Genomic DNA, 69684 nt, shown 5'->3' with positions numbered 1-69684 from the left:
AAGTCCAAGACAATGTATTTTCTCTTAAGTGATTTATGTATACCTGGCTCTCTAATAATGAACATCCCACTTTTCTGACCTATTTAACCTAGAAATATCTGAAGTCTCATCTGCTCTCAATTTTCTGTCTCCCTCCTATCCATTTTTCAGGCTGTAAGAAGTATGTGGGTGCATAGTTAAGAAGGTGGCTAGGGGGCATACCATAAAGGGCCTTGCTGGCCTTAAGGAGGTTGGTCTTAAGAGCAGTGGGAAGTTGAAAATTTCAACAAGTGGGGGCACGTAATTCTTTTTTCTAAAGATTTTATTTATCTGACAGACACAGCGAGAGAGGGAACACAAGCAGGGGGAGAGGGAGAGGGAGAAGCAGGCTTCCTGCTGAGCAGGGAGCCCGATGCAGGGCTCGATCCCAGGACCCTGGGATCATGACCTGAGCCGAAGGCAGATGCTTAATGACAGCCACCCAGGCGCCCCCTGCCCCACGTAATTCTATTTTGAAATGTCTCTAGCTACATAGTAAACAAATTGAAGGAGTTCTGTGATGAGTAAATCAGGTAAATGGATACTGCCAGTATCTCAGTCAAGAGCTGTGATACTTGAGTGGTGGTACTAGGTTGTACTGAAGTGTGCTGCTAGAGTATTGGTGTTAGAAATGTAAAGAATTTGAAAGACTTGGGTAAAATGGCCAGGGCTTGGTGAGGGAAAGGGTGGTCTCAGAAGAATTCTAAGTTTCTCCCTTGCATAATTGGAGAAATAAAATGCTTTGTGGAACACAAGGGAAAATGCTTTCTGGGTGAGGAGGCAGGAGTGCTAGTGAAACCCTCTTGGATTTTGATGTTAAACTGGACCTGAAAAGATCAGTCTGTAGGATTGTGCAAAATTTTGGCTTGTGCTTTATTTTAGTATATGAAATAGTCAATTTTATGTATACTTACTGCAATTAAAAACATGCTGTGCACATGATAGAAAATACAGATAATCGAAAAGAATGAACTCCCATAGTCTAATCTGTAGATGTCCCTGTAAATACCTTAGCATGGGTGTATGTGTTTTCCTATATACTGTTATACTCTTCTTAATAACAAACTGTTTAACACTTGATAAAGTGTAGATTGAGCCACCTCTGCGTGCCAGACACTGTTCTTGATTTTGAAGTTATGTGAGTGAATAAGAAGTCCATTGGTCTCCCTGAGCTTATTAATAATGGTGAAGTGTAGTTGTAAATGCTATGCAAAGCATTAAGATAATACATAGCCACTGTGTGGCAACTTTAGGATGGTGTTCCCTGATCATCCATTCTGGCACTCCAGCCAGAGGGACCAGCTAATTTAAAGCCTGTAAAATTGGAAAAGCAGGGAAGGTAAGAAGATGCTGGGATTGGTGAAGTGGGGTCAAGAGTTGTCAGAATAGTTAAGAGGTAGTGTAGGAGACATAAGCGGATTAGATCACCTCAACCAGGGTAAGGAATTTGATTATTTTTCTAATTGCTTCAGGAAGCCGTTAAAAAATTAAGCACGGGAATGATAGAGTAATGCCATGTCAAGAATACATGGTATGAGGGGTTCCCGGGTGGCTCAGTCGGTTGAGTGTCTCTGCCTTTGGCTCGGGTCATGAGCTCAGGGTCCTGGGATTGAGTCCTGCGTGGGGCTCCCTGCTCAGCAGGGAGCCTTCTTCTCCCTCTCTTCCCCACCTGTCACTCTGTCTCTCAAATAATTAAAATCTTAAAAAAAAAAATACATGGTAGGAGGACAGAATGGAAGCAGGAAAACTAAAAAGCTATTGTAATTCAAGACTTAACATCAGAGGGAAGGAAATAGATTTAGCTTATTTTTTGGCACCTGAATTTAGGAGGTGTTTTGATAAAAGGAATTGACAAGTTCTGGATAGCATAGAGCTATCAATGAAAAGCAGACGTTTCCACTTTAAAATAGTGCAACCAGTAAAATATCTTTACACCCATTTTTATCTCTAAAATGAGTTTTCTATATTGGGCACCTGGGTGGCTCAGATGGTTAAGCGTCTGCCTTCGGCTCAGGTCATGATCCCAGGGTCCTGGGATCGAGTTCTGCGTCAGGCTCCCTGCTCCTTGGGAGCCTGCTTCTCCCTCTGCCTCTCTCTCTCTGTCTCTCTCTCTCTCTCTCTGTCTTTCATGACTAAATAAAATCTTTTAAAAAAATAAAATGAGTATTATATTTAAAGGTAAATTGAGTCACACTTCTGGTAGCTTTACATCTGGTTTCATATTTAGACAAGATAAGTCATTATTTTACAGCCAAGGAGACTGAAGCTCAGAAAGGATATTGCAGTCATACTAGTATGACATGATTTGAAATAACTGCATTAGCCAAAAGGGTCAATCTACTTTAAAGGATGATTTATTTTAGAAAATGAGTTTGAGGGGCGCCTGGGTGGCTCAGTTGGTGAAGCGTCTGCCTTCACCTCAGGTCATGATCCTAGGGTCCTGGGATCGAGCCTCACATCAGGCTCCCCACTCCATGGGGGACCCGTTTCTCCCTCTCCCTCTGACTGCTGCTCCGCTGCTTGTATTCTCTCTCTCTGTCAAATAAAATCTTTAAAAAAAAAAAATGAGTTTGGGGTGCCTGGGTGGCTCAGTCGTTAAGCGTCTGCCTTCGGCTCAGGTCATGATCCCAGGGTCCTGGGATCGAGCCCCGCATTGGGCTCCCTGCTTTGCAGGAAGCCTGCTTCTCCCTCTCCCATTCCCCCTGCTTGTGTTCCCTCTCTCGCTGTCTCTCTCTGTCAAATAAATAAATAAAATCTTTAAAAAAAAAATGAGTTTGAAATACCAGAAATTTAAACTTTGAATGCAGTGCTTTTTTATCCTGGGGTTATTTTAGCAAATTGTAAAATCACAGCCTCCAGCTTTAGTTGGATCCTAAAATTAAGGCTCCCTTAATCAGGAACTACATTCAGGAACCACAGCATTAAGTAATGAGGCAGAGTAGAGAATTGGACAGAAGTCAAATCGCTGCAGGGGTGCCTGACTGGCTTGGTAGAGCACGTGACTCTTGAACTCTGGATCTTGAGTGCAAGTCCCACGTTAGGGGTAGACTTTGAAAAAAGTCATTGAGAAATCAAATAGCTGTCAAGTACTCCACATCTCTGAACTGATGAATAATTTCTGAGGGCCCATCATTTTACATACATTTTTTAAAACCGAATACCCTATTAAGTTTAATTTTTTTTTTTTTTTTTTTTAAAGAGGTGAACTGGGCTCCTGGGTGGCTCAGTCGGTTAAGCATCGGTCTGCCTTCGGCTCAGGTCATGATCCCAGAATCCTGGGATCCAGTCCCACATTGGGCTCCCTGCTCAGCGGGGAGTCTGCTTCTCTGCCCCTCCACTGGCTGGTGCTTTCTCTCTTGCTCACTCTCTCTCTCAAATAAATCTTTTAAAGGAAAGAAGGTGAACTAAGGGTTTTAGAGGTAAAAAAAATTATTGCATATTGGTGATAAGGATAGCGACTTAGAAAACAGACGTGAGAGCCATAGCATGATGACTTACCAGAAATAACTTAGAGTGATGTTTTAAAGCAGGCACTCAAGTAAAAATGTGTGACAGAGTGAGAAGGATTTACACAGCAGTCCGTGAATATTTATTAGAATCTTAGTATGTGCCAGAAATCATCCTAGGTGCTGGTTAGTAATATAGCAGGTATATAGCCTACCCTCTGGAAACTTGTATCTTTTGAGGGAGGGTGGCAACAAACATGGAAAGAAGTAGTTCAGTCCTGATAAGTTCTGGGCACAATACAACTCATTTAGTCCGAACAGTAATCCTATGAGGAAGAGTTCTGTTTATTTTATGGAAGAGTTAATTCAGACACAGGGGTTAGCTACTTTTCCAAGATCACATGGCTAACAGAGGGTGGAAGTAGTGAAGAATGTAATAGTGACAGGAAATGGGCTGTTCCGTAATCGTTACCGAGGGTGGTGTTGAAAGCCTCTCTGAAGAGGTACATTTGAGGTCCAAAATTAAGAGAAGGCAGTCTTGATAAGATCTGGTAGTCGACGTTCCAAATAGAATGAAGAGCAAATGCACAGGCTCTGTGTTTGGAAGCTTGGTGTGTATGTGAGCAATAAGGCCAGTGGGGCCATAACAGCAGATATCAAGAGATAAGAGCTAAATTGTGGGTGGCCTTGTAGTTTGGATTTTACCCTTGTACTGGGATTGTAAGGATCCGAACAGGGAGGTGATGTGATCTGAATTAGTGTGGAGACGGTCAGGAAGGGATATCAGGTGATGGAGATGGTGGCTTAGATTAGGGTTGCAGTTGTGAAGATGGTGATAAATGGTCAGATAAATGGTAAAATATATTGTGGAGATAGAACCTAGAAGACTTAATTATGGATTAGATTCTGAATGTGAGGGAAAGAATGTTTAAGGATGATCCCTGGGATTTTTATGGAACTTGGGTGGAAAGCTGTACTCTATTGAGATATTGAAGGAGCAGAGTAGATTGTGGAGGGAAAAATCAACAGTTCTCTTTTAGCAATGTTAAGTTTCATATGCTAGTTGGATAGCCAGGAAGAAATGTCAGGTGGTTTGATTTTGGAATTCTCTGAGGAGAGCTCAGTGCTATGAGTGGCCAGTATAGGTCTTTGCAGCTGGTGGATGAGATGAGATCACCTAGGAAGTAAGTGTACAGAAGAGAAGAGGCTGAGTGAGGACTGAGCCCTCAGATACTCTTTAAAATTCAGGGTTTTAGGGGCACCTGGGTGGCTCAGTCAGTTGGGCATCTGCCTTCAGCTCAGGTCATGATCCCGAGGTCCTGGGATCGAGCCCCACATCAGGCTTCCTTTTCCCCGGGGAGCCTGCTTCTCCCTCTCCCTCTGCCACTCCCCCTGCTTGTGCTCTCTGTCAAGTAAAATCTTAAAAACAAAAAATTCGGGGTTCTAGTACAGGAGAAGCCTGCAAAGGAAACTGAGGGAGACAAAATATAGCAAGTACTGGTGTCATGGAAAGCTAAGTTTCAAGAGTTTATCTCAAAAGGAAAGAATAGACAGTTGTGTCAAATGCTGCTGAGGTCAAAGAAGGTAGTGAATTAATTAAGCTGGGCTATCTGCTATAGTAAATAGACCCCAAAGTGTCTAATGGCACCAACAATTGATTTTTACCCCTCATATAAAAAATAGAGTGGTAGTGAAGAGGCCAGTGGTCTGGCCCTCCCCCACTTGGTCATTTAGGAACACAGATGAATGAAAGCTCTACCAACTTTAATGTGTGGCTTCAAGATCATGCTGTAGTCATCTTTGTTATAGCCAGGTGAAAGAGAAAAGGAATATAGAGGATCTTGTGTGGAGATGTTTATGGGCCAGGACTGGGAGTGGTAGATATCTCATGTTCTGTTGGCTTGACTTAAGTCACATGACCCCAACCTCAATGGAGATTGCAGAAAATAAAAAAGCCATACATACAGGAAAAAGGAACCAGCTTATTGTGAGTAGTTAGTAATCTCTGCTACAGATGGCCTTGGCAAGATATAGGCCATAGTGACTTTTGGGAAAAACTATTTCAGTGATGTGATAAGGATGAAAGCCTGAGAGAACCAGAAGTAAGAAACAAATAGACTTTTTCTGTAGTTTTGTTATAAAGATTAGAGGAATGGGGTAGAGGTTAGAGGGAGATGGAACGTCAAGGGAGAGTTTTTGTAAGAGGCATGTTACCAGTGCAAACAATGTGTGTTTTTAACATTTGAGGAATGGATTTCCATTCTATACTATACTACTATACTAACTATTCCATTCCATACTATACTACGATATAGTATAGATGTATGTTGAATTTGGCAAAGTAAGTGGTATATTGTGCTTTAGATTTTCAATCCTAATTGTCATCTTAATCACTTTTATATGTAGTAATGAGGTCATTGAATCAACTACTAGGTTGAGAACAGAATTCTCTCTTCTATGGCAAGTGTCCTTCCATCAAAGAACCAGAATTTCAAAGTAAGTCAGTCCATTTTCTTCATAGAATGAGGAGATGTATTCATACATAGCTGCATGTTCTATAATATATGAATGACTACTTTTTGTAGTCTGAAGTTTTATGACCCTTCTGTTCACTTGGTGATTCATTTGAAGTGATGCCAAAAACCTATGATAATTCAGTATCTGGGACCTAAGTGAGAGGTATTTTTTGTTTGTTTGTTTGGCAAGAAACTGACCCAAGCACATAGTTTTGGGATGTCAAGATGTGTAGAGAATGATCATTGCTAAGAGTCATTTAATATAGGGATGATCACTAATGTGAGGAAGACAATTGGGCTACTCTAAGCTAGAATATGTAAATTTATTGAAAAAGATTTCTGGGGAGGGCATATATTTCTTGTCCTGTAGTCTATTTTTGTATTGAGATATAATTTACATACATAAAATCCACTTTTAATACAGATCAGTGGTTTTTAGTATATTCACAAGATTGTATAACCATGACCGCTATCTAATTTCAGAACATTTTCACCACCCTAGAAGGAAATCCATACCCATCCAAATCCAAATCCATTCCCATCTCTCCCTCAGTCCCTGGTAATTACTAATCTTTCTGTTTCTATGGATTTGCCTATGCTGGACACTACATAAATGGAATCAACACATGGCTTTTTGTGTCATACTTCTTTCACTTAGCATAATGTTTTCAAGATTCATCCATGTTATAGCATGTATCAATACTTCATTCGTTTTATATTCCATGTATGGATATACCATAGTTTATCCATTCATCAGTTGATGGACATTTGAGTTTCACTTTTTGGCTATTATGAATATCATTGCTGCTATAAGCATTTGTTTAAAGTTTTATGTGAACATATGTTTTCATTTTTCTTGGGTATATACCTAGGAATGGAATTGCTGGGTCATACGGTCCTTAGTCTCTTTTATCTTTTGTTTCTTTGCCATATCTCCACTTCTTCTCTCTTGTTGCCAATCTCATGCACACCCACATTGTTTTCTTTAGATTTTTAGAATATTTTCACTTTTTTTAGTGATTAAAATGTCCCTCTCAACCTCTCCCTGTATTTTCCCACTTGAGTAGTTCATGTTATGATTTTTCATACAAAGTTCGTCACTTTTCGTACTGTGACCTCATGGAGTTGAACTCAATTCCAGTGACGTTCTTCAGTAATCTTCAGCTACCCAAAGGAACAACCAAACATTCCACCCTTTAGAACCCACCATCATCATCATCTTGTGCCAATTCCAAGGTCTTAAATTCACAAATTGCTTTAACAGTCACTCTTTCTCCTATTTCATTCCCGTTAAACTTCATGCCTATGTGAACTCCACTCCTTCAGTGCCTCTGCATTTTCAGTTTATTAATAGCTAAATTCTGTCAAAATTTGTCTTCCTGTCTAGCTGGAACCCATGGCAAGCCATTTCAATGGTGCTTTCTCCATCCTACTTGATTTCTTTTTTTTTCTTTTTTTAAGTAAGCTATACACCCAGCGTGGGACTTGAACTCATGATCAAGAGTCACACGCTCTTCTGACTGAGCCAGCTAGGTGCCCCTCCATCATACTTGATTTCTTAACTCCTTTGTTTATTCTTCTTGCTGTACGAATTCTCTAAGAGTTAGCTTGTGTGCCATCTGTTTTCTCCATTCTTGCCCCTGGGGATGCCAAGTCCTATAAAATAGAGTCAGTTGGTTTCACTGCAAATTCATGGTGTCCAGGCTTAAGTGGGCACATTTTACTATTTTATATTCTTTTCATATCAAAATGACTTCTTTGTAACTATTTCAAGGTATTTCTGCTCTCAAATCCTTGAGCCTCAATCTCACCATTATCTTTTTCAGCAAAAATGAAGTTCTTTTACTGAGAAGATCTAGACCAGCCACTGTGTCCGTCCTACACTTTTCTCAGTTTTTCCTTTTTTCTTTAAGCCTCTTCAAGGCTAAGACCTTCTCATACTTTACCACCTTCACTACCTGTCCTAGGCTTTTCATTATTCCTTTTCTTGCCTCTTTAAAGCTTCTCTCCATTCTTTTTCTCTACAAAGATTTCCCAGTTGAAAACGAAAAATAAGCAATAACCCAATCCTGCTTCTACCTAATGCTACCTCCTCTTCAGCAAACCTGTAGATAGCTTTACCCAGGATGTATAATTGTTGAATAACCTATGTCTCCTCCACAGTTGGCTTTCAGACTCCGTTCTTTTTGAAACTGTCTTCTCAAGCATTGTCTATTCACCGAATCTAGTTTTTTAGTCTTTATCCTTTTGGTTAAAGGATAAACCTTTAACCGAAGTCCCAGAGGGGCCTTTAAATGTTCATGTTGTTGGGGGCGCTGGGTGGCTCAGTCGTTGATCGTCTGCCTTCGGCTCCGGTCATGGTCCCAGGGTCCTGGGATCGAGCCCCGCATCGGGCTCCCTGCTCCGCGGGAAGCCTGCTTCTCCCTCTCCCACTCCCCCTGCTTGTGTTCCCTCTCTCGCTGGGTCTCTCTGTCAAATAAATAAATAAAATCTTAAAAAAAAATAAATGTTGAATATATTTGTAAGGTTGGGAAAGTAAAATATTTTTGTATTTTTTTTAAAGATTTTATTTATTTATTTATTTATTTATTTGACAGAGACAGCGAGAAAGGGAACACAAGGGGAGTGTGAGAGGGGAAGCAGACTACCTGCTGAGCAGGGAGCCCAATGCGGGGCTCGATCCCAGGACCCTGGGATCATGACCTGAGCCGAAGGCAGATGCTTTTTTTTTTTTTTTAAAGATTTTTATTTATTTATTGAGAGAGAGAGAGAATGATAGAGAGAGAGCATGAGAGGGAAGAAGGTCAGAGGGAGAGGCAGGCTCCCCGCTAAGCAGGGAGCCCGATGCGGGACTCGATCCCCGGACTCCAGGATCATGACCTGAGCCGAAGGCAGTCGCTTAACCAACTGAGCCACCCAGGCGCCCCGAAGGCAGATGCTTAATGACTGAGCCACCCAGGCGCCCCAATATTTTTGTATTCTTGTTCTCAAACTTCAGTCCTAACAAACATGGATTTGCCACTTTATAAAAGGGGGTCTCCTGAATTCATATAAAAAATTCATCAGATTCTGTTATAGCCTATAGAGGTAACAAAACGGGGCATGGCTCCCTCCTACTTGGTCACAGCCAGGGATAGAGCTGATTTCTACATGAGGACATCTTGGATTGACCAAAGAATTGTATTCTTTCCATGCCCAGGTCCTAGGTCTGCTCCTCATGATTACAGGTTCAGGAACTAGATTTTAAGCAACTTAACCAAGGTGATCAAGCACTGGAAGATTAATTCTTGTAACCAAGCTTACAAAAGATAATTTATAAATCAGAATATTTATTTCTTAGTATACAAGAAAATTAATACCTTAATATTGACTATAGTTATAAATATCTGCTGTTCCAGGACATTCTCTTAATTGGATCAAGGTGTTCTAGAGACCAAATACAATTATAAAACGTTTAGTCTTCATGATTTCTTTTTATAAAGATTTATATAATCTCTACACCCAATGAGGGGCTCAAACTCAGGACCCCGAGAACAGGAGTCGCATGTTCCACGGACTGAGGCAGCCAGGCTCCCATAGTCTTCCTGATACAATGTGAAAATAACTTGAGTGCTTAAGGCCTTTCACTGGAGCGGTATGGCTTAAACCCCAAACTACTTGAAGATGAGGAAAACCCTGTTTCTTATGTGACTCAAGCCTGCGTGTCATTCTGATCTACCAGTGCTGCCTGGTCATGGATCTAGCCTTAAGCCATGGTCTGTACCTTTAACATCTCACCCCCAACTGCACCCTATTTGGCTGCCACAGACCCGTATCGCACATCTCTTCTAGTTCCTCTGATGGCCTAGCCCTTCTCTTATTTCATTCATCTTCTTTCTCCCTCTTCCATTATCTCCACTTAAAGTGTGTCTCTCGCTTCCAGGCTCAGGCTGTCCTCCTTGAGGTTCCTCCTAATGTTACTTGTGTTGTCACCTACTTGCTTTCACCTTGCCTCACCTACTAATCATCACCCACTAGGCTGTCACCCTCATCACCTACCTGGCCCAGCCTGGCCCCACTGCCCCGACCGGAAAGGAAGCGTCGAATCGCGGTCAGGGGGGGACCTTCCCGGGTGGGGGCGCCAGGGGCGGGTCCTGCTCACCGCCCCCGCAGGGAAGCTGAGAGGAATGTTTCATCGCCCTCTGTGCCTGTCTCCCCCTTCTGTTTTCTCCCAATCCACCCTTTTATTCTCTCCATGAGCACCGGAATCGCCTCTTGCTCTCAGTTGCGAGGAGAGGTCTCCCAGCAAAGGCAGAAAGGTGCCGCTCTACTTGAGAATTGAAGTATAAAGTGGGTGCTGGTGTCTGCGCATCAGTGAACAGAACCTGGGCCAAGCCCCAGGTGGAGGGGCAGGGTTTTTGGCGCTAAGCCAATCGTAGCTCGTGACGACAGGGCCCAGCCAATCAGAACACGGGAGGCTTGGCGCACTCAGGGCGGGGCCGGGCGGGTGGGAACCCGCCCCCTTGCAGCTCGGTGGCCAACGCCTTCGCCCAGGGCTTGCTGGAGCCAAGCAGGTTCACAGACTCCAGGGACTGGGCACCTTGAGAGCTGGGAGACGGTCCGCTCCCACCCAACTAATTTCTTTACAGGCCTTGGCCTTAACAGGCGTGTTGGTGCCTGCCGTGGACGCATTCTGACCTGCGCTGTGTCCCTCTCGGGAGACTGCCTATGGTTGGGGCAGAGTGAGGTCGTTGCCTTGACGACGGCAGCATGCGGCCCGCGGTCCTTCTGAGTGTGAGCCTGCGGCAGGCCGAGGCCAATCTGCCTCCTTGCCTGATTCGCCCCGGCCCGGTGACTGTGTCTACAGAAGAAATCAGACCAGCTCCGGAACTGCTAGTTTGCTAGTCAGCATCTTTTAGACCTGCGAGCGAGATGCATTTCATCTCAAATTTGTTTCCAAGTTGAAAACCTTTGGGTCTTTCCATGTGAAAGGATTTTAAAGAAACAGTAAGTAGAATACTTTTAAAAGCTTCTATTATCTCGTTCTCTGATCTGTGATAGATTTCAATCTGTCTTTAACAAAATAAAAAGTTAGCATTATTTTTATTATCCGATTGTTGGTATTAGAACCATATGCTTACATGGCACATGTCCAGAAATACCGCATTGCCGATTGGCCAGGCATCCTTTTAGTTTGTATTACCCTTACACACAGGAGTAGAAGGCATGAAAAATTGTAGTTTATGAGTAACTGTTTCAGGAAACGAGAGGCTTTTTAAGCTGTGAGACTTCTAAGGTATTTGTGGGCAGTGCCACTTGAAAAAGCAGGTGTGTTCAATGTGCTGTGACTACATGTGTGGTTGGTTTCCAGAATAAACTTGGAGTGGCCAACTTGCTTAATCTTAGCTTGTGATATGCTTCAGAACATCTTAGACATGCTTAAGGTAATCTTAATTTTGTTCACTTTGCATTTTCAAATACTGAGGACACCAATTGCAAAATGTTTGAAAATGATCCAGGTTATAAAGTCCAGCTATATGTGTTCTTGGTATGAGAAACCTAAAGTCTAGTCCTTCATAAAGCATGCTGTCTTAGTGGAAGGAAAAAAATTCAGGAAAGGAGAGAGAATTACACCAAAAATTTTTTCAGACATTTTATTTAAAAATAGTAGATATTAAATGGAGGTTAATATGTCAAATATGTGGAATGTTAGTGTTATGGACACTGCTCTGTAAACAGTTTATAGAACCTACTATCAAAGCTAGTGGTAAAATATGAAATAATTGGAGTTGGTGTTGACTGGAATTTACTTTCATCTTTTCCCCCTTCAGGTCAGTCTTCTGGTTTTCCATGTATATCTATGCTTTATTATGTATATAAATTAAACCCTAAATTATTAGGGTAAACTGATGAAAATGTATACACACTGGGTTATCACAGTTTGCTAGAACAAAGAGGGTATTTGTTTTGTCTTTGTTATCAGTGTACTAATATGGAAGCAAATAAACCATCATAATTCACAACCTGGGTAAATTAGTTTTAGATTGCCATAAGGACACAATTCATGAAATAGGTGAGAGTTTTTTTTTTCTTTCCACGTTTTATGAATGAGTATTTTTGTATTGTTAGGTTAAAAAAATCAGCTATAAATCATCATTTGAATATATAGTTACTCAAAGATTATTTTTTTCTCCCAAAACTTTTAGAACCATATTGGGATTAGGAGAAATATTTTTTATTCTTTGTTTCTGGAATTTAATTGCAAAATCAGATTTAAAAAATAAATTTAACTTTGGAGTTATTAGCTTTTATATTTCATGACAATCAAGACTTGTGAATTAAAATCCATCTGTATTTGAACTGAAAGTTTTTTTCTATACCAAAATATGTAGTGGAATGATCACTGATCCTTCATCAGTCATTATTAGAATTGCCATTACCAAAAAATGTCATATAATGAGATGTAAAAGAATTCTAAACACAAAATTCAAATGATCATACTTACAGTGAGTAATCATAAAAAGGACTTTTGAAATATTGTATTTGTTACTACTAGAATTTAATTTTTAAACAATTTGCTTATATACTGTGATGTCAGTGTTGTTATTTTGTAAGTTCGATATGGGAATTTAATTACTACAGTAAGAAAAGTAAAGAAAAATAGTTTATCAAAGTTTCTTAGGGTTAACTTGGTGATGATTTTGTGAACAAATATTTTTTCAAACTGAATAGAAAGTGCATAAAGATTTTCAACTTTGCTTTTTTTAAAGATTTATTTATTTGAGAGAGAGAAAGAGAGCATGAGTGGGGGGAGGGGCAGAGGGAGAGCATCCTTAAAACAGACCTCCCTCCCCACCCCCCCATCCTAAGACCGAGCCTGACTTGGGGCTCCATCCCACCACCCATGAGATCTTGACCTGAGCTGAAACCAAGAGTCAGTCACTTAACTGACTGAGCGGACCTACGTGCCCCTCAACTTTGCTTTTTTAAACCTGATGTAAAAAAAATAAATTTGATCTTCACTAAAACCAAACTCACTGAGGCGCCTGGCTGGCTCAGTTGGTAGTGTGAGTGACTCTTGATCTCAGGGCTGTGAGTCTGAGTCTCACTTAGGTGAGGAGATTACTGAACATAAAATCTTAAAAAACAAAACAAAACAAAACTCACTTGTGCTTTTTCACCTCTGAGTGAAAAGAAGTTGCATTTTTCTAAAGTAAGCTATAATTGTTTTGCATGATAGTTCAAGTATTGCTTCATCTGAATTAAAAATATATTGAATTTCATTAACATGACATTTAATAATTTAAATCTAATGGCTTTAATTATTGTCTATTATGAAATGTCTTATCTAAATGAAATAATCTGAAAACATAGCTTAGATGCAGAAACAGTAAGAAATTGTGAGTCAGAACAGAACAGCCATTAACACAGCGACTGCTCTAATATGGAAAACAAGTACGGAAGAATTAATTTACTGGGAAGGTGGAAGAAATTAATATACTCAACATTATTAACTCTATGTTTTGGTTTCCACAGCAAGAATTCCTACCGGTTTTGAATTAAAATGGAAAAATATGAGAACCTAGGATTGGTTGGAGAAGGGAGCTATGGAATGGTGATGAAGTGTAGGAATAAAGATAGTGGAAGAATTGTGGCCATCAAGAAGTTCTTAGAAAGTGATGATGACAAAATGGTTAAAAAAATTGCTATGCGAGAAATCAAGTTACTAAAGGTGAGTAAATACCAATATTGAGTTAGAAAAATAAGTTGTTTCTTGACAAAGATTACATTTTTAGAAAAAAATTACTGTTTTTATATTAATTTCCATGCCAAGATTTAAGACATAAATTTCTTTTTTGACAATAAACAAATAAAATAATTATATATGCATATTCATTTATCCTATGAATACAAACATGATTTTGAAAGTATTTGTTGCTTCTTTCTGTATCTATCTATCTATCTATCTATCATCTATTTATCTGTCATCTGTGTTGGGGGTCCTAAAGACACTCCATGGTCCATGATTCAATAAGAGGACTCAGAGCACTCAGCATATAGTTGTACTCATGGCTATGATTTATTACAGTGAAAGGATATAAAGCAAAATCAGCAAAGGAAAAGGTACATGGGGTGAATTTCAGAGGAAATCTGTCACAAGGTTCCAAGAATCCTCTTCTAGTGGAGTTACACAGGATGCACTTGTTTTTTCCAAAGCAAGCTGTGACAACACATGTGAAACACTGTCTACCAAGGAGATTCAGGAGATTCAGTGTCCAGAGTTTTTATTGGGTGATGTTCATATAGACACCCGCTACCTGGCTCTACCAAAATTCCAGAATCCCAGAAGGAATGCAGATATTCAGCATAAACAACATTTTTTTTTACATTGAGCCACTTTATCAGTTCTGGAAATGAAGGGAAACCTCATGAAATCCAAGTTCCCAGGGGCCAAGCAAGGGCTCACTTTGCAAGCAGACCTTTCTAAGTCTCAGGCCTGCTATGTGAATTTTTTTAAATTTAAATTCAATTTAATTAACATATAGTATATTATTAGTTTCAGAGGTAGAATTTAGTGATTCATCAGTTGCATACTACACCCAGTGCTCATTCCATCTAGTGCCCTCCTGAATGCCCATCACCCAGTTAGCTCTTCCCCCCACCCATCTCCCCTCCAGCAGCCCTCAGTTTGTTCCCTATACTTAAGAGTCTCTTATGGTTTCTCTCTCTCTCTATTTTTGTCTTATTTTTCCTTCCCTTCCCCTATGTTCATCTATTCTGTTTCTTAAATTCCACATGTGAGTGAAATCATATGATATATTTCTTTCTCTGACTTATTTTGCTTCACATAATACCCTCTAGTTCCATCCATGTCATTGCAAATGGCAAAATTTCATTCTTTTTGATGGTTGAGTAATAGTCCATTATATATGCATATATATATATAACACCACATCTTCTTTATCCATTCATCTGTCGATGGACATCTAGGCTCTTTGCATAGTTTGACTATTGTGGACATTGCTGCTATAAACACTGGGGTGCACGTGCCCCTTCGGATCATTATGTGTCATTTGGATAAACAATAGTGCAATTGCTGGGTCGTAGGGTAGCTCTATTTTTTACTTTTTAAAAAAATATTTTATTTATTTATTTGAGAGAGAGAGGGAGAGCACACAGGAGTAGGGGGAGGCTCAGAGGGAGAAGCAGGGAGCCTGACACGGGGCTCGATCCCAGGACCCTGAGATCATGACTTGAGCTGAAGGCTGCCCCTAACTGACTGAGGCACCTGGGTGCCCCTATTTTTAACTTTTTGTACATTGATCCCCTTTATCAGGTCTGGAGATGAAGGGAACCCTCATGAAATCTAAGTTCCCAGGGGCCAAGCAGGGCCCTTATAATCTGAATATATACTATGTAACATTTTATCCCTTTCAAAAAAATTTTTTTAAGATTTTATTTATTTATTTGACAGAAAAAGAGAGAGTGAGCATGTGCACAAGCAGGGGGAGCAGCAGGCAGAGGGAGAGGGAGAAGCAGGCTCCCTGCTGAGCAGTGAGCCAGATATGGGGCTCGATCCCAGGACCCCGGGATCATGACCTGAGTTGGAGGCAGATGCTAAACCGTTGAAGGCAGACCCATAACTGATTGAGCCACCCAGGTGCTCCCCCCCGCCCTTCAAATTTTTTGATACTTTCTTTTTTGGTTCAGAGTATAAGTCAATAAAAAAAAATTGCTTGTGTACTTGAAAAGTATTCCATTAAGTCTATATTTGTGTTATTTAAATCTTCTAAATCTTCTAAATTATTACTGATTTTTTGTACACTTTTTCTATCTAGTACTGAGAAGAAATATGCTAAAATCTTCCTCTGAGGGGCGCCTGGGTGGCTCAGTTGTTAAGCGTCTGCTTTCGGCTCAGGTCATGATCTCAGGGTCCTGGGATTGAGCCCAGCATCGGGCTCCCTGCTCCGCGGGCAGCCTGCTTCTCCCTCTCCTGCTCCCTCTCTTAAAAAAAGAGTGCTTTTTTTAAGTGCTTTCTCTCTTAAAAAAAAAATCTTCCTCTGAGTTTATTGATTTGTCTGTTTTTCATTGTAGTTCATTTCATGTTTAACCTTACAAACAGAAAAGCTATGTTATTAGTGCATTAAAGTTAGAATTATTATACATGTTGAATCAAATGTTTTAGCATCATGAAATAAATTATTAATGTTTTGTCTTACAATCTGTTTTGTGTGAAACTAACAAAGCTACACTATTTAATTTTGGTTAGTGTTTGCATAGCATGTCTTTTTATACATTTTTACTTGGAAGTTTCTCAATTCTTGTTTAAATGTGTCTCCTGTAAACATCATATGGTCACATTTTGCTTTTCATCTTGTTTGACAGCCTTTGCCTTTTAATTGGAATATTTAGTCTATTTACACATAATGCAATTTCTGGTATATTTCAGTATAAATCTACCATCTTTTTTTTTTAAGACTTTATTTATTTATTTGACAGAGAGATAACGAGAGAGGGAACACAAGCAGAGGGGAGCTGGAGAGGGAGAAGCAGATTTTCCACTGAGCAGGGAGCCCGTTGTGGGGCTTGATCCCAGGACTTCTGGGATCATGACGTGAGCCAAAGGCAGATGCTTAATGACTGAGCCACCCAGGCGCCCTAAATCTACCATCTTAATATGTGCCATTTGTCTTACTGCTTTTGTCTTTCTTTTTCTTTTCTTTCTTTGGATTAATTATGTTTATCCTTTCTTTATTTCCCTCTAATAATTTAAAAATTATACATCGTATTTCTCACTTTTTAGTGGTATCATAGATATTTGTTGAAGTCTAACATTATCTGATACTGTATTCTTCTTCCCGGTAGTACACATTCTTATAATACTTATCTCTGGTTATTCCCTTCTATCTTATATGCTAACATTGTTGTATATTAACTTACATATTTTTATTTATTTATTCATTTATTTATTTTTATATATTTTTTAAACATCACAAGACAAAATTATTGTTCAGTGTTCATTTAGGTTTATATTTACCTATAACTTTCTTTGTTCTTCCTTTTCTTCTGCAAACCTGGCCATTTATCTGGGATCTCTTCTCTTCTTGGAGTGTATTATTTAGGATTTCCTTTTGTGAGGATCTACTGTAGACAAAACATTTCATTTTTAGTTTGCATGAAAGTATCTTTTTTACTGTCATCCCTGAAAGATATTTTTGCTGTATATGGAATTTTAGGTTGGCAGTTGTTTTCTTCCAACAAAATGAAGGTAACATTGCTTTGCCGTCTGGCTTCCATTGTGCTCCTGGGAAGTCAGGTATCAGTCTAGTTGCTGCTCTTTTATGCATTTATTTTTTTATTTCTGCATCTTTTTTTTCCATTTAGCTTTTTATCGACATAAAATGGATATATAGAAAAGTGTATATCTCATAAGAATACATCTCTGTGGGGGCGCCTGGGTGGCTCAGTTGGTTAAGTGACTGCCTTCGGCTCAGGTCATGATCCTGGAGTCCTGGGATCGAGTCCCACATCAGGCTCCCAGCTCAGTGGGGAGCCTGCTTCTCCCTCTGACTCTCTCCCCTCTCATGCTGTTTCTCTCTCGCTCGCTCTCTAATAAATAAATAAAATCTTTAAAAAAATTATTTAAAGAAAAAAGAATACATCTCTGTGTATTTTAAAAAATTAAACAAGTCCATGTTACCACCATGTAAGTCAAGAGAGAGAACATTAAAATCACTCCATAAGCTCCCCTTATGTCTTCTCCAGGCACTACTTCCTTCCTCCTCTATCCAGGTCACAAGTATTTGATTCTTTTTTTTTTTTTAAGATTTTATTTATTTATTTGAGAGAGAGTGAAAGCAAGAGACATCACAGAGGCAGAGGAGAAGCAGGCTTCCCGCTGAGCAGGGAGTCTGATGTGGGGCTCGATCCCAGGACCCTGGGACCATGACCTGAGCTGAAGGCAGACACCTAACCAACTGAGGCACCCAGGTGCCCCACTTTTTTTTTTTTAAGATTTTATTTATTTGAGGGGGGAGGGACAGAGAGAGAATCTCAAGCAGACTCCATGCTGAGTGTGGAGCCTGATGCAGGGCTCAATCCTACAACCCAGAAATCATGACCTGAGCCAAAACCAAGAGTCAGATACTCAACTGCCTGAGCCACCCAGGTGCTGTACAACTATCCTAATTCTAATCAGCATAAGTTAGTTTTGTTTTCTGGCTACTTAAAATTTTCTCTTTGATCTTGTTTTTCCGAAATTTCACTATAGTGTGTCTAGTTTGGATATCTTTTAATTTATCTTGCTTCATTGAGGTCTTTATGAATCTATGGTATGATTTCTTCCATCAATTCCAGAAAATTCTCACTTATTATTTCTTCAAATATTATTTCTTTTTTTTTAATTTTAATTTAATTTTATTTATTTGACAGAGAGAGACACAGCAAGAGAGGGAACACAAGCAGGGGGAGTGGGAGAGGGAGAAGCAGGCTCCCCATGGAGCGGGGAGCCCGACGTGGGGCTCGATCCCAGGACCCTGGGATCATGACCTGAGCCGAAGGCAGACGCTTAACGACTGAGCCAGCCAGGCACCCCTCTTCAAATATTATTTCAACTCATTCCCTTTCTCCTCTGTTTTTGGGCTTCAGTTAACATAAATCTCGTTGAATTATCTTTTACCTGTTTTTCTTTTCATCTATTTGTCTCTCTATGCACTGTTCTGTATAATTTATTCTGGTTCATCATTTAGTTCACTAATTTTCTCCTCATTATGATTAATCTCCATCACTGAATTGTTAATTTTGAGTATTGTATTTTTAAATGACTTTTTATTATGAAATATAACCAATATATAGATAGTGCACAAAAATATAATATAGCTTAATGAATTATTGGAAAGCAAACATTCATAGAAACCACCACCAGGTCAAGAAATCAAACAGTGTCAACAACCCTTTTCTTGTACTATCCCAGTCACTAGCCCCTTCCCTCTCCTTTAAGGTAAACACTATCCTGACTTGTATGTTAATCACTGCCATGATTTCCCCCCCACATTTACCAAATAAACAAGCATTCTTAACCACTATAGTTTAATTTTACTTATCATCCTCATAAAAAGCTTTTTTTCACTCTCTTAATGTCATCTTTTACTCAACAGTAGTCAATTTCAATGTAGTCAAATTTTTAATATTTTCTTTTATGGTTGGTGCCATTTATATCTGCTTAAGAAGTTTTTTACTACTTAGAGATTAGGGTATCCTTCTATATTATCATTTAGACGCTTAATAGCTTTGGTTTTCGTATTTATATTTCAGTACACCTAGAATTGATCTTAATTATGGTGTATGGCACAGTCAAGTCTTATTTTTCCTTTATTGATGTCCAGTTGTCCCAGAAACATTTACTGAAAATACCGTCTTTTCTCCACTGCTCTGAATTCCTCATTTGCATTTTGGCAGTAAAAAAATGGAAACTATAAAAAAAATCCAATGGAAATACCAGAATTGAAAAATATATCTTTAATTAAGAAATCAATGCTTAATTATAAAAGTTGATCAGAAATAGTTGAAACAGAGCTACTGAATGGGAGGGTAGGTCAGAAGAAAATATCTAGAATGAAGCAGGGAAAAATGAAAGGTTGAAAAACACAGTATAAAAGACGTATGGGGAAGTCACCCCTTAGATGTAGGGGTGACTTTTCTACTCCTTATTCTGTTCCATTGATCTGTTTCTCTAAGTTTGTGCCAGTATCTCACAGTCATATTCATTCTAGTGAATCACTACAGATATATGTGATATCCCTGCTATGTATTTTAATTCTGCATATAGTTAAATCCTTTCCCAAATTGTTTAGTCAGTATTTATTAGGACATATCTAATATTTACCCTTCCCATTACTCATCAATCATTCTTATACTTCTGAGCTTCCATCTAGGGTCATTTCCCTTGTATTTAAAACATATCCTTTATTTTCTTTAAACAGATCCACTGGTAAGAAATGCTGTCCTCTTTTGTTTGTCTGAAAAAAAGTCTTTATTTTACTTTCTGCTTAAAAGACTATTTCCAAAGGATATAGAATTCTAAGTTGGCAGTTCATTACATTTAGTGTGTTCAAGGTATCATTCCACTGTTCCTCTGCTTTTCATTGCTTCTATTGAAATGTCAGATATTTCTTAGTATGTCTGTTTTTCTTTTGGATGTATTAAGGTTTTCTCTTTGACTTTGATTTTCAGCAATTTTACAATAATGTGCCTCGATGTGGGTTTCTTTATATTTATTTACTTTGAATTTGTCTCTTGCATCTGTAAAATAATATCATTTGTCACTTTTAGAAAATTCCTAGCTATTATTCTTTCATGTATTGCTACTGTCTTATTCTCTCTTCTCCATTTAAGAATTCAGTTTCATATATTAGACCTTCCCCATATGTCTTTTATACTGTGTTTTTCAACCTTTCATTTTTCCCTGCTTCATTCTAGATATTTTCTTCTGACCTACCCTCCCATTCAGTAGCTCTGTTTCAACTATTTCTGATCAACTTTTATAATTAAGCATTGATTTCTTAATTAAAGATATATTTTTCAATTCTGGTATTTCCATTGGATTTTTTTTTATAGTTTCCATTTTTTTGCTGCCAAAACTATTGTTCTTTCTTGACTACTTAAATTAGTCTTTTCTAAAGTCTTTATCTAGTACCTATTATCTGGATCTCCCATATGTTTATTTCTATTGTTTGTTTTTTTTCTCCTGGTTTTTTATTAAGTTAACTTTTTGATATGCTTGTATTAATTTTTAAAAATTTTATATATAGCTTGAGTCTCTGGATGATATCTTTCCCCTGAGAGGAGTTATATTTGCTTCTATGAGGCTCTTGAGGGCACTCTTTTTTTTTTAATATTTTATTTATTTATTTGGTAGAGACACAGCGAGAGAGGGAACACAAGCAGGGGGAGTGGGAAATGGAGAAGCAGGCTTCCCGTGGAGCAGGGAGCCCGATGTGGGGCTCAATCCCAGGACCCTGGGATCATGACCTGAGCCGAAGGCAGACGCTTAACAACTGAGCCACCCAGGCGCCCCTCTTGAGGGCACTCTTGAGGGTACACAAGGAAACCTAACATTGTGCCATCATCTTAATCCAATTTGAGGAATTAAGGTTATTTGAATTTGAATTGTAGTCCGTGAGAATGCCTATTTATTATTCACCCTTACCATAGTTTGTGGACTTTTAGGGCCAACCCAAAGTGAAAGGGTCTCATTAGGCTGTACCCCTTCTTTCTACCTTGATGGTCCCCAGACACCAATCACTATTACCTTAGGCCACAAGACTGTCAAAAGTGCCACTCAGACTCTTAATCTTCTCTCTGAATTGGTATGTTTCCAGGGTTTAAAAAAAATAACTCTAATTGCTTGGCTCACTTCCCTGGGTCTCCTTCTTCAAGATCTTATCTAGATATTCTTTATTATCTTATCTCTCTTACCCCTTAGAATAGTGGTTTTATAATTTTGTCCAGCTTTCCACTTGTACTCAGTATGAGAGTTGTTATAAATCACCTAGTCTACTGTTATTGTAAACAGGATTATTGTACTTTTCTGTTCTAAATTTTTTATTTGGTTCTAAATCTGCTATATCACTTTTTCTTTCTTTTTTTTTTTTAGTAACATGGAAATTCTTTTTTTAAATTTTTTATTGTTATGTTAATCACCATATATTACATCATTTGTTTTTGATGTAGTGAACCATGATTCATTGTTTGTTCATAACACCCAGTGCTCCATGCAGAATGTGCCCTCTTTAATACCCATCACCAGGCTAACCCATCCCCCTACCTTCCTCCCCTCTAGAACCCTCAGTTTGTTTTTCAGAGTCCATTATCTCTCATGGTTCGTCTCCCCCTCTGACTTACTCCCCTTCATTCTTCATATATCACTTTTTCTGATTTCAGGTTCCCTCAAAACATTTTTTTTTTAAGTAAGCTCTATACTCAATTCAGAGATCAAGAGTCATATGCTCTGTCAACTGAGCCAGTCAGGAGCCCCATTTTTTTTTCTCTAAGCTTTGCTTTTTTGTTTTAGTATTTATTTATTTATTTATTTACTTAAACTCCACCCCCAACATAGGGCTCCCACTCACAACCCAGAGATCACGAGCCCCATGTTCTACCAACTGAGCCAGCCAGGTGCCTCAAGTTCCCTCAATTTTTTTGAGGTTGACTTTTTTCTTTTTAAGCATAATTCCAATATCTGAACTCATTCTGTATCTGCTTTGGTTTTCTTATGTTCCAATAGTTTTTATTTGTGGCATCGTATTTCTTTGTATGTCTTTGATTTTTCACTGGACATTGTATTGAAATATTATTTTTTGGGACTAATTTGAGGCTAAAGTGAAGTCGAGGACTGGTTCAGAATTTCTGTCCATTTTTACTGGAGAAGGTGTAGTTTTTAGGGTCCCAGCTTAAACTGGGCTTCAGAGACCCCACCTTTGGAAGGCATTTGGACTTTTACCTTTCCTTCCTTCTTAGCCCCAACAGGCCACAAAAATCCAAACTCAGTTGCACACCTGTTAGTTGATGGCAAAATCAGCTTAAGTACTGAAATTAACTCTCTGAATTCTCCTGTTCTTGATTTTGGCCCAGTAATTCCTCACTGTCTTCTTGGGTCTTTTATATGTTTAAGAAGATTTTAAAATATTTTGTCCAACTTCTAAGAATTCTCAATAGGAGAGTTGGTCTGAGTTATCTATCCCTACCAAATGTGGTAGTCACCAGCTTTTAAAAATAAAAGCACAGAGAAAGTGAGAGAGAGAGAAAGAGAAAGGTGGAACTGATAGTCTATGTTTTCATTTTAGAAGTGTGTTGTTTAATCTCCACACCAAAATTTTGGAATTTTCTAGTTATCCTCTTGTTACTGATTTCTAGTTTAATTCCATTATGGTACAAGAGCAGATATTGTGTGATTTCTTTTTTTTTTTTTTTTAAAGATTTTATGTATTTACTTGACAGAGAGAGAGAGAGAGACACAGTGGGAGAGGGAACACAAGCAGGGGGAGTGGGAGAGGGAGAAGCAGGCTTCCCGCAGAGCGGGGAGCCCGATGCAGGTCTCCATCCCAGGACCCTGGGATCATCACCTGAGCCGAAGGCAGATGCTTAACGACTGAGCCACCCAGGCGCCCCATGATTTCTATTATTTTAAATTTGTTAAGGTGTGTTTTGTGGCCTATAATGTGGTCTATCTTGGTGAATGTTCCATTTGAACTTGAGAAAAATGTGAATTCTGCTGTTGGATAGTCTGTAGATGTCAGTTATATCAAGTTGGTTGATGGTATTGTTGAATTTAACTGTGTGTCCTTACTGATTTTCTACCTGTTGGATCTATCTATTTCTGAGAGGAATGGTTGACATTTCCAACTATGATAGTGGATTTGTTTATTTCTCCCTGCAGTTCTATCCTCATATAGTTTTTACCTCATATAGTTTGATGCTCTGTTGTTAGGCACATACATGTTAAGAATTATTATGTCTCCTTGGAGAATTGACACCTTTTAATTATGTAATGTCCTCTTTATCTTTGATAACTTTTCTTACTTTGCAGTTTGGTTTAGTCTGGAATAACTGCTCCCACTTTCTTTTGATTAGTGTGGTATATTTTCTTCATCCATTTAATTTACCTTATTTATTTATCTTAAAGATTTTATTTTTAAGTTATCTCTACACCCAACATGGGGCTCGAATTCATAACCCTGAGATCAAGAGTTGCACGCTCTACTGACTGAACCAGCCAGGTGCCCCTCTATCCATTTACTTTTAATTTATACGTATTTTTATACTTAATGTGTGTTTCTTGTAGATAACATATAGTAAGTTTGTTTGTTTTGATCCATTCTGACAATCTGCTTCTTTTAATTGGTACATTTGGATCATTGATATTCAAAGTGACCATTTTGTGATATAGTTGGGTTAATATCTACCATATTTGTTACTATTTTCAATTTGTTGCCTTTGTTCTTTGTTTCTGTTTTTGTCTTCCACTCTTTTTCTGCCTTTTGTGGTTGTAACTGAGCATTTAATATGATTCCATTTTTTTCCTCCTTTCTTAGCTTATCAGTTAGAGTTCTTTTTAAACTTCTTTTTTTAGTGGTTGTGCTACAATTTGCAACATACATTTGCAATTAATCCAAATCCACCTTCAGCTAACACTATACCACTTCCTGTATGTATGAGTAATGTTTAATAATAAAGTAATCCTAATTCCTTCATCCTGTCTCTTGTATCATTGCTGCCATTCATCTCACTTATATTTAAGCATACCTAAGCATATATATACATAAGATATATTCATAAGCATATATGATCAAATACAGTATTGCTCTTATTATTTTGAACGAACTTATCTGTTTTATCAATTAAGAATAAGAAAAATAAAATTTTTATATTACCTTCACTACTCCTTTGATTCTCTTCCTTCCTTTATGTAGACCAGATTTTCTGACCTATATTATTTTCCTTCTCTCTAAAGAATTTCTTTTAACATTTCTTGCAAGGCAGGTCCACTGGCAACACATTTCCCCAATTTCTGTTTGTCTCAAAACTCTGTTTTTCCTTTACTTTTGAAGTATTATTTTGCAGGATACAGAAATCTAGGTTGGTGGTTTTTTTCTCTCAATACTTTAAATATTTCTCTCCACTCTTCTTGCTTGTATGGTTTCTGAGGAGAAGGTGGATGTAATTCTTATTTTGTTTCTGGGTAGGTAGGATGTTTCTGTCCTCTGGCTTCTTTCAGGATTTTTTCATCATCTTTTATTTTCTATATTTTGAAAATGGTATGCCTATGTGTAGGTTTTTTGTTTGTTTTTTCCCTGGAATTTATCCTGCTTGGTGTTCTCTAAGCTTCCTGGATCTGTGATATAGTGTCTGACATTAATTTTGAGGAATTGCCAATCATTATTGTTTCAAATATTTCCTTCCTTTCTCTCTTTCTTCTTCTTCTGGTATTCCCATTACATGTATGTTATACCTTTTATAGTTGTCCTACAGTCTTTGGATATTTTTCTTTTCTTTTCTTGTCCCTGTTCTCTTTTATTTTTGTTTTTTGAAAATTCTATTGACATATCCTCTAGCTTAGTGATTATTTCCTCAGGTGTGTCTAGTCTACAAATAAACCCATCAAAGACATTTTTCATTTTGTTAGTGTTTTTTATCTCCAGCGTTTCTTTTTGGCTCTTTCTTAGGATTTTCATCTCTCTGCTTCCATTGCCCATCCGTTATTGCATGCTGTCGACTTTACCCATTACAGCCCTTAGCATATTAATCATAGTTGCTTTAAATTCCTGCATCTCTGCCATGTCTGGTTTTGATACTTGTTCTGTCTCTTGTTTTTTGCCTTTTGGCATATCTTGTAATATTTTCTTTTTTTTTATTCTTTTTAAAAAATTTATTTATTTTTCAGAGAGAGAGTGAACACAAGTAGGGGGTGTGGCAGGCAGAGGGAGAAGCAGACTCCCCGCTGAGCAGGGAGACCGATGCGGGGCTCCGTCCCAGGACCCTGGGACCATGACCTGAGCCGAAGGCAGATGCTTAACTTGACTGAGCCACCCAGGCGCCCCTCTTGTAATATTTTCTTGATGTCCTGGGTAGAAGGGACTGCTGTAAACAGGCTTTAGTAATGTGGAGTTGAGGTAAGGGGGAGGCAAAGAGCTTTATAGTCTTATGGTAGGTCTCAGTCTTTTAGTCTACCTATACTTCTGGACAGTGAACTTTGCAAGCGTTTCTCAATTTTTTCTCCCTTCCTTAGGTGGGACAGGAGGGCTAGAGTAGGATGAAGTTGAGTATTTCCCTTCCTCAGGCCACTTAGGCTCTGATAATACCACAGCTGCTTAGACTCTGCCTAACTGGTTTTTGCTGAGGGCAGGCCTTGTTAAGAACACAGCGCTGGCATATTTCAGAATGGTTCCTTTCTCCTCCTGTGGAAGGAGGAGAGTTTTCTCCAAAATCGACTGTGGGAATCTGGCTGAGCTCCTGGGGATAAGTCTCACAATGTTGTGGGGGCCCCTCTGTGATTCGGTTCTTCTGGAGTTTTTAACTTTTAGATTTGTCCACGCTGAGCCTCTAGTAATTTGTCAATTGCAGTTCAGGTTTTCCTGCCTTGGCACTGGTTCCTGCAAAGGTTTCCACTTGTGAGTCTGCTCCAGTTCAGATACTGGAACTTAAAAACAACCACTCACAAACAGCAAACTAGGCTTTCCCCAGTAATGCAGTCACATACAGGACAACCAACCAAATAATTTCCTCCCTTTGCTTCCACGTCTGCTCTATAAAATCCTTTCCCTTAGCTTCTACCACTAGAGTACTCCTAACCTCTTTCAGTTTGATGATGCCTTGTGCAAATTGATGTTTGATCAAATAAGCTCACATAAATTTTAATGTGCTTCCGTTTCTCTTTTCACACACTGATACCTATTTTATTTATCTACTTACCTTGATTTTTGAAAAGGTAACACATGAATATGCTATAAAATTTGATTGAGTTTCCCTGCCACCTTTGTATGCTGACTATTTAGTTATATCTTGTATAAACAACCATATCCATCAGAGGGATTTTATTCATATACACAAATATGGGTGTATATGAAGCAGTGTGTGTGTGTGTGTGTGTGTGTGTATCAAATGACAACATACTCTACACACTGACCTGCATCTTGCTTTTTTCTCTTAATATATCTTAGAGATTATTGCATATCAGTAGACATAAAACTGCCTTTTTCTTTTTCTTTTAAGATTGTATTTATTTATTTGAGAGAGAGAGAGTGTGAGAGAGAGCACAAGAGGGGGAGAGGCAGACTCCTTACTGAGCAGAGAGCCCTATGTGGGGCTTGATCCCAGGACCCTGGGATCATGACCTGAGCCGAAGGCAGATGCTTAATGGACTGATCCACCCAGCTGCCTCTATCTTTTTCTTTTTAATTGCTGTGGTTTATTTCATTGTACGGATACCCCTTAATTCACTTAACCAGTGATATATTTGGAAAGTGCTTTGTGATTCAATCTGGAATCTTTTATTTTAATAGGTGAGTTTAGCCCATTTATAGTTACAGTGTAACAGATAAGTGCAGTCTTAGTTTTCACTATAAGAGTAAGTAGTATGGGAGCACCTGGGTGGCTCAGTTGGTTAAGCATCTGCCTTCAGCTCAGGTCATGATCCCGGAGTCCCAGGATCAAGCCCCAGATCAGGCTCCCTGCTCAGCAAGGAGTCTGTTTCTCCCTCTCCCTCCTCCTGCTCTCTCTCTTTCTCTCAAATAAATAAATAAATACAATCTTAAAAAAATGTCAGTAGGGCTTAGTGGTTAAGAATAAGAAATCTAAATATTTTGCATTCAAGTCAGCTGCAGGTCTGGGTGTGCTTATATCACAGACATTCTAGACATGGAGGAGGAACTAAACAAAAATGAAATGTTTTCAGGAAAAGACAGAGGTCACAGTCGCTAGGTTCTAATCCTGCCTCTAGCAGTTATTGCTTCGTGACCTTGGACAGGTTACTTAACTTCTATGTGCTTTAGTTTCCTCATCTATAAAAAAGAATAATGATGGTATTATTTCATAGGGTTTTTGTGCTTGAATAGTGTCTGGAACATAGTAAGGAGTATGTAAATATTGGTTATCATTGTTAATAATGTGCTGTTTTAGTACACCTTTAAAAATATTTTTCTATATAATCTCTGAATTATGTTTAAAATATTGGATATGTTTCCTTTGATAATTTGGAAATTACCTTTTGTAATTATTTGGGTGTATTTTTTTACTTTTTCCTATTTTTTCCTATTTTTTTTTACTATTTGTTACTTTTATAACTATAGAATTATATATATACTTAATCCTTTGTAAAGTAATTATTATGTTTCTATTTCCTTTTCTCTCCCACTCATCTGATTTTCAAAAACATCTTATTTATCTTAGTGTTTACCATGAAACCTATAATTAGGCCTTGTAATTTAAAATTTCAGTTTGAAAATATAATTTTGACCCATTGACAAGGAAATCAGCATACATATACTCTTGTTTGCATCTTTTCTTCTTTCTTCAAAATTTGTTAGTAATATCATTTGTGCCTTGTTAGGTTTTAAATATTCACTTTCTGTTTTGTGACCATGATGCCCACATTTGTCTAAGACTTAGTCCCTCACTCATGGATTCACTGTTCATATTCAGAATTTTCACTGTCATCTTTTATATGAATGACAATTTTGTTGGGTATAAATTTCCTGGATCATTATTTCGTTGAAGGTTTTCAGGGCTGTGTTCTAGTAGTTTCTTTCCCTTTAATGGTGGTGACATTATCTGATGAGTATTCATCCACCATTTCTGTTTCCTTCCCCTTTCTTCCTCTTTTCTTATAGTATCTTTGAATAGATCCTGGATTGATTTCTTTTTGATTGTTTCTTATCTTGTAACAAAGTAAGCCCTTCTTGGACTAGCTATCTGTAGAAGGTTCATTTGGGGGAGAAGCTGTGATCTTGTTCCAGGCTAGCAGGAATCCACCATGGTTCACAATGTTCCTTACAATGCAAGCCTGATTTGTGGGATTGACTTCTGTTATCCTTGCATTTGCTGGTTTGTTCATAATGAGTTATTTTGCCTTCCATTTGGCCTCACCAAGAGATTGCTTCCAGCAGAGGAGTTTCTGTGTGATTATTCAGGCCTCCCTTCCCTGCTGTTCCTTGGTACCATTCAGTTCTAGGGTTGCTTTCACTGACAACCCATGAATCTTGTTCCTATTTTATCGAAGAAGGAGTTTTTTGTTTTTTTGTTTTTTTTTTCCTTTTCAGGGTATGTCACCAATTTTGAATTACTCTGCTCTCCCAGCTTTTTAGCCACAGGCCATCTCTTGGTAGCTTCCTAAACTTCTGTTTTGACCTTGACTACATTTGGCAGTCCCATCTCATTTGTTGTGGGTAGGGGTCATAGATCCTGCTTAGTTTCATCAAAGATGGAGCTACATTTTTTTTTTCTCATTGGTTTTATTGTATTCTTTGAGAGGAGAATAGGGCAGTATGGTCTTTTGATTATAATTGAGAAACAAGAATATTCTTTTAACAATTTATACTGTTCATGAATTTTATTTATATGTTTTTCTTATGCTAAGATTTTAGATTGTGACTGTGAAATAATTCGATGTTGTAAAAATGATTTTGCATTTTTTTTACAACAGCAACTGAGGCATGAAAATCTGGTAAATCTGTTGGAAGTGTGTAAGAAAAAAAAACGATGGTACCTAGTCTTTGAATTTGTTGACCATACAATTCTTGATGACTTGGAGCTCTTTCCCAATGGATTAGACTACCAACTGGTTCAAAAGTATTTGTTTCAGATTATTAATGGAATTGGATTTTGTCACAGTCACAATGTAAGTATTTAGTTTAAACAATCATTTTGCCAATGATTAACTTACCAGATACCATACTTAATGAGACACTTGCCTAGCCTGAAGTTTGGACCAGTCTTCGCTCTTTTACTCTCCTTCACTCGGATTGTCCTTCCATTTCTATATTTATCCAGGCCACACGTAGTATTGGAGACCTATATTAGAAGGCACCCCTTTCATAAAAATTTTCCATGACCACTCTAGTGTTCAGTGATAGCCTTACTCCATTAGTCTTGAAAGTAGTCATTAACGAACAATTGATTTGGTATTTAGTAATATATATTTCATCCAATATCTTTGATTGTTTAAATGAAATTTCAAGCATAAGTGTCCTTTCTTGCCTAGCCAGGTTCCAGTTACTTTAAAGCCAGGAACAATTTTATATGCTTTTATTTGTATTCATCATAGGGACAAAAACAGTACCCTGCACATGGCAGGTGCTCAAAAAATAATTTGCCTAACTTGATGTGCCCATATGTGTCATATTCTGTTTTTTTTTTCTTAGATCATACACAGAGATATAAAGCCAGAGAATATATTAGTCTCCCAGTCTGGCGTTGTCAAGTTATGTGACTTTGGATTTGCACGAACATTGGCAGCCCCTGGGGAAGTTTATACTGATTATGTGGCAACCCGATGGTACAGAGCTCCAGAACTATTGGTTGGTGATGTCAAGTATGGCAAGTAAGATATCAACAAGGGGTGGAGGGCAGGGAGGGCAGATTTAACACTTTTTTCTTGATAAAATGGAATGTTTCTAATATAATAAAAGATCCCTCTAACACTGAAAGGAAGTTTTGCATTTAGGGAGCTTTATAAGGTAACTTGTTCTTTTGGTGCTTCTCCTTTAAATGTTTTTTTTGTGCAATGAGTTGGGGAAAGCATACTTATTTTAAAGGTAGGGAAATCAAGGTGAGTGAGTGGTCTGTGTTTTACAGTGGGTTGGAAATAGATATGTTTATCACTTGTAAAGAGAGGGAACATTGATTGGATAAGTCTGACACTGTTGGAATGAGGCAAGGTGGAGTTGGCAAAATGGGGGTGGAAACATAATTGAGTGAAATGTTTTTAAAACATGAATTATCTGCATAAATGAATTCTTCAGAGAAGAAGGGATGGTAACTTCTACTGCTTTGGGTAGAAATCTTTCTAAAATGTTTTCTGTATTTTCTGTGTTTTCAGTGCACACATCATTTAGTATTTTCTTGATTACTCTCAGTTCTCATTTTATTGTTATACTGTAAGTTTTGTACCATTTTATTTTAGTTTTTTGAAAAATTATTTCCTTTAGAGAGGGGGCAGGGGCAGAGGGAGAGTCTTAAGCAGACTTTGTGCAGAGCATGGAGTCTAATGCATGGCTGGATCTGACGACCCTGAGATCATGACCTGAGCCGAAACCAAGAGTTGGACGCCCAACCTACTGCGCCACTTAGGTGCCCATGTACCATTTTATAATTCAGCTGTGACCTTAAGAAATTTCAAGGTAGGGGCGATTGGGTGGCTCAGTTGGTTAAGCATCTGCTTTCAGCTCAGCTCATGATCCCAGGGTCCTGGGATAGAGCCCCTTGTCGTTGGGCTCTCTGTTCAGCGGAGAGTCTCCTCCCTCTCCCTCTGCCTGATGCTCCCCCTGCTTGTGCGCTCTCTCTCTCTCTCTGTTAAATAAATAAATAAAATCTTAAAAAAAAAGAGAGAGAAATTTCAAGGTAGTTGTCCCTATGCTAATGACACCAGCACATTAAATTCTTGTGACTGATTTTTAAGACGGTTCTTCTATTTTTTTCCCCTGTTACTCTCAGTTCTCCTTGTTGTTAGTGAATGTGTCTCCCACAACCTCTAGTATGCTGTTTTCAGTGTATGGTGGGATAGACTGATCAAACTTGTTAGAGTTATGTGTAAACAAAGAACAAATAGGCTCTGAATGGAAACCCAAAAGGCTTATTTCCAGAATAAAGTACACATAATAAAGATTTTTGACTTTTCAGAAGCCTTTTCCCTCTTATGTCACATAATTCAAGTTCCTGGAAATCTGACTTGGGTAAAATTGGGAATTAGTACTTGAAGTTTATAGGGAAATGTATTTTTATGGGCAATTTAAAGCTTGCTACTACTACTGTTCTCAATACCCAAAATACCAAGTAGTAATATGCAGAGCAGACTCAGTGACAATAAACATAGTAGGATGCCAGATTTTATACCACATTGCTTTTATTCCAGGGCTGTTGATGTGTGGGCCATTGGTTGTCTGGTGACTGAAATGCTCATGGGGGAACCCCTTTTTCCTGGAGATTCTGATATTGATCAGCTATATCATATTATGATGTGTTTAGGTAAGATTATACATCTGCATTTTAAATTTTAGAGGTTTTTCCCTTATGTTTTTGCTCGTATTGGTTTTACAAGTTGTCGGTATGTTAAAGATGGTATGTGTTTTTTTTTTATTATAAAGATTTTATTTTTTTATTTGAGAGAGAGAATGAGATAGAGAGAGAGCATGAGAGGGCAGAGGGTCAGAGGGAGAAGCAGACTCCCTACTGAGCAGGGAGCCTGATGTGGGACTCGATCCCGGGACTCCAGGATCATGACCTGAGCCGAAGGCAGTCGCTTAACCAACTGAGCCACCCAGGCGCCCAAGATGGTATGTGTTTTAAGTGGCAGTAGGGAGCAAATAGGAAAATCTCCTCTATCTATCTATATTAATTTATTCTCAGTCTGGCTTTGGTTTGTCTGATGTATGGTCTTATTCATGCTCTCATCCACCCTCCTGTCACACTCCCCACAAAGAAAAGAGCAAAGACTGTAAATTTTTTCTGTATTTTTGCACTCAGTAAATCACATGTAGAGGATGCAAACGATGATTTATTTTCTTTGGGTTAGCAAGCGTTTGGTGTAATATGACTATTACCCTCATCCTTCAAACTGAGAGACACAGCGACTTCCTAGGTAGTTTAATCTTAGTGCTTTGGACAGAATTTTAAAGCTAGACTATCAAAGCCTTCTTACATTTGTTGAAATGTCAATGTCATGTTCAAAGATGGGACTTGGAAAATGGAAATAATGGGAAAATACTTGAGTTATTTAACTATTGGATTTTAAGTTTCCAGGGTAAAAATTCAATAAACAATTCAATAGGTTCTTACAGTAGAATTTTCATATTTTATACTAGATTAGGTACTAAAATTGAAGAAAAAGATAAAAGTGCTCAAATCAGACCTTAGACACAGGTACAAAATCAGTAGATTTAAAAATTTTTTAAACAATTTTAATTTAAAAACATTAAAACAATTTAATCTTAATTTTAGAATTAAATTCTTAAAGGGTGGAACTGATTTATCTAGATTAGATTCTGATCATATGACTAATGATATTTTCATTGTCTTGGACAGCACTTTATGCTTTGTTGTTAGACATGAAGTGTTGGTACTCATATCTAAAAAATTATAAAATGTTCTTTACTTGTCCTTTTTCTCTGCTCCCTCATGACTTCAGTTCTATATATAGTGGCTTGTGAATTTTCTAAATGAGTAGGTTGAGATAAGAATGTTAATTTTCTTGAGTTAAATTTCATTAACACCACTATGAAGATTGCCGGGCGCCACCACCATAAGAGCACTGTTTTGGTTGATTTTGCATGCTGAGAGAGCCCCGAGTCCATAAGTAGTATTCCACTCTTTTGTCCACTCCACTTTACCCGTTTCTTTGCTCTTTCTATCATGATGTATAATGACAGAGATATGTGCTATTCTCACTTCCAGGTAATCTAATTCCAAGACATCAGGAGCTGTTTTATAAAAATCCTATGTTTGCCGGAGTAAGGTTGCCAGAAATCAAGGAAACAGAACCTCTTGAAAGACGCTATCCCAAGCTCTCTGAAGTTGTGATAGATTTAGCAAAGGTAATCATACTGTTTACTTTTTTATGGTGAATTTATATTATAGAGACTTGGTTTTCTCTTTTTCTTGTCTAGTTGATCTTTTAGGTCAACAATTTCAATATTGATTTAATTAAATTAAATTAATTAATTTTAAATAAACTCTACCCCTGACATGGGGCTCAAACTCACGACCCTGAGATCCAGTCGGTGCTCTACCGACTGAACCAGCCAGGAAGTCCCCCCCGCCCCGCCTTTTTTTGGCCGGTGGGCTCTAAGCCCAACTTGGAGCTTAAACTCACAACCTGCAGATCAAGAGTTGCATGCTCCACTGACTGAGCCAGCCAGGCACCCTTCTGTTTATTTAAAAATTTTTTTAAAGGTTTCATTTATTTATTTGAGAGAGAGCACAAGCAGGGGTAGTGGCAGAGGGAGAGGGAAAAGCAGGCTCCCTGAGAGCCTGATGTAAGACTCTGATCCCAGGACCCTGCCATCATGACCTGAGCTGAAGGCTTAATTGACTGAGCCACCCAGGCGCCCCTGATTTTAATTTTTGTACATAAAGAGTTTAAATAATTTGGCAGAGGGATCTTCAGAGAGAAAGGCCTGAAAAATTTACTTGTTTTAAGAGACCATTTACTGTTGTTATCTAGCATGTTTTAAGTGTGAAAACATCCTCACAACAATATGTTTAACACTTAAGATGTAAGCCTATGCAAGTGGAAAAGAGAAGAAAAGTAGGATAAGGAAATAAAAAGAAAGGTAAAGAAGTAGCAAAATATTAAAATATAGGGCATAAGATCATGACCTGTACTATCTTGTTAAAGAGGCTTTTGCTTAGCCACTGGATTCACTAAGTGAACTTACAAATAAAAGATCATCACCTTTGCCTTGTCTTCAAGGAAGATATTAAGGAAATTCTTACTGGACCTTTGGAATTGTAATCATGGAATACTACATCAAAAACTAATGGTGTAGAGCGCCTGGGTGGCTCAGTTGGTTAAGCGACTGCCTTCGGCTCAGGTCATGATCCTGGAGTCCTGGGATCGAGTGCCGCATCGGGCTTCCTGTTCAGCGGGGAGTCTGCTTCTCCCTCTGACCCTCTTCCCTCTAGTGCTTTCTATCTCTCATTCTCTCTCTCTCTTAAATAAATAAATAAAATCTTAAAAAAAAAACTAATGGTGTAATGTATGGTGAATAACATAACATAATAAAATAAAAAAATTCTTATTAATTTGGACTCTCTTGAAGCATTGATAAAATAAGTACAGTATATCTGAAACACCAGGATCATATATGACATTTTTGCAAGATGTTTTTTGCTTTTTAAAATTTTTAAACGAATTGTTAAAGTTTAGTAAGCTTATGAAAAATTATAACAAGTTCTTAGAAGAATATATGTCTACTTTTCTACATAATCTTCTAACAGATTCAAATATTTTTTATTGAGACCAGCTTTATGATGTCTATAGAGATTTAATAGGAATTAAGGTAAAACTATTATCCAATTTATGTCCCTTATAACAGAATTATGTAACTTTTAAACATCTTATAATGGAAAATTTCAAATATAGAAAAGAAAGAATATAGTAGTATAATGAACCCTGTGTACTTAGCAGCTAGCTACAGCAATTAACAACCTTTTGACAATCATTTACCTATCTTCACCCTCCTCAACTTTGTTTTCTGTAGCATTTTGAACCAAATCCCAGATACTATATTATTTCACTTATAAATACCTTAATTATTTGTAGAACTTTTCTTGTTCACTTAAAGCTATTTATTGAGTTCCTTCTATTTTTATTGGCATTGAGTGGTTCCAATAAATCAGAACAAGACCTGCATTAAAATAAAATAATCAATGTAAAGTATCCAGCACAGTAATATACACAGAATAGGCCCTTTCCCTTCCATTCTGCAAGGGCTTTAAATTTCAAAAATTTATCATAATTCCCTAATATTATAAAACTTCTAGCCAATGCTCAAAGTTTCATTGATTTTCTCATAATTTCTTTTTATACTTTGAATTAGGATCTACATGACATCTGTAGATCATAATTGGTTGATATATCTTAATTTACAAGCTCATACTCATCTCTTTCTTTTTTGTTTAAACCTTGCCATTTATTTGATAAAAAAAATAGATGGTTTGACTCTTAGAATTTCCACATAGTATAGCTTTTTATGTTCCTCCCTGTCCTGTATTTCTTATAAACGCATAATAGAACTAGAGCTTGATCTGAATCAGGTTGATTTTTGGCAAGACTGCATCTGGTGGTCTTTCTTTTTGTGATATTAGCAACCATTGGTAGTTATGGTCTAGATTTGTTCTTTATTCTTTATCATTTATTATGTGCTTTTAAAATTCATTGACTATAAAGAGCAATTTTCTATTTTTCTTTTTTCTTTCAAAGATTTTATTTATTTATTTGAGAGAGAGAGAGAAAGAGAGAGCATGAGCAGGGGGGAAGGGCAGAGGAAGAAGCCGACTCCATGCTAAGCAGGGAGCCCGATGCAGGACTCGATCCCAGGACCCTGGGATCATGACCTGAGCCGAAGGCAGATGCTTAACCGACTGAGCCACCCAGGCACCCCAATTTTCTATATTTAGAAATCTAAATATAGGCAGTTTTTCATTGATATGAACTGTGTATATTTCTTGGTTTTCCAGAAATGCTTACATATTGACCCAGACAAAAGACCCTTCTGTGCTGAGCTCCTCCATCATGATTTCTTTCATATGGATGGATTTGCTGAGAGGTATAGTACTGACTCATGTTTTCTGGGGCACCCCAACCTAGAGTTAAAGTAAAGATATTTTCTTATTTCTCTACCCACCTGCTTTTATAGGATCTCAACTATTTACAACCCTACCTCTATTCACCCTTAGCAATTATGCAGTTCCTAGAAGTGGCCCCCTGAATTCACTAAATTAGCGATCTTGGTTTTCACGAAGCAGTCACTTTGTGCTTTTCTTTCTGTTTCCATTGGTGACATCTACCCCTCAGGTCACTGATTTGTATGTTGCTGCCAGCTGTGAGATGCCATCATCTTGGGTACTGATGCATTTGCAAAGGTGCCGTCTCCCGTTGCCCCTGACCTCACACCACAGCCAGTCCTATGACGCTGTTGCCACTGCTGTGCTGAGACCTTGCTGGGCCCAACCTGGGTGCACCAGAGCTGCTGGTGTGGGCTCTTGTGCTGCCCCAGCTGCTGGCGTCCATGTAGCTGACAAAACCAAAAATAGTGAGATTAGAGGCAATGACAGTGCTTTATATTTTGGCAACTTGATTTAATCTTTAGCTTAATAAAAGATACCCCGGCTCTCATATTTGCATTTGCATTCAATTAGTTGTGATATGTTGTTTCGATGGAGATGTATGAAGAAACTTTGGCCTCACACAAATATATAGTTGCAAAATGGAAGAGTATTTTAATAGCCCTTTTAGATAATTGTGAGTATTCTTTATCAATTCCATACCCAAAACTGTGATACTATACCAAAACTTGACAGTGGTAGTTTCTTAAAGGCTGGTTGCATTGTGGAATCTGAAACATATCAGTGAACTTTTCTTACCCTGTTACATTAAAATCCATTTGTCTAACTTGCACTTTTTTTTTTAAGATTTTATTTATTTGACAGATTAGAGACACAGCGAGAGAGGGAACACAAGCAGGGGGAGCGGGAGAGGGAGAAGCAGGCTTCCCGGTGAGCAGGGAGCCTGATGCGGGGCTCGATCCCAGGACCCTGGGATCATGACCTGAGTCGAAGGCAGACGCTTAATGACTGAGCCACCCAGGCGCCCCTCTAAGCCCTCTAACTTGCACTCTGAATAGATCTTTTACCCATGCATGCTTTTGTAACATCATTATGAGTCATCTGGAAAATATTGTTTTGTTAAATAATGTAGATCTTTAAAATGATAACATATTTCATTATATGGTATCAAAAAGCCACATTCTCTGCCATCAGAAAAGTCTTTTTAAGTATTGGGAATCTGTTAAGGTCACAGTAGTGGATGCAAGTTTAACAGAATTCTAATTTTGCATAAAAATTGGAATTTTATCATTAACACAAATATTATCTGTTGATTTCTCTTCTTCATTAAAAAAAAATGTCTGCAGAATACCCCAAGTCTGAATAACTGTAGTAGTTTTCTGTCAGTCTTTCTTTTAAGTAAAAATATTCCATGAAAAAAGTGGCTAGTATAGTTTGTATTTCAAATACACAGTTCCTTTTTCTTTTTTTTATTTTTAAAGATTCAATTTATTTGAGGGAGAGAGCGCAGGAGCAGGGGGGAGGGGCAGAGGGCGAGGGAGAAGTAGACTCCCTGATGAGCAGGGAGTCCAATGCTGGGCTCGAACACAGGACCTTGAGGTCATGACCTGAGCCAAAGATCAGCCGCTTAACCAACTGAGCCACCTAGGTGCCCCCATAGTCTAGTTTAATATTCAATTTTTTAAAAGATTTTATTTATTTATTTGAGAGAGAGGGTGAGTGAGAGAGAGAGAGAGAGAAGGAGCAGGGGGAGGGGCAGAGGGACAGGGAGAAGCAGACTCCCCGCTGAGCAGGGAGCCAGACATGGGGCTGGGACTCCAGGATCATGACCTGAGCCGAAGGCAGATGCTTAACCGACTGAGCCACCCAGGCGCCCCTTAATACTCAATTTTTAAAAATAAATACGTTGAAAATGAATTTTTTCTAGATTTATCTGTTTTATACAATTTTATTGAATTGACAAATGTATTTTTATGTAGATTTTCTCAGGAACTACAGTTAAAAGTACAGAAAGATGCCAGAAATATTTCTTTATCTAAAAAATCCCAAAACAGAAAGAAGGCAAAGGAAAAAGATGATTCCTTATGTGAAGAGAGAAAAACACTTGTGGTACAGGTAATGGCCATGTCTTAACGTGTATTAATTTTTTTTTTTGAAGATTCTTTATTTATTTGAGAGAGAGAGAGAGAGAGAAAGAGCACAAGGGGTGGGGGTTGGAAGGGGCAGAGAGAGAAGCAGACTCCCTGGTGAGCAAGGAGCCTGACACAGGACTCCATATCAGGACCCCAGGATCATGACCTAAGCCAAAGGCAGACGTTTAACCAACTGATCCTCCCAGGTGCTCCAGTGTATATTCAGTTCTAGATTTAGTTTATCCTTAAAGTTTTGGAGTTAAAAAATGAAGATGAAAAAAGGTTTTCTGAGTGGTGAACACGTTAACTTTTAGATTAGTTGTAAAAATGTTATCTTCTCTTTAGACATTCCCTTTTAAAAAACTGTCTTAACATATCAGGTATTGAGTGCCTACTGTGTATCAGACTGTGCAATAGGTCTTGTCAGGAAATCATATTCATCTAAGAACATTTAGATACTTGTACTCACATGTAAACACATGGACACAAACACAGGCACATACCATTTTTTTCCTTAAGTGATAGGAGAGAAAAATATCATTTTAAAAATTTTGTGTAGAGCATTTTAAAATTGATATTTAAATTATTTGAAGTTTACTTTTGCATGTAGGTTATCCAGAATCTGTTCTTGGTGAGGTAATTCAAGTCCACTGCCAACCCACTCCCAGTTTCTCAAGTGAACTGAAAGAAGAAGGAGTTCTCAATTTTATATTTCAATTTTGTACTTTAGATATATAAGAACAAAAGTGGGCATACTTCGTTCCTCTTTCACATTTTTTTCTACTGAAATATATATGTAAATTTGCTATACGTATGTATCATATTAATCTGATGCTAGTGTGAATTGGATTTCTTTCTTTTAGAGATTTTTTTTATTTTTAAGTAATTTCTGCACCCACTGTGGGGCTCGAACTTACAATCCTGAGATCAAGAGTTGTATGCTCTACTGGCTGAGCTGGCCAAGTGCCCCGTGAATTGCATTTTTATTCAAAATACATGTCTGACCAAGAATCCTGGGTTTAATTTTAATTCTGTAGATAGAATAAAGAAAACAGGAGCACAGTAAGGTGATATTTATGGAATTTTGCTTTGGTTAACAAATTCTTTATAGGAAGAGGTGATTTTTCATTCTCCTCAGATCATTAATGTTATTAACTATTTTTTTAGCAGAAGCAATATATTTTGTTTATTGCAGTATATTTGACATACTGTTATTAATGTTTTTATTAATGGTCAGGATACCAATGCTGATCCCAAAATTAAGGATTCTAAAGTATTTAAAATAAAAGGGACAAAAATGGATGGAGAAAAAGTTGAAAAAGTCAGTCGAGCTTCAAATACGAGCTGTCTCCCTGACAATGGGATGAGCCACCTCAGAACAGTGCCTCCTACCAGCCTCCGAGATTGCAGCGATGGCAGTGTGGACCACACTAGAAGTCCGGGAGTGGCAATCCCTCCCCTTGTGCACAACCTTGCTGGGGTGGCTCCCGGCATTAATTCTGGAATGGTGACTATCCCAGCAGTGCAGAGTTACAGGTATGAATTAGGAAAATAAGAACAAAGTGTTGTTTAAAGGGTATGTTTGCAAATTGCAAGTGTTTGTCAATTCAGCTATATTATGTTACTTTCAGGCTTCTGGGTGCTCTTCATTCTTGTCAGGGTTCTGTTTCAAAAGCCTTTTGGCCTACGTGATGAAAACTACTAGCATCTGATTAAAAAAAATTCACCTGAGCATTTAGAAAGAAGGATTGTGTATTGTTTAAGGTGAAGAAGCTTTAAACTATTTAGTGTAAAAACATGAAAGGAGGTTATCATAATAAAAGCAGTAACTGGTTTTAAGGGTCTGCTGCTACATGGTATGGCTGTGGGCATTTGGTGGTCCAAAGAAGCTCATTTTGGAAATTTTGCTGGAAGGAAAGTAATTTATTTGGTTGGAGTTGGGAGCTAGGTGGGAGGCATGAGGGTAGTGGCAAAGGACAGAATGTTTCACCAGATCTATGTTCATTGTGTATTTAAGAACAGCCATTAAATGCTGATTAAACTGCAGGTCACTTGGTTTTGTGTCATTTGGTTTTGGTTTTGTGCTTGAAAAATAATTACCACTGGTTCTAACTTAAATTTTTTGTTGTTGTTACAGAGTGGATGAGAAAACCAAGAAGTATTGTATTCCATTTGTTAAACCAAATAAACATTCTCCATCAGGCATTTATAATATTAATGTGACCACATCAGTAAGTGAACTATTCCCAGTGGTAGAAGAGTAAGCATTAGTCATTTCTAGACTTCTACTCATTTTAAATATAATAGTGAAGAACTGAGTCTTTTATTTGGAGACATATCATAAAGTGGAAACTCAATTATATGTATATCATCCCAACCTGTCATAATCAAAAATGTGAAAGTCTTAAAAGTTTAAGTAAGTTTTGCAAAGTCCAGAAGTTTAAATATAAGATATTATTTAAATGACATCTGCTTTAATTTTTTTGGTAAGTGTTGTCTTAATACTTGGTGATAGGTTCTTTTGTAGAGTAGGTGACAAGATAAATTGTACCTCACTCATGCCAGATTTTTGGTTAAAGTATTCTATTTATTCATTTACAAAAATTTATTATGTATTATATATGAGACACTGGAGATGGATAAATCAAATCCCTCTCTTCAAGGAGCTCATGGTCTAGTATAGGATCAACAGATTCAAACAGTGTCAGATTATAATAGTGGAATCATGTACAAGGTTCAGAGGTCTTCTGAAGATTCAGAGGAGTGTTATTACGCTCAACAGAGCTGCCAGAATGCTTCTTTTTAAAGTTAACTTAAATCGTCATTATTCTTCCACTCAAAACCCTCCATTGTCTTGTCATCTCTGAATAAAGACCAAAGTCCTTAACAGGGCCTGTAAATCCCTGATTGACTTTCTCATCCCTTTATTCCATTCCGGCTACTCTCATTCTTGATCAATCTGTTCCAACCCACTGATTTCCTTGTATTCCTCGGACATGACCAGACATCTCCTACATTTGGGCCTTTGCGCTTGTTATTTCCTCTCCTTTAGAACATTCTTTCCCCAGATAATCCAAAGAATTTGCTTTTTCTCCTCCTTGGCTTACATGAAGCCTTCTTGTGAGGTCCTCCCTAATATTCAAACTCATTTTGTCTCCCATTACTCTCTATCCTCTCTCCTTGCTTAATTTTTTTCCATTGCATACACCTAACAGCCTCTATATTCACTTATTTATATATTGCCTGTCTCTTCCAACTAGAATGTAAGTTTCCAAGGCAGGAATATGTGTTTTGTTTGTTTCCTTCCTACAGCTCTATCCTATACTTAATACAGTGTCTAGCACATAGAAGATGCTTGAGGAATGTGGTGAATTAATTCTTCTGCCAGGGAATGGAAGGTGTGGATGTGTTCCCAAAGGAGTATTTTTCTCCCAGATTTCCCTCCTCTACCCTTCTCATTATCCTCAGTCTGAAAAATATAGCCTTCTTTTCATATCGCTCATGATTTGGGCATTACATTTGTTTTTCTTTTTATTATTCTTGGCCCACAATTTCTATAACCATAGTACTTCCCTTTCCTTCCACACCCTACTGATTTCTCTGTAGATATTTTTATGTTTTACATTCTTGGTCTGCTTTGGAAGATTACTTTGATCAGCAAGGCTTTTCAGAGTAGCTGGCTCAATACCACGTTGCTGGAATTGATATCGGCCTTCTTTCAGGCATTGCATAATCAAGGCTGGCTGTTAATTTTCGATCTTATTTCTGTTTATCCTTGTTTTTAAGAGGCAGTCAATAGAGGAGGTAGAGATTGGTGGGGAGAAGACACACTTGAGTCTCTTCTTGATGAAAATTAATGGAGGCAGAGTTAAGCCTAAACTTTCTTCAACATTTGGGTTGAAGGCCAATACCCCTCTCCCCTGCCTCATGCTCTAATTTTGAGATGTGAATAATGTATTATTATAAACATCTCTTATATACTTTATTTGTCACTCTTTGAATATGTAAATCTAGTAGTTTGAACTCATTATTTTTTTTGTACTTACAGATAATTCTTTTGAACTAATTATTTTATAACTGATTTGAACCAAGAGCCTTAACACTTACTCTGTTCAGAGAACAAGAGAAAACATCCAAATAAAGAAACTCAAAAGCTCATTGCAGGACTTCTGAAGTTTTGTGTTATTCTTAAATTCCTAAAGTTTAGGATATCAATATATTAGTTACAAAACGGGCAAGCCAAGCTTACCTGGAAGCTAATTCATTTGTGTTAACCATTCTGATATTAGGTCACTAGTGAAAAGAGCCTACTTCAGGCAAATAAGAAAAGAAGGGAATACTCTAAGACAGATGTCCGTTTGCCTGAACTAAACTATAATCATCTCCCTGAACTAAGAGCCTTGGAAGGCATAGGTATGTTTATAATGCTTTTATTTTCAGCCTTTTTGTATATATTATTGAAAATGTATGTTAAATAAACTAACAAAATACTAAATATAAAAATTAGAGTAACTTTACATATTTATGTAAATATGTACAGATGTATGTAAGTAAATATGTACACTGAGTACACACTGAGGGACAGATTCAAAATATGGAAAAGCTAAAAAAATGTCTAACTTTTTCACTGTTTATGGTTGTTTTTATTTAGCTCGAAATTCCAGGTTAATAAGGAAAGAGAACAAAAATCTTTCAGAATCTCGAATTCCTTCTCTGGCCACTATTGACTTGCACACGCCCAGTATCGCATTACATCAGGTACAGAAATCCTCTCTTGGTTGGATAGAACTTGGGTCTCATAATTCCTTATTAAACTAGCTTAGGGAAAGTTTGCTTTTAAGGATTGGGCACGTTTACTGGTAGGATCTATACCATTTTGTTTGTTAAATTTTTTCTTACTGTTCACTGCCCTCAATACCTTTATTACATATATATTTATATAGACATTTTCCAGCTAACAATCACTTTTTTATAGATTAAAAATGCATGTGTGTGTGTGTGTGTATATACAGCTTAACTATGGCTTTTATATAACGTTTGTGGTAATTTATAGTATTTCACTGCATTAACCCCAATGTTATAACCCATATTTCATTCCTTGAATTGTTTTTATTCTTTTAAAATGTATCATCTATTTGACATTTTCCCCCAAGACAATCCACTCCACGCATGTTAAAGACTGGTTCTTCCATATATAATTATTTTTCTGTAATTTCTCTTAATTCTTCAACAACAGTCATATCACTCATTTTCACATTAAGAAAACAGGCAAATTTTAAATTTCCTGACCCAACCATAACTAGTTATAAACTTTGGATATATATCATTGTACTTAAAGATTTCTCACCTGTCCTTGATGCTGAACAACTTTTGTTTTGGAATTTAATTCTGCATCCTCATTATTGAAGCATTTCTGTTCCCTAGAAAGCACCTGTATGTTGCCTCTGTCTCTATGTGGATGTTTTTTTCTACCACTACTCCTTAAATAATTTTGTAGAGCTCTACAAACAAGGGGAATACTATTGTTGAGGGTAACAAATTACAGAGACAGTTACCCAGCGATACTGAGAAACAGGTTTATTGACTGCTATTACTTTGCCTTATCTTCTGCTAACAATTTCTGCAGCAACATAATCAAAATTAAACAAATTCCTGTTGTGTGAAGATTAATTACCATCACACATTTTACTTTTAGGAACTACAGAGTTTCAATAAATTCCTTGTATACTTCTAAACTTAAATTTAATGTGGATTTTAAAGGTGCAGAATTTTTCACTTGCTCTCTGTAAGTGTCCTATTGTTCAAAACCACTTTTCAGGGGTCACATAACCAAATCTAGTTTCATGAAATGGAAGAAAGGCTTTGGCGGCCTTCATATTTCAAATTTTTATTTGTTCCTTTGAACTAATCCTCTTATATTTATAAACTGGTCTGCATTTTTATTCTTAGTTTACTTGTTCATTTCCCAGTTGTATTTAAAATACACTAAAGGAGAAAGTAAGTGTAGTGAAAAACACAAATTAATACCAAAATAAGATGAATGTGTGTGTGGAAAATCTGAATGAGAAGAGAAACAACAGGAGACTGAAAGCAAGAGTCCTTCTGGCAGAAGCTGTGACTTGCCTTGCACTTTTCATGGTATGGATCCATACGTTGAACTCCATTTTGTTTCTGTGCCTAACACAAACATTTTCATATTTATAAAAGCCTATTTTTATAGTCTTGGGGAACATCTGCAAGATAGATTTTTGTAAGTAAAGTATGGCATAATCCATGGAATCTGTCTCCACTCGCCCACTTCCTACACACTTACACCCGTTATGTACTTTTCTATGCACGTAGCTACATGTTTTTTTCTCTAAGCAGTGGTGAAGCTTCATCCCCCAAATTTTGATATGTTGTATTTTCATTAAATTCAGTCCAAACATTTTCTTAGTTCCCTTGTAATCTCTTGTTTAACCCAGGAATTATTTAATAGTTTATTTTTTTATTTTTTTAAAGATTTATTTATTCATTTTGAGAGAGTGAGAATGAGAGAGAGAGAGAGAGAGCACATGAGAATGGGGAGGGTTGGAGGGAGAAGCAGACTCCCTGCTGAGCAGGGAGCCTGATGCGGGACTCGATCCCGGGACTCCAGGACCACGACCTGAGCCGAAGGCAGTCGCTCAACCAACTGAGGCACCCAGGCGCCCCTAACCCAGGAATTATTTAGAAATGTGTTGTCTTATAGTTAGATATTTGAGGTTTCCCTAGTATTTTATTATTCTTGATTTGTAATTTAATTCCATGTGGTCAGGGAATATACTGTGTATGATTTTGATTGTTTTTGATTCATTGAGATATGTTTTATGGCCCAGCATATGGCCTCTCTTGGTGAATGAACCTGTTCCCTTGAAAATAATGTTTATATTCTTCAGTTGTCGGACATAGCCTTCTATAAATGTGAAATTAGATTAAGGTGGCTGATAGTGTTCTTCAGATCTCCTGTGTCCTTAATGATTTTTTTGTTTGTTTGGTCCTATCAGTTCCTGAAAGAGTACTGTCAAAATCTTTTACTGACTGTGGAATTACTTATTTTTCTCTTATATACTGTTTATTTTTGTTTCATGTATTTTATATGTATTAGGTACATATACACTTATAATTGTTTTTGTCTTCCTGATACACTGTTTCTTCTATCATTACGAAATGTCTCTCTTTTTCTCTTGTGGTGCTCTGTGCCATGAAGTCAATTTTATCTGAGATTAGGATAGCCACTCCAGCCTACTTATACTTATTTGTTTCCATGGTATATCTTTTTACTTTCATACAATCCGTTTTTAAAATTTACAGTGTTTCCTGTAAGTAGGGTCTTTCTTTTGTATCCATTCTGTCAGTTCAGTTCTTTTAACTGAAATGTGTATTGGTGTTCTCTTGCTGCTAATATACTACTACCAACTTAAAATACTTACTATCTCACAGTTTCCGTGGGTCAGAAGCCCGGGCATAGCTGCTGCTCTCCTTGAGTCTCACAGGTCGAAATTAAGATGTCAGCAGGGCTGCATTTCTTTCTGGAGGCTCTAGGGGAGAATCTATTTCCAGGCCCCCTCAGATTGTTGGCAGAATTTAGTTCCATGAGGTTGTGGGACTGAGGTCCCTGTTTCTTTGCTGGCTGACCTGGGGGGGTTGTGGTCAGCTTCTAGAGACTACCCACGTTCCTTGCCTTGTGGTCTACTTCTCCATCTACAGAGCTAGCATAGTGGTCAGTCCTTCTTACTCTTTGATCCTCTCTTGCTTCCCCTTCTGTCTCATCTCTGACTTACTCTTCTGCTTTTAGAGTGCCCGTGATTGGCTTGCCAGGCCTATCCTGGGCCTGCCAGGATAATTTTTCTATCTGAGGGTCAGCTTATTAGTAACATTAATTCCTTGTGCAAAGCTGCTTCATAGCAGGAGCTACATTAGTTTGATTGACTAAGCAGGGGCAGGAATCTTAGGGGGATAGCTTCAGAATTCTGCCTGCTAGTGAATACTTAGGCCATTAACATTTAATGTGATTATTGATATACCTGGATCTAAGTCTATAAATTGTACAGATATAAAGATCTATATAGATATAATAGATATAATATATATCTTATATAGATATAAGATCTAACTCTTTAATATTATTTGTTTTTTTGTTTGTTCCCTTGTTTTCCCTTTCCAGTCTTCTTTTGTATTTGAGCGTTTTTAGTATTGGCTTTTGGGGATATTTCTTGGTATGATTTTTTTAGTGATTGCTTTAGGTTTTGCAATGTACATAACTAATCTTTCACAGTGTACTTGGAGTAAATATTGTACCACTTATAAAATGTAGAAAACTTGCAAACATTTCCTTTTACTTCAACCTGGACTTTATGTTAGAATTATATGTCTTTTATTTACCTACATTGAAAACTGTACTGGGTCATACATTTTGCTCTAAATAGTCATAAATACTTTAAGCAATTTAGGGAGAAAAGTAGTCTTCTGTATTTACCTAGCCACTTACCGTTTCTGTTGTTCTTACCTTCTTTCTTAAAGATTACAGTTTTGTTTTCCGGTATCATTTTTCTTCAGCTTGAAAAACTTTCTTTGGCATTCCTTCCAGAGCAGGTCTGATGAGTGACAAACTCTTTTAGTTTTACTTCATTTGATAATAACTTTATTTTGCCTTCATTCCTTAAATATATTTTCACTGGATAAAGAATTTGAGTTGGTAGGTTGCTTTTTAAAAATATTTCTTCCAGGGGGCGCCTGGGTGGCTCAGTTGGTTAATCGACTGCCTTCGGCTCAGGTCATGATCCTGGAGTCCCAGGATCGAGTCCCGCATCGGGCTCCCTGCTCAGCAGGGAGTCTGCTTCTCCCTCTGACCCTCATGTGCTCACTCTCTCTCTCTCACTGTCTCTCAAATAAATAAATAAAAATCTTTAAAAAAAAATATTTCTTCCAGGACTATAAGACATCATTCCTTTATCTTATGATCTCTCTGATTTCTGGTGGGACATTTTAGGCTTTTGAATTTTTCGCCTGTATGTAATGTTTCATTTTTCTCTAGCTGCTTTCAAGATTTTATCTTTATCTTTTTGTGTTCATTAGCTTGGATATGATGCATCTAAGCATAGTTTTTGTTGAATGTATACTGTTTGGCATTTGCTGAGCTTCTTGATTTATAAACTTATCTCTTTTACTAAATTTGGGAAGTTTTTGGTTATTATTTCTTCAATATTTTTTTGTGCCGTAATCTCTCTCTCTCTTTTTTTTCTGAGAGTCCAATGACATAGATATGAGACCTTTTGGTATTTTCTACAGGTTCCTGAGACTCTGCTTTCCTTCATCTTTTTTTTTTTTTTTTTTTTTAAATCTCCGCTGTTCAGACTGGGTAGTTTCTATTGATTTATCTTCAAGTTCTTTGACTCTTCACATTCTGCTATTTAAGCCCATCCAGAGAGGTTTTAAAATTTCAGATGCTGTATTTTTAAGTCCTAAAAGTCTGCATGGTTCTTTTTTAGGGCTTGTATTTCTCTGCTAGGAATTCCTGTTTCTTCATTCATTTCAAGTTTGTTTTCCTTTACCTCATGTAAAATAGTTATGTTACTTCTTTAAAGTCTCTCTCTCTCTCTCTCTCCCTATCTATCTGTATAACTTTATCTAAGTTTATAAAGTCCCAACATCTGGGCCATTTCAGGATTGGTATCTGTTGATTGCCTTTTCCCTTGAGAATTGATCACACATTCCTGGATCTTTTTTTTTTTTTAAGATTTTATTTATTTATTTGACAGAGAGAGAGAGAAAGCACAAGCAGGGGGAGCGGCAGGCTGAGGGAGAGGGAGAAGCAGGCTCCTGGCTTAGCAGGGAGCCCGACAAGTGGCTTGATCCCCGAGCCCTGGGATCATGACCTGAGCCGAGGGCAGATGCTTAACCGACTGAGCTACCTAGGTGCCCCGCTGGATCTTTTTATGGCCAATAATTTTGATTGTATCTTGGAGACCGTGAATGTTATGTTGTGTAGTCTCTGGGTCCTAAAATTGATAATGATAAATTATAATCATTTATAATCCTCTGGAGAATATTGAAATTTTTGTTTTAGCAGGCAGTCATCCAAGTTTTGTTCACACTATAAATTCTGCCTTATCTCCTGTGAGAAGTGTTTCAAACCTCAGTTCTCTAAGTCTTTGATATCTTAGTTTGCATCTGCCCTGTGTTTATGTGGCTCCGGGGTTAGCTAGAGACTTGTGCAGGTAATTCAAATCTCAGTTCAGTCCTCCCAGGCCTTTGCTGTGCTGGTGGAGCCATCCCATGCATGCATGCTTCAGGAACTGGGCTGAGACTCCTGTGGGTCTATACACAGAATTAGAGGGTCCCCTCCTCTAATTCTCTTCCCTCCAGGACCATCCCTCTCCCCCCCATACTTCCTGGCTTGCAGGGACCCTTTTTCCTGATTTCTCTGGAATAATAAGGGAGTTTCTTTCAGAATTCTGGCCTCTTATACTTCTTCCTTACTCTGAGACTAGGGCCTGCCTTTTGGGCAAAGGCACAGAAGTGAAAAACAAACAGAATTGGAAACTGACCCCCATGTGAAGGATCACATTGCCAACTTTTGACTCCTGTCCTTAATCTTCAGTTGTTTTTTATATTTTTCTTAAAGGGTTTTATTTGGTAAGTAGAAGAGATGGGTTGTAGTGGGTCTGTACTACCTCGGCACATCAGAAGTATCTTGTAACATATGTATCAACAAGGAGGTCAAAGAATAACATCTCTACTTCATCATCCTCTTCTGTGCCAACAACTTGAGCTATGAATAGTTAATTCTAAACATCTGGTATTTGAACAAGAATTTGGATTTGGGGAGGAGTGGGACTTTCACAATTATTGAGAATCTGTAATGCTTGATTATTAACTTATAGGTATCAGGATCTCCCCTGTCAGATGATTCGGAGGCTGATTTGCCTCGAATGGGACACCAGCACTGAGAGTCATTTTGGTTCTGAACTGGGTATGTCTGGTTTCTCATACTTAAAGCAAAGTAACCCTCCATGGAAATATTTTATAGCTTGCTGAAGTTCAAATTCTGCAGCTAAAGCATTCTCCAGTGATTGATTCCATGAGAACTCCTGATAGAGAAAGAGATGTGCCACTTAAAAAAACCAGAAGTGGCATCTGTCTCTGGCATGAAATCCCTTTTCATAGAGCTTGCCTCTCTTGCTCTTAAACTAATCTCCTGTATTTTATTGGCTACAGTAGTGTGAATTTATGGTGACAAGTGCTATGGAAGGATATATACTTATCTCCATTATCAGTCATTTGTCCCTTTGGGCTTTTAAAGCAAGAAAGACAAAATGATTGCTTCGTAATCTTTTTCCCAATAAAGAAGGATCAGCACTATACTAGATGATTTCCTTCCTTTCATTTATTTTTATTTTTGTTTTTTATTTTTTTTTGCTTCTAATGGACTTTATCACTGTCCTGCTCCAACGCCACAGTAAAAAGGGCCCTGCAAGCTCCAGGCCTGTACCATGTGTCACCACAGTGAAAACAGGGCCCACTGGAACACTTTCCCACCCCACTGTGGACCTACTCACAGGATAAACACATGTCACACTTTTCTTTTAAAGAAAACAGAATAAATTAATAACTTAAGTGACTAGGCACCAACAGTGATTTGAAAAATTAAATGTCAATTTTAAATGGTAACAGGATTGCCTTCCTTTTAAGTATAACTGTTTAGTACTAAAAAAACGAAAAACAAAAATCAGACCTTTTGGGTGGTAATTTACTATGTGACAAGTCATCCAATGTTTAGTATCTTATTAATTCTGTAAAATGTGACGATAATAAAATCCCACATTCTCATAAATGTGTTGTTGGAATTAATCTGTTCACCTCCACAAAGCCTTCTGAACGCCTGTGACATCATATGTGAATTTACTGTGAAGTGAACAAGCCTTAAGTTTCAGTTCCTCACTGGTACGGGTCCCTTCCAAGGCCCTGGGAGAAGTCTTTGCAATGCACTCATTATACATACTGTATAAACTGTAGCCCCTATGAAACTTGGATCTATTTTGTCAAAACTACTCATTACTTACATAGAAGGAGATGGTATGCTATATATGACAGTTTCGGTTGATAACTATCCTAGAGATTGCCTTTAAAATCTTGTTTTTGATATATATGATCTGAAGTTTTCTTAGACTGTGTAATACTTACAATATTACAAATATATTCAATGTGAGAGAGCAAGTGAGATAGAAATCCATTTCTAGGAAGATTTTATGTAGACCATTTGGGCATATGTCCCCCTGTGATTTTAGATGCTGCTTTAGCCCTTGAGATGACATCATCTTGCCAGAAAAGTGCTGATATCCTACAAAGAGAGATTCGGGGGTTTGTCCTTTACTTCGGAACTGCCTGCATTTTCTGAGAAAGGCCTTGCAGAAGAAAAAAAGACAAAGACTTCCAAGTGTTTCCCAGGAAGCCCCTCCCTGACTGATATCCTGTCACCTTTCAAGTCCACTGTTGCTATTTCAAGATATATCCAATGGAAGAATAGTGATATGGTTCTTGTTACATGAATGTGTATTTACTATTAATAGATTGTGCGTTTAAAATTACCCAAGATTAAAAATGAGTTTAAAAAGGGACAAAGAAACATTGTAATGGTCATGTTAGATGAACTTTCTGTGTTATCTGTATAAACGTGTACATTTATTTAGGAATGGGTTTGGTGGAGGTCGATGATAAAAACCAGGAGCAGTTGAAGAAATGAAAAAATTAGGATCAGTAAGAGAAAATGTTTCCTTTACCCTAATTTAACTATAAATATATATTTAAAAAGCTTGCTTGTTTCTAGGCTTTAAGGAGATATGTAATTGTTCTCTACACATAGACGTATGTCTTTGGTTTCTGTGGTTATTGTTGATGTTTGATCATTATATTATGGGAATCTGACCTCTCTGCTGATTTTCTAAGAACCACACTAATGCAAATTTCTCAAAGAAACCTTTTATGTCTAATGATTTAGTATGACTCCGACCTTAGATAGTCCTCTGTATTGTAAGATTCTGGTGCCAATGTTCCTGCATGCAGGAACAGGATTGAAATAAGAACGGTAAAGGAGAATTTTGTAGGTAATCCTTTGAGCTGAGGACTGTGCTTGTCATTGAGAAAGGAAGTATATACATACAAAATTAGGAGATGCGAAGCTGGCTTACCGACCAACTTGGACTGATGACTTTTCTCTTGGCCAGTTACTGTTGAACTCCACCCTGAAGAGGCTTTGGGAAGGAAATGTCCACTGTTATGGACTTCACTCCTGTCTGCTGATAGTTTGAAGGTGATAGCAGACAGCACCCAGAGGTGTTCCTGTCTTCTCCTTTCCTCAAACACTTAGGCCTTCCCGAAAATTCTTCATCAACAGGCAAAACTATTTACCTACCGTCCACACATCTTTTCTCGTGCCCCAGTCCACGACTTTCAGGTTGGAAGCTTAAGCCAGTTTGGCTTTAGGTTTTTGGTTTCTAGTGTGCTGGTCATACTCTGCATTTATTGTTTTAGAGAACAGTTGTTAAGGGGACCAGAATTTGTGTGATATTTTTGCCTTAACCAGTTAACAACGTGTTGTTTTTTTCCAAAAGGCACTGACTAGAACTTAGCCCAAGAATTTAACTAGCACTTTTCTCTATTACTCTGTGGAGCTTAATATTGAAATTCTGACTTTAGATACTTGGTCCTCAAAAAAGCAGGACATTCAGGAGGAGGCAAATTGAGGGATTCCAATGTAGAAGTCTATAGGTGGTTCAATTAAAATTCGGTCTTGATTTTGAAGCTCTATTTTTAACCTCTGACCAGGTGTTTGACTAGATTGGTATGACTAACATGCTAGACAAAATTAGTGTGTAGGCATTAATAGGCTTCACATTGAGATATTGTTTTATTTTTACTTTAAAAAGTATTGCCAACAGACTGTACAGTGTGGGAAGCAGACAATACTTAAAAGCCAAGTGGCTTTCCAGCTTATTTTGATGTTATTTTTATTTAAAGATCAGTGTGACCATATCACCTCAATGTCTGAGGATCTAGGATCAATTACCTTTTCATTTCTACATTTGCTTTTGGTATCTTTGTCTATGAAAACAGTTTGTGAACTTTAGAATTAAGGAACTAAATATAATTTACTGTAAGTGCAAGTTGAGACTGGAGGATCGTACGTGGTTAGAACCTTGGCAGAACTACTTGAAAAAGAAGATTTTGCAAACTGAGGCTATAGATACGGAACCAAAAATAATTCTTTCAGTTTAAGATTACTTTGCTCTCCTTACAAGGATGCAATTAAACCTAATAGGAAATATGTGTATGTCCTGGTGGGGAGAAATGGGCTTGCTGTGTGGATGTATGTTTTACAATTAATAAATATTATATCTTACTGAGCTCCACAGATGGTTTTATTTGCATTTATTTAAGAGCATACAAATAATGTATACAACATTGTATGGAATTTAACAAATTTGAAATAAGCTGTTAATTCTTTTTTGGAAACTTTGGATACAGGGGTGGCAAGTTGTCTTTTTTTCAATTAAGTTTTTAATTTTAATTCCAGTATAGTTAACATAGTGTTATGTTAGTTTCAGGTGTACAATATAGTGATCTAGCAATTCTAAATATTGCTCAGTGCTCATCATGGTAAGTGTGCTCTTAATCCCCTTACCTATTTCATCCATGCCCCCACCCACCTCCCCTCTGGTGACCCTCTATTTGCTCTCTATTTAAGGGTCTGTTTTGAGGCACCAGGGTGGCGCAGTCGGTTAAGCATCTGCTTTTGGCTCAGGTCATAATCTTGGGGTCCTGGGATTGAGCCCCATATTGGGCTCCCTGCTCAGTGGGGAGTCTGCTTCTCCCTCTCCTTCTGCCCCTCCCCCCACCTGTTCTCTCTCTCTCTAACAAATAAATAAATAAAACCTTTAAAAAAAAGGGTTTTTTTGGCTTGTCTTTTTTCCCCCTTTGTTTGTTTTGTTTCTTAAACTCCACATGAGTGAAGTCATATGGTATTTGTCTCTGACTCGATTATTTCTCTTAGCTAATGCTACTCTCTAGATCCATCCATGTTGTTGCAAATGGCAAGATTTCATTCTTTTTAATGGCTGAATAATATTCCATTTGTATATATATATATACCACTTTACCCATTCATCTATAGGCGGACACTTGTGCTGCTTCCATAATTTGGCTATTGTAAATAATGCTGCTATAAACATAGGGGCACATGTATATTTTTGAATTAGTATTTTTGTATTCTTTATATTGTATTCAATACAATTAGTATATTTGTATTCCACTACCCAGTAGTGGACTTACTGGATCATACGGTAGTTCTGGTTTTAATTTTCTGAGGACCCTTCATACTGTTTTCCACAGTGGCTACATCAGTTTGCATTCCCAGCAACAGTGCATGAAGGTTCCTTCTCCATATCCTTGCCAATACGTCTGAGGTGGTATCTCATTGTAGTTTTGATTTGCATTTCCCTGATATGAGTGATGTTGAGCATCTTTTCATGTGTCTTTTGGCCATCTGGATGTCTTCTTTGGAGAAATGTCTGTTCATGTCTTCTCATTTTAATGAGATTATTTGTTTTGGGGGTGTTGCTGAGTTAGTTTTCCTGTACAGCACATGATACAAGCAGCCTGGTCATAAAGAAACATGTCTTGTAAAGACTACCTGGTCAAAGTTGTGACAGACTGAGGCTTAGAACTTGGGTCTCCTGATTGAGAATCCCTTGCTTGTTTGGAATAGCTGACTTCCTATCAAAATGGAAACACAGAAGATGGGTTTCCTTATGTGACTCTCTCATTATTGATTTTTTTTTTTAAAGATTTTATTTATTTGACAGAGACAGATACTGTGAGAGAGGGAACATAAGCAGGGGGAGGGGAGAGGGAGAAGCAGGCTTCCCTCGGAGCAGGGAGCCCGATGTGGGGCTCTATCCCAGGACCCTGGGACCATGACCTGAGCCGAAGGCAGACGCTTAACAACTGAGCCACCCAGGCGCTGCTCATTATTGGTTCTTTTATCTGAGTTGTGCGACAATAGAAGTCTCAATCTGTGGTGAACTCTGAATCAGACTAGACTGAAAAATGTGGATTGACTTGTTTTCTAAGCCTTCCTCAATATAAATGAACCACTGGCAGGGAATTAGAAAGAGCAGGGTCACTGCTCCTAAGGCTTTAGGGCTGGTCCTCATTAATTGGACTAAATGGATTTTTCTTTATTGTTTTGTGTTGTGTTTTTACATTGGTAATGGACTCTTAACACTCCTCTATGTGAATGAAAGATTATGTTTTCATTCACTGCTTTTTGAGGGCCTTATTTTTCCACTTGATAGCTTCAGACGAGAGAAAACTTGAAACTGTAATTAACATACAGTTTGTTTCTTAACATGTTCTTTGGAGAAGTATCTTACCACAAACCTTGACATCACTTGTCAGCACTTGTAAGTAACTTGTGATTTAGAGCTTTGTGTTTATCGATGTTTGTGGATATCTAATGTTGAATGTATAAAACACTGAGCCAAGGGTTTCTCCACCAACCCTTCCACAAAATGTCATTTTCTTTTGCTTTCAGTGAAATTTTATTTTCCCCCCATTGCATAGTCTTATTCAATCCTTTATGTTCTACTTTGGCATGCAGGGTCATCTCCTGTAGAAGTGAGGAAGGCTCTAGCAAAATTTTAGAAAATGTATTATTGGTTAACATGAATTAAAATAAGAACAAATAAGGGAAATGAAACAAAAATATCTTAATTCAGCACATTTTTCTGTCCCTAGTTCATGGGAGGATCCCCTATCAGTCAAGAGAATAGGTTTTTTTGTCAGTTAATTTCCATGTGGCTATCTCCATGTCTCTAGATCTAGAAAATGATCTCTATTAGTGTAGCTGCTGGAATTGAAAACTCTCCCTCCACCCCATGACAGTAGTGTTGTAATTGGCTACTCCGCTCCCCCACATGTTTTAGCCTCTTCCTTGGATCATGACCGCTTCTGCTTACAGGTACACCTGCCATCTGTCCTCCTCCCACCCCCACTGTATGTATTTTTTAGGAGAAAAGCTGTTAGTTATTTTGTTCCTAGAGCCTCCAGAAGAGTCAGGCCCTGATCCTGAAGTCACATGGGCAAGAACAACAATCCAGTGTCACCACCACCACTAAATTGTCTGTGTCTCTAAAGACTGGGAATCATAAGTTGTTTATCTATTTCAGTTCCACACCATCTCACACACTGATTTCCTCTCTTCCCTCCTCTCCTCCCTCCTCTCCTCCCTCCTCTCCTCCCCCACGGCCTCTTTAAGTCATCTCTACACTCAGCATAGGGCTCAAACTCACAACCCCAAGATCAGGAGTCACATGCTTTTCTGTCTGAGCCAGCCAGGTGCCCCTAACACAGTGATTTCTTTGCGACAATAGTGATAATAATCCTACAAAGGAAAGAATGTAAGTCGAATTTTATAGGCAAGGTACTTGGCTTAGAAGGTTTAAGGAACGTGTGCAGCGTCACTCAATAAATGGTAGAGCCATGTGTGTTTGTTAAATACATGAGTATGATTCTTTAGATCTGGAATGAATTTTAAAATTTTTGTTTAGGTAATATACAGTTTGGGAGATTTGACTCCTGGAGCCACATGCTTCTTCATTCACTTATGGAGGAGGATGTGTGTTTCTCTAGCCATCACACAAAACTTCACTTCATCCTAAGCTGAATTTGGATATTGCTCACTGTGAATCAAGCACTGTAGCCAAGGGAATGGCATGTACTTATTGGCTTGGGCCTTTGTTAAATTCCTCTGTTGGAATTAATAATGGGAGCAAAAGGAAACAGGATGGTACTGATTGGTTTAGGCCAATGACAGTTTACCTGTGGAACCACCTGGCTTCTACAAAGCTAGGGAAATATATGTGGAAAGGATGCTGGAGAAAAAAATTGTAATGCTCACCAGAGATGGACAGTTGAAGCGGCAAAAGGTATGCTTCATTTTATTTTAATTATTTTAATTATTTTTTAAAGATTTTATTCATTTATTTGAGTGTGGGAGGGAGAGAGATCACGACCAGGGAGGAAGGGTAGAGGGAGAAGCAGACTCCCCACTGAGCAGGGAGTCCAACGTGGGGCTCCATCCCAGGACCACTGGATCACGACCTGAGCCAAAGGCACATGCTCAACTGACTGAACCACCCAGGCACGCTTTATTTTTATTTTTTAAAGATTTATTTATTTATTTTAGAGAGAGAGCACAAGTAGGGGAAGAGGCAGAGGGAGAGAATATCCAAGCAGACTCCTGCTGCGCATGGAGCCCAACACAGGGCCCGATCTCACCACCGGAGATCAGGACCTGAGCCGAAACCAAGAGTCAGAAGCTTAACCCATTGAGCCACCCACGTGCCCCAGGTATGCTTCATTTTAGATTTTGACTGATTCTGCCAAACTGTATTCTAAAAATGCTGTACCAGTTTATATTTACACGCACAGTGTATAAGAAAATCCATTTCCCCACATCCAGACCATATTAGATATTACTAATAATTCCATTTTGACCAGTCTGATGGGTGAAAATTATCTTGCTTTAGTTTATATTTTCTTGTTTACTACTGAGGTTACATGTATTTTTTTTTAAGATTTTCTTTATTTATTTGACAGAGAGAGAGTGAGAAAGCAAGCGCACAAGCAGGGGGAGGGGCAGAGGGAGAAGCAGACTCTCCACTGAGCCAGGGAGCCTGATGTGGGGCTCGATCCCAGGACCCTGAGATCATGACCTGAGCTGAAGGCAGACGCCTAACCGACTGAGCCACCCAGGCGCCCCAGTTACATGTATTTTTATGTATTTTTTCTTTTTGTGTATTTATCAGTCATTTGGGTTCCTCCTGTAAATAAAAGATATTAAAGGTCTTTTAAAAGAAGATAGATTGTAGCTTGAGTTTTGGAGATTTTCCGTTATAAATGTTTTTCCTATCTACTGAAAACAAAGGCAAGCACCAGATTTAGATAATATAATTTGGCTCAAGCTATATTTTATATTTATTTATTTGAGAGAAAGAGAGCGGGGGTAGAAACAGAAGGACAGGGGCAAACAGACTCTGAGCTGAGTGGGGAGCCTGACGCAGGGCTTGATCCCCAGGACCCCGAGATCATGACCTGAGCCGAAACCAAGTCAGATGCTCAACGGACGGAGCCACCCAGGTGCCCCTCAAGCTATATTTTAGATCAAAATTATTTTGTACTGGGAAATGCAACCCAGCCAGCAGAATGTATTTGTTTATTTTTTAAATGTTATTTTAATTCCGTGTAGTTACCATACAGTGTTATATTCATTTCAGGTGTACAATATAGTGATTCAGCACTTCTATGTATTACTCAGTGCTCCTCAAGGTAAGTGCACTCTTAATCCCCTTTCTCTATTTCATCCATCGCCCCCTTCCCTTCTAGCAATCCTCTGTTAGTTCTCTATTTAAGGGTCTGTTTTTTGGTTTGTTTCTCTCTTTCCCCCCCTCCCCCGTTCATTTGTTTTTGTTTTTGTTTTTAAATTCCACACATGAGTGAAATCATATGGTATTTGTTTCTGACTGGCTTATTTCTCTTAGCTAATGCTACTCTCTAGATCCATCCATGTTGTTGCAAATGGCAAGATTTCATTCTTCTTTTTTTTTTTTTTAAAGATTTTATTTATTTGACAGAGAGAGAGAGAGAGAGAGAGCACACAAGCAGGGGGAGCAGCAGAGGGAGAGGGAGAAGCAGGCTTCCCGCGGAGCAGGGAGCCCGATGCGGGGCTCCATCCCAGGACCCTGGGATCATGACCTGAGCTGAAGGCAGACGCCCAACGACTGAGCCACCCAGGCGTCCCGGCAAGATTTCATTCTTTTTATGGCTGAGTAATATTCCATTATGTATATATACACCATATCTTGTTTATCTATTCATTTATTGATGGACACTTAAGTTGCTTCCATAATTTGGCTATTGTAAATAATGCTTGCAATAAACATTGGGGTGCATGTATCCCTTTGAATTAGTGTTTTTGTATTTTTTGGGTAAATATCCAGTAGTGGAATTACTGGATCATATGGTAGTTCTCTTTTTAATTTTTTGAGGAACCGCCATACTTGTCTTCCACAGTGCTAGCCAGCAGAAAGTATTTTTAAATACACTTGTCTTTTTAAATAAGGTGGTCATGTTCTCATTCTTCTGTTGGGTTCTGAGAAGAAATAAATCGGTAAGAGATAAGCACTTCTCCCTTCTCGGGTAGAGGTTGAAGGAGAAGTCAGTTCTGTTTGGGCGGACAGGAATTATTTAAGAATTATGAAAGTTCTGAGCTTGGGGGTTGCTACAGTTGGCTTTAAATCCTTTTCACTAAGATGACACCCCACTCCTTTGGCTCTGCCCGGGATAGCCCAGTGCTGCCACGCCACGATCCAGGAGGGGGCAGTAAAGCCCCACTCACTGTACTCAACACTCACTGTAAGCCATATCCTCCACAAGGGCAGAAGTACTAAAACCAGAGATGAACTTTACCTGAGGGGTATGATCCGCTCCTTTTGCCCATGGTCTTTTTCCATTTTAAGGGCTCAATGTTGATGAGTTCTTAATCTATTTGAACCGAAGGGGTGGCAAGGGAGAACTGTGATCCATGGTCCATCACATGGTACAACCCACGGAGTGGCGCACTCTAGTGGATATTGATAGTTAAACACTCCGGTAGTCCCGTCCCAGGGGTTTAAGAAGCACCATGCGAGCAGAAGAGACCTGCTTATATGGCCTTGGTCTCTGAGATTGTGTCCCCGCTTCCTTGATGTCAGGTGGCTAGTGACTCAGAGGTCAGAAGGCAGAAGCAGTGGCTGGAGGAGGGCTAGGCTGACGGGAGTCCGGGTTGGGTGGGGAAGCCCTGTGGACTTCACCGAAAATCCCGAGTAAAAGAAAAAGTAGTTGGAGAATTATGAAAGGAAATTTGCCTCACAGAGATGAAATGTGAGCAGAAGAGCAAAAGCAGAGCTGCAGGAGGTTCCTATCCGGCCACTTCCAAGAGTGCTAATCCAAAGAGGGCTCGGGACATTTTGTGAGTCACTGGAAGCATGATTTTCACGTGCGGTTTCTGTACAAGCGGCAAAATGTAAGCCGATGCTCACGATGAATGGAAATTTGAAGGTCTGCGCTGACACTGGCTATTTGTGTTGGCATGCAGCCTGGGGAGTTTGCCTGGTACAGCCCCAGACACACTCACAACCTTGATGTTCGTGGGCTAGTATGTGTAAGTCGGCGGTCGGTCCACTAGAACTCGAAATTTGAAATAGTGTCGAGCATGTTGTTGAGGGGAAATAAGCGATCCACTTTGGCTCTAAAATTTAAGCCCTTAAGGTACTTCTCAACATGTTGATTTGAGAAAAGTATCACCAAACAAAACTGAAAAGGAACTATAGAAAACAAGAAATACTTTGCCAATATGGGAGCAGAACTTTAAAACACATTTTGAACATAATTTTATTATAATTACTGTATGAACTCTACCTCTATTCTGAATGAAGGTGGGCATCTGATTCTCCAAGTGAAGGAAATTTTTTATGATAATTTTATTATTATTTTTTATTTTATTATGTTATGTTAGTCACCATACAATACATCATTAGTTTTTGATGTAGTGATCCATGATTCATTGTTTGCGTATAACACCCAGTGCTCCACTCAGAACTGCCCTCCTTAATACTTGCATCACCGGGCTTACCCATCCCCCCATCCCCTTCCCCTCTAAAAGACCTTTCTAAAGAAATTAAAGAATTTACTATGTACAGAACATGTAATAAGCCTTCTGTTTAGAACATGAACCAAGATGTGTTATTAATTTTGTTGCCAGAAAATCAGTTTCTCTTGCCTGGTGAACAGATATTTAAAGAATAACAGTTTGAAGAGACATCTCAGATAATTAGCCCTCCCAGGAAACATATATGTCTTGCCTTAGCCTGGAGGAAAACTTTACAAAGAGGACTGGACTCAAATTTCTTTTTTTAAGTGATAGATGATGCTAGTAAAAGCCTGAAAAAAATTACAAAATGAGTGAGAAATTAAATTGGTGGATTCTCTATCTCTGGTTGCCATTCCGACCTGTTCTTGAACAAACTAGCAAAAGCGAGAAATGTTATATGCAGTGAAACAGAGGAATATTCATGTCAAAATTCCTAAAAGAAGGTCAAAGATACGCATGGGTGGCAGTAACTTTTTTTTTTTTTTTTGAGAGGAATGTATGTGCCTTATTTTCTTCTCCTCAATAGAAGTTCCTTTTTTCTGGAGATTTTAAAATCCTGAGGTTTCCCCTGATATGTGGAAACTGATTTGGAAGCAACTAGGGATTGAATATCGGGAAGTTTAAAAGTTCATTAACAAATATTTATTGAGTCCCTACTATATGCAGGTATTGTTTTAAGTCCTGGACATAAGGGAGTGAACACAATAGGTACAAATCACTGCCTTTAAGGAACTTATTTTCTGATATGAAAGACAAATAATAAAAAGATAACTAGGAATACATTTAGAGTAATTGAATGTGATACATGCTAGGGATAGAAATACAGCTGGGAACTGGGTGAGGAAGTACATCTGTGCCTGCTTATTTAGGTAGGGTTGCCAGGGAAAGGAGAGGTGGTATTTTATGAATGTCCTGAAAGAAGTGAGGGAAGGACCCCGGTGGAGAATGTGGGTATCTGGGGCATTGCAGAAGGAAGCACCGGCTAGAGTAGAACCCTGAGGAGGGAGTGTGTTTGGTTTGTCTGAGGAACGGTGAGGAATGCAGTGTGTCTGAGTTGAGTGAGAAAGGAAGAGAGTAAGAGGAGATGAGGTCGGAGAGAGAGAGGCTGGGGTTGGGGAGGGGGAGGCCAGGTCATGCAGGTCACTGTAAGGACCTGACATCTGTGTCAGGGGGTTTCAGATCTAACACTTTGTTATGGTCCCTTCTGTACAAATCATCGAACTGCTACTGTCGCAGTAATAATGCTTATTGTACATTTCCTTTTTTAAAGACTTTTATTTATTTGACGGAGAGACACAGCAAGAGCGAGAACACAGCCAGGAGGAGTGGGAGAGGGAGAAGCAGGCTTCCCGCCGAGCAGGGAGCCCGATGCGGGGCTCGATCCCAGGACCCTGGATCATGACCTGAGCCGGAGGCAGACGCTTAACGACTGAGCCACCGAGGCGCCCCACTTACGTACATTTCCAATGTTGAAATTGTGAGAGATATTTTCTGTTTGGAATGTGTGTTAATCTCTTTGTGTCGTTCTTTGGCTCACCAACTGTATGAAGTATAGGGTTATATTTGAGGCTGTTCAAACTACTCTGGTTTAAATTTGCTTTAGCTGGGAAAGACAGACGCTTATTGGTACCTACTAAAAAATATGCAGTCTTCTGCTTACTGTTATGAGGTGATGTTCCAGTGAAATATTGCTCCCCCCCAATTTATTGAGAAACAATTGACATCTATCACTGTGTAAGTTTAAGGTGTACAACATGGTGATTTGACATACTTACATATTGCGGTATGCTTACCACAGTAGTGTTTGCTAACATCTCCATCCTGTCACATAATTACCCGTTCTGTTTTCGTGGTGAGATTATTTAAGATCTACTCTCTTAGCAACTTTCAAGTCTATAATACAGTATTGTTAACTGTAAACACCATACTGCATGTTAGATGCTCAGAACGTGTTAGTCTTGTGACTGGAAGTTTATGCTCTTTGACCAGTATTTCCCCCATTTCCCGGGTTACCCTCGGCCCCTGGTAGCCACCACTCTAATCTCCGTGTCTCAGAGTTTAGCTTTTTTAGATTCCACATATAAGTGATATTATACAGTATTTTTCTTTTTTTTCTAAGATTTTTATTTATTTATTTGACAGAGAGAGAGAGAGCACAAGCAGGGGGAGCAGCAGAGGGAGAGGGAGAAGCAGGCTCCCCACTGAGCAGGGAGCCCCTTGTGAGATTCGATCCCAGGACCCTGGGATCATGACCTGAGCCGAAGGCAGCCGCTTAACCGGCTGAGCCACCCAGGTGCCCCAGTATTTGTCTTTCTTTGTCTGACTTATCAGTGAAGTATTATTTTATATAATCTTGCCAACTACCAGTCAATAGAATATTTGAGTGCTTGTTTGGTAAATCTACAATTATAATTAGCATATATTTACAGATTTCCTTTATACTGCAGCACTAAAGATTTTTAACTGATAACTTACATATAGTAAGATACATAAACCTGAAGCATAGAGGTTGATGAATCTTCATTAATGTACAGACCTGGAATATTTCCAGCTCCCAGCAGGCTCCCTCTTATCTTTCCTCAGCCAACTACCCATTAAAAGTCATCACTGTTCTGACCTTCGTCACCATGGATTGGTTTTGCCTGTTCCTGAATTTCATATAAATGAAATCTTATTCTTTTGTATTTGACTTCTTTCACTCAACATGAACTTGTGAGATTCATTTATGTTGTTGTGTGAAGCCTTAATCCATGGTTTTGCCTTGCTGTGCGGTATACGATACAATAACAATTTATCCATCCATTCTACTGTGGATGGACTTTGTGTTTCCAGTTTAGAGCTCTTTCACGATGACTCAGCGGTTTTACTTGGCGTTGACCCTAGGAATTGCTGAGGTATATACAACTGATTGCCCCACTACATTGTTTCTGTTGTGTCTACTCTTTCAAGGGACCTCCCATCCTTGGTTCCTTCCTCTCTCTGCTGTTTAGAACAAGGTTGGAGGTTCTAGTAGGAACCTGATATTTACTTACATTTTATCATAAAAATAAGTCAAATATGCTCTGTGCTTAAAACAGGAAAGTGCTGATTCTCTCTCTCTCTCTCTTTTTTTCTTTATGTATAAAAGTACCTGAGCATTGTTAACACTCTTTTCTTTAGAATCAAAGCCAGCTTTCTCTAGATCATGCAGCTGTTCTGGGAGTTTAGTAGTTAACTGTTATCAAAATTGGATACCTCCTGTTAGGGGCTGAATTTATCCCCCAACATTCATATGTTGAAGTGCTAACCCCCAGTACCTCAGACTGTGACTCTATTTGGAGATAGGGCCTTTAGAGAGGTGATTTAAGTTAAAATGAGGACTTTAGAGTGGGCCGCAATCCAATCTGGTTGGTATCCTTATTAAGAAGAGAAAATTTGGGGACACCTGGGTGGCTCAGTCTGTTAAACGTCTGCCTTCGGCTCAGGTCATGATCCCATGATCGAGCCCCACACTGGGCTTCCCGCTCGGCAGGGCGACTGCTTCTCCCTCTGCCTCTGCCACTCCCCCTGCTTATGTTCTCTCTCTCTCTGACAAATAAAATCTTAAAAAAAAAAACGAGAGAAAATTTGCGAACACGGGAAAGACACCAGGCACACATGCCCAGAGGAAAGACCATGTGAAGAGACAGCAGAGGGCAGCCATCTGCAAGCCGAGGAGAGAGGCCTCAGAGGAAACCTATCCTCTTGACATCTTGATTCTGAACTTCCAGCCTCCAGAACTGTGAGAAAGTGAATTCACGTTGCTTAAGCCTCCCAGTCGGTGGCATTTCGCGATAGCAGCTCTGGCAAACTAACACGCCTCCTCAAGTGAATTTCCAGATGCCATAAGGTAACATTTATAAAATAAGTCCGCTCTCTGAAAGAGAGCAGAAAATTTTTCATTTTTAATCAGGAGCTTAGCAAACCCCAGCGTTTTAATGTACCACAAACCAATCATTCGGTAGCAAACCCCATGCAGCCTGCGTGTTCTTCCTCTCCTGGTTTGGCTGTCTCCTGAATAATTTGAGATTTAGTTGCAGAAATCATACTCCTTTACCTTCAAATACTTCATATTTTTATGTAAGAATGTTTTCTTACATAATTATCAAATTCAGAAAATTTAACACTGACATAGGCTATTACCTATGTAATAGGTAATACCTATTACCTATGGACCATGTATTCATGGTCCACATTAAAATTGTGCCAGTTGTCCCAATAATTTCTTTTCTGGCAATCTCACCTCTCCTTCCCACTTCTAGGACCACATGTTACATTTAATTATCTTGTCTCTTTAATCTTATTTATTTTAAGTAAGTAAGTAACCTCTACACCCAACAGGGGGCTTGAACTCACTACCTTGAGTTCGAGTCACATGCTCCTCCAACTGAGCCAGCCAGGTGCCCCTCATAGCTCTTTAATCTCCTTTAAACTTTGTCCACCATGACATCTACATTTTTAATGATTACACAGCAGGTGTTTTGTAAATGTTCCTCAGTCTGGGTTTGTCTGATGATTAGGTTCAGGTTATGCCTCTTTAGCATAATTGGAACTTTAGACTTGCATAGCTGTTCACACCACAAAGCAAAGATGCATGTAAGAGTTATCACACCCTTCCACTGCTTCAAAAGCAGCAAATAACACCTATATACTAAGAGGAACATATATATTTTTTAAAGATTTTATTTACTTATTTGACAGAGAGAGTGAGCAAGCACAAACAAGGGGAGCAGCAGAGGGAGTGGGGAAGCAGGCTCCCCACTGAGCAGGGGGCCCAATGTGGGACTCCAGGATCATGACCTGAGCCGAAGGCAGACGCTTAACCAACTGAGCCACCCAGGCGCCCCTAAGAGGAACATATCTGATAAATAAATTCACTTTGAAGTATTAGTGATGAAGAGTGGTCTCCCCCTGAGTCAATACACCTGCTAGGCATCACTATTTTTTTTAAAGATTTATTTATTTATTGGGGGGTGGGGAAGGAGTGGGGGAGTGGGAAGAGGGGCAGAGGGAGAGGAAGAGAAAATCCTAAGCATACTCCATGTGGAGGGCAGAGCCCATGCCCCGGCATCACTATATATATATATATTTTTTAAGATTTTATTTATTCATTTGAGAGAAAGAGAGCATGGGGGGAGGGTCCGTGGGGGTGGGAGGAGCAGACTCCCTACTGAGCAGGGAGCTTGAAGCAGGGACTCTATGCCAGGACCCTGGGATCATGACCTGAGCTGAAGGTAGATGCTTAACCAACTGAGTCACCCAGGTGCCCCATCACTGTATTTTTAAAGAACAATTTATTAGGCAAAAGGATGCATTTTTTTAAGTCATGAAGGCATGTGTTTTTAATTACAGGTGTAGGCTACTTCTCATATAGGCAACTCTATGCATGTTCAAGGGTGAGGAATGATGCAATTATACCCAGACTTATTTTGAAAACAGTCCTTGTTACAAAACCCTACAGGAGCAGCCTGCTTTCTATAACAGATGCAGTGAGTGAAGGAGTGAAGCTGCTAAGCTTCAGTTTGTCTTAGTCTCCTGAGGTTTATGTTATCAACCAGTGAGGTCTTCATGGACTAGATTTCAGAGCAGTTGAGTTTTTGGATTACAGAAGTTCTAATGTCTGGGGAGAGAAAGCCCAGTCCAAGCAAGTTCATTTGGGCAGCTGGTGGCCCTGTGAGCACATGGAATACTTAGGTGAGGGGCGAGTAGTGGAGCGGGGGAGCATGCTGGAATAGAGGGGGTCCAGAAAGGGAGGTGAGATTCAAACACGAACCTTTCCCTGTCTTCAAGTTTGCCCTAGATTGGCCCTTTTCATCCATCCTTCCTTCCTTCCTTCCTTCCTCCCTCCCTCCCTCCCTTCTTTCCTTCCTTCTCTCTGCCCCCTCCCTCCCTCTTTCTTTCTTTTTTAAAGATTTTATTTGAGAGAGCGAGCACACGAGCACATGAGTGGGGGAGGGGCAGAGGGAGAGGGAAATAATTTTTTTTTTTTGAGGGAAAGAAGTCTTAAGCAGACTCCATGCTGAGTGTGGAGCCTGACCTGGGGCTCAGTCCCACAACCTCGAGATCATGACCTGAGCCAAAATCAAGAGTTGGATGCTCAGGGCGCCTGGGTGGCTCAGTCGCTTAAGCGACTGCCTTCGGCTCAGGTCATGATCCTGGAGTCCCGGGATCGGGTCCCGCATTGGGCTCCCTGCTTGGCGGGGAGTCTGCTTCACCCTCTGACCCTCCCTCCTCTCATGTGCTCTCTCTCCGTCTCTCATTGTCGCTCTCTCAAATAAATAAATAAATAAATAAAATCTTAAAAAAAAAAAGAGTTGGATGCTCAACCGACTGAGCCACATAGGTGTCCATAGATTGGCCCTTTTCTGGTTATGCTCCAACCAATCAGAAAGAAAGCAAATGAGAGAGCAAATACATTACAAAATTCGAGTTTTTTAGCGAGGATTTCAAATACAGGTTTTATTTAAGCCTGTAATTTTGAAGCAAATATCTGTCCTTATAAGCAAGTTTGCTATGAAGTGAGTGAAGGAAATAATTTGTTTTTTTCCTTTTTATCTTTTCATATAGCAAAACAGCATGGTGGTTTTCTCGGTCTCTCCATTTCCCAGGCAACACTCCCAGCGTCCTCACGTCTTTATGTTCCCTTTTTCCCTTTGTCGAAGTATCTGCACCGCGGCAACTTTTGCACCTGGGAGGAACAGGTGTAACCACTGACTTCATATGCAAAAGCCACGTTTCTATGTTACAGGCAAGGTGAGTGGCACAAACAGGAGGCAGCATTTTACGGAATGGCTACAGTGATACCCAACGAATGCAGTCAGTGGGATTTATTATTTCTGTTGCACCCTTGGGTTCCTATAGCTGAGTGAACTTATGTCTGTGGAGCTCTAGAGTTACCAGAACATCCATGTAAACTTTTAATCTGACTGTTGGGCCTAGACCCGTGTCGAAAGTTTTAGGGGAACTATATAATCTAAACTAGTATCCATACAATGATAATGGGAGAAACAGTGAGAGAGGAGGGAGTTGCTTAAAAAGTCAACATTAAAGTAACTTTAGATATTACAGTTAAAAATAGTTTTTTAAGGTAGGTAGTTTGGTTTATGACATTTTCAAGGTATTCTCTTAGACTCCCTGTAACTTTGTTTTGCTTTACTGTTTATAATTCTTTTGTTGTTGTTGTTAGAAAACTGAGTGGCGGGGCGCCTGGGTGGCTCAGTCGTTAAGCGTCTGCCTTCGGCTCAGGTCATGATCCCAGGGTCCTGGGATCGAGACCCACATCGGGCTCCCTGCTCGGCAGGAAGCCTGCTTCTCCCTCTCCCACTCCCCCTGCTTGTGTTCCCTCTCTCGCTGTGTCTCTGTCAAAATAAACAAACAAACAAACAAATAAATAAATAATCTTAAAAAAAGAAAACTGAGTGGATCTAGAAAGTCCTCACAAGAAAAAAAATTGTAACTATGTATGGTAATGGTTGCTAACTGGACTTATTGCGGTGATTATTTTGCAATATATACAAATATGGAATCATCACATTGCACATCTGAAGCTAATATAATGTAATGTCAGTTACACCTCAGTGAAACAATAAATGAATAACCACTAGCCACACCATTGCCAAATAGAGAATAAAACTATCAGTTTTCTACAATTTCCTTTAAAGTTCACTTTGTAAATGCGCCCTGCTCTGTAAGTTTTCCAGTGAATAAAAAGGGTGTCATTACTGTCTTCATTGGTTTATATCAATTTATTTAAATGCTTTTCACTTGAATTTAGAAGACAGAGCTGATTCTTCTGGCATCTCAGTATGTAGAGGAATTCTTGGAACTACCCCTCTTAGGATTTTATTTGCATCAATATACTGTGATCTTCAAAAGTTGGGGATAAGGGTAATGCAGTTATTGCTCCCATTTTGCAAACTTGAATAACCTATAAACCGATATCTTCCCTGCTGACAAGAAAAACAACTTCTAGTCTGTGGTGTTTAAGGTACTTCAAGTCCAGTTGTTTGAGTTTGGAAGAAGAAAGCAGAAATCTGTTTAGAGTCTCCTCTGAGGCACTGGCTTCTTTTGCTTCAGCATATTTGGGGCTTCTCTTTTCTATCTGCTTTCCTCAGATGAGCTTCCTCTCCAGAGTCTTCCCCTGGGAAAATATTTATAATGAGGAGTAAGGCGACCATGTGGCCAAAAAAATGGACGAAATGGAAACCGGTGGTTGCACTTCTGAGGAAGGAAAGGTATGTGTGGAAACCTAAAGTGGACACTAGGCCCTTGCCATGGAAAAAAATGAAAGGGACACTTGGGGGTCCTTGTGACGAGCTGGATCCTTGTCACCGGATTCCTCCTAGGGGGTGGAGGGGTGAGTGTAAAGATCTGGCAGTCTGTAGGACCTCCATTATCTTGTGAGCCTCCAGGAGGGGTGGCTCCCTCTTCTTGTCCTGCAGAGAGAAATGCAAGTCAGGAAACAGGCCTGATCACAGAAGCAGAAGGGAGATCCTTTAGGTGGTAGCAGGGCCGAAAGACTAGGAGAGAGAACTAGAGAAGTCTCAAAGCGTGTTTGAAAAAACCGCCAACGTCCAACAGAATGAAACATGAACACACCTCATGACCCAGCAGTCCTACACCGGGGAGTGTATCCCAGAGAAATGGGTGCATATAGCTACAAAAGACTACTTCAGTAATGTTCATAGCAGCCTGATTCATATTAGCTTAAACTTGGAAACAGGGCAAGTGTCCATCAATAGGAGAACGGTTAACCAAATTGTGTATACACAATGAAAAGGAAGCCATGAGAAGAAAGAGATACTACTACAACAACATGGAGGCATCCCATGGGTGTTCCGTTGAGCAAAAGGAGTTAGACACAAAAGAGTACATACTGAGGTCCCCACTTATATAAGTTCAAGGAAAAAAACTGATCTCTGGTTAAAAAATTTTCCAAAAAAGTAACGAATTTACAGTTAGGGTAGGTGTTATTTTGTGGAAAAAATGGAATTCTGTAGATCTTGATCCAGGGGGTGGTCACATGGATATGGAGGTACACACACACACACACGCACACGCACACACATATTTATATTTACACACATGTGTATGTATAGAACATACATACATGTGTATATGTAAAATGTGATCAGTCTGTACCTTTAAGATTTGTCTATGTTATTGTTCACAAATTATAACTGAATGAAGAAAATTCAGTAGAGAAAAAGAATTAATTTTAAGAAAATAAAAATAACCGCCCCTCCTGAGGCCTGTTAATCCCAGAGGTGCGCTTCACTTGACCTAGCAGTGAAATCATTCCCTAAAGAGGAGGGGAACAAGCACTGAGAACCAGGATGAAATTCGTTTCTGAGAAGAAATTTGGATCAAGCTCAAGTGTCAAGGTCTCAAGGTCTTCTCTAGAGAGAAGACCCTTCTCTGTATCATGCAACTGAATTGGCTGTGAAATAGTAAGCTTCCCTTCAGAAACTTATTCCTTCACTTTCTTGGAGGCTTACAATACAGGCCTGGATTGGGCTGCTGAGTGTGAACGATGAAAAAACAAACTCCTACAGGAAGCTAGGAGTACTGAAGTGCTTCAAAAGAGCTAGACTCCCTTTAATTTTGGAACAACCTAATCCAGATTTCTTGGTTGTATAGGATATGCCTATTGCCTGCTTGTGTTCATAGCCCCTTTGGAGATTCTGTTTTACCCACAACCTCTGGAAAGGTCGGTCCTACATATCCTTGGCTATGGCTGATTGGCCTGC

The 69684-nt window shown here is 38.7% G+C and overlaps 2 protein-coding genes across 2 annotated transcripts in view; one reads left to right on the top strand and one right to left on the bottom strand.

Moving 5' to 3' along the window:
* The first annotated feature begins 10480 nt into the window (after positions 1–10480).
* Positions 10481–52579, top strand: CDKL2 (cyclin dependent kinase like 2). The gene is made up of 14 exons (XM_025887776.2): positions 10481–10966; positions 13496–13691; positions 29157–29351; positions 29875–30053; positions 31584–31696; positions 33122–33261; positions 35909–35997; positions 37996–38131; positions 39386–39684; positions 40286–40379; positions 42438–42561; positions 42800–42906; positions 49053–49141; positions 50457–52579. Exons 2-13 carry the CDS (start codon positions 13524–13526, stop codon positions 49116–49118), a joined length of 1710 nt encoding a protein of 569 aa, XP_025743561.1. The 5' UTR covers positions 10481–10966; positions 13496–13523; the 3' UTR covers positions 49119–49141; positions 50457–52579.
* Positions 52580–68032: 15453 nt separating this feature from the next.
* The window catches only part of ODAPH (odontogenesis associated phosphoprotein), a 6437-nt gene continuing 4785 nt past the window's right edge, over positions 68033–69684 (bottom strand). Inside the window, exons 2-3 of the mRNA XM_025886988.1 lie at positions 68235–68370; positions 68033–68090 (exon numbers count right to left, since the gene is read on the bottom strand). Of these exons, the coding sequence (XP_025742773.1) occupies positions 68033–68090; positions 68235–68370 (194 nt within the window). The remainder of the gene's footprint in view (positions 68091–68234; positions 68371–69684) is intronic.

This window comes from Callorhinus ursinus, unplaced genomic scaffold (genome assembly GCF_003265705.2).
Source record: "Callorhinus ursinus isolate GAN/ISIS: 27379988/994484 unplaced genomic scaffold, GSC_fseal_2.0 scaffold4, whole genome shotgun sequence".
Taxonomy (NCBI): Eukaryota; Metazoa; Chordata; class Mammalia; order Carnivora; family Otariidae; genus Callorhinus; species Callorhinus ursinus.
This window is presented reverse-complemented; position numbering and strand designations above follow the sequence as displayed.

Bases quoted from the DNA above. Each gene is read 5' to 3' on its own strand.
- CDKL2 (XM_025887776.2), top strand. From the start codon at position 13,524: ATGGAAAAATATGAGAACCTAGGATTGGTTGGAGAAGGGAGCTATGGA. The intron at 29,352-29,874 runs GTAAGTATTTAG...TTTTTTTCTTAG, and splicing joins GATTTTGTCACAGTCACAAT to ATCATACACAGAGATATAAA. The intron at 31,697-33,121 runs GTAAGATTATAC...TCTCACTTCCAG, and splicing joins TCATATTATGATGTGTTTAG to GTAATCTAATTCCAAGACAT.